Source organism: Achroia grisella, unplaced genomic scaffold, assembly GCF_030625045.1.
Source record: "Achroia grisella isolate CSIRO2021 unplaced genomic scaffold, CSIRO_AGI_Agris_v1 utg4116, whole genome shotgun sequence".
In the NCBI taxonomy this organism is placed as follows: domain Eukaryota; kingdom Metazoa; phylum Arthropoda; class Insecta; order Lepidoptera; family Pyralidae; genus Achroia; species Achroia grisella.
In genome coordinates, this window is record NW_026712845.1 from 562,306 (window position 1) to 628,765 (window position 66,460).

The 66,460-nt window shown below is 29.9% G+C and overlaps 1 protein-coding gene across 1 annotated transcript; it reads right to left on the bottom strand.

The window, feature by feature from the left end:
* Nucleotides 1-11,905: 11,905 nt before the first annotated feature.
* LOC131844724 (uncharacterized) lies at nt 11,906-59,944 on the bottom strand. The gene is made up of 8 exons (XM_059193671.1): nt 59,840-59,944; nt 30,740-30,962; nt 22,438-22,649; nt 20,843-20,978; nt 17,602-17,735; nt 14,617-14,850; nt 13,039-13,210; nt 11,906-12,269 (listed from the first exon to the last, which is right to left on the bottom strand). The coding sequence occupies exons 2-8, from the start codon at nt 30,804-30,806 to the stop codon at nt 12,115-12,117; spliced, it is 1,110 nt and encodes a 369-aa protein (XP_059049654.1). The 5' UTR covers nt 30,807-30,962; nt 59,840-59,944; the 3' UTR covers nt 11,906-12,114.
* Nucleotides 59,945-66,460: the final 6,516 nt, after the last annotated feature.

The following is a 66,460-nucleotide window of genomic DNA, read 5'->3' on the forward strand; positions in this document are numbered from 1 at the left end:
TTCCTTTATAAGGAGTTTTAGTTCGCGCATGTAATAATAATATCTCAGGAAAATTCGCACAGCACGATCTAGTACAAGAGCTAAGTAGAGCTTTTATTATGGGTACTAGACAATTACTACATATAAATTAGATTAGATATATTTGTTTGTAAATACAAACAACCAACAGCATTGTAGCGCATTCAAGGCAACCTAAATATATATACAACAGTAAATAAACAAGTAAGAATACGTAATATACATAGAAAATCCCCAGACGTAACAAACCACCGAGACCGATAAAAAGAAAAAATTTGAGTTTTGTAATTTGAAATGTTGTCCTGAAGTTTCATGCTCTGACTCAATTAATATCGATGATAAATATCGAACGAGGATGGAAAAAACCATTTTGTACATCCGCATTCAAAATAATTCACTTTGTTGGGTTGTTGTTTCGCCTCTCATATAATTGTGTTACAGCTGAACATGATTTCCGCAGCTTTTATATTCTGTTATTTGCTTTCTGCCATCATTCGACATGACGACTTATATTTCGCATTTATTTTATGTAATACAGTGATATTAAATGGCGGATTTAATTATGGGTTGACAGTAAAAAGAATAAGTATGTTCAGTGAAAAAAAATTATTCTTAATTTAAGTAAAATAGATTTATTTATTTGTATATTTTAACATTGAACGCAAAAGAGCGATGTGAAAAGTTCGTCATCATGTGTATCTGTAAGTCTACATGCCTATCTATGGTACTCGTATCTTTTTATTGTTTGACGTAATCGTTATGATTTTTAGCTATAATTTATTAGAGTTTATTATTTATTCGAAGGTTACTATATTGTATTATTTTATATTTATCTTAGTTATATCATTATTGCATAGAAGTAATAGGAAACAATGTATTCCGAAAATGTCTATACTTGAAACGAAATGATTTTTTACCTATACGAAACGAAATTGTCTATGAATATTGTTTATCTGTTATGTTTGTTAAAATTAAATCTGTTATATTTTTTAATCGTTTGAGGGCAGATTGTACCTACCCTTTGTTTCGAAAGGAGACTCCAGCCGTAAATATTATGCTGATTTTGCATAAAATAGGTTTGTTTAAAACCCCATGTATTCAAATTAAGTTTAATTAAAACAAGAAACTAAAGAATATAATCTTTTTATTTTATTTGTATATAAATATTTTGTCAACAAAATATTAAACAAACAACGCGAACATAAACATTAATCTTATTAAATTTCGCAAGTGTCCATCAGTCTGTTAATGATTAACGATGCTGTGACATTCTCCTTTCTGCTGGTGTCGAGAAAATTGATTTTCCATTGACAACGCACGAAAACTGTGTCTACTCATATATGATAGGTGCTCTGGAAGTGAAGAAACAAAAATACGATGCAAACCTCAAAAGCATTTAATATTCTCAGTATTTTTATAAAAAAGTTCTATGTTAGAATAGCTTGTTACGCGCGGCTCTGCATGCATAATGTAAGTTAAAAATTTTCAAAATATCTTCACAGCGGATGCATACATTATAAAATTTGAAAAATTTACGTACTAGATTTTGTTTGTATGCTTATAGCCAATATAAACTACACAATGTTTCTAATTTTGAATCTATTAAAATTATCGAACCATTTAAAAAAAAATCTGCGTAATTCTACAGAAATCATGAAATATGTATCAGATACGGAAATATGTCGTGTAATTGTTTTACAAATACATTTTGTCATTTTGTACAAAATTTTTGCCACCTAAGTTAAGTATTGTCACTTTTTAAATATATTGCTATGGACTAAATAAAAACACTGTTGTAATACCAAATTCAGGAATATAGTATTGTTATTTATAAAATATTCCTTTATACAATCGAGTTTAATACCGTCCTTAGATTTCTATTCCGTCGGCATTTATTTTTTAAATTGAATTTATATACTTTTATTAAATATAGCATTAAAATAGACTCAAATAATAAAACAAAAACATTATCCTACCGAATTCTGAAATGTATAAAATTTCCTTTTTATATTTCTGCGTACAATTCGGTAGCAAAGTTGCGTTTTATAACGTCATTGGGTTCCTATCTTGTCGACATTAGATCGTGAGTCGTTAGAACTCTATTATTACATTCTCGAATACACCGAGTCGAGTTTGTCTGGCTCCTTTTATGTCCCACTGAAAAAGGGGTTAATTTCGTTGTTAAGTTCTCTAATTTGATGTGTAATGGCATCTTAGTAACTTGTTAACCCAATCCCAAGATTGTTGTCGGAATATCGTGTAAGTCTACTTCTATATATAAATTTATCTTTTGAAATGCTGTAGCATTATAAAATATGTATATTTCACTAATAACCTACTATTGCTTTCCTCCTGGAAACCGTCGTAATAAATTCCTGGTGAATTTTCCACGAAATTCTAACTGACCGGACCTCATGCTTATCTTATCATCCACTGGTGCCTTGCAAAGGTTTACCGTTAGCACAGGCGGGAACACTATTCCTTTATCAAAAAATATTATTAAGTTTCATGGTCTCTGCTTCCACTGATGGATGATATGAATGAATAGATATATGGATATATATGAAAAATATATATGATGATGGAGATATATGAACTCAAAATATATCTTGAGTCATTATATATGTAATAGTTACATGTTAGTTTCACATATCTATGAGAAATTGTACGGATTCATTCATTAACGAGCTCTAAGTTTAATATATATATTTAAGTATTACAGAGCCAACAGAATATCAGCGTTGCAAGTTTGTCTGTAGTTTTATGCGGAATTAGTTCCCTATTCACCGTTGCGGTACATAAAGCTACCTCTATTCTTCTGTTTGTATATTTTTTTGTATCTTAATTATGTTATGTGTCTATAATTGGTGCGTACAGAATTTATCAGTTATCTATATATTCAATGTACAAATAATTTAAGTATATAATTAAATTTTATTAACTATTGTACTATTATATATAGGCTTCTTCTTCCATTCACTTCATTGTCCATTCAAGTAGTCCCCTGGTATCATCCATAGAAATATATATTCACCTATCACTTTCATTAAAAAACAAAAAATATAAAATATTTACAGAAATTGTTGATTATAAAATGTTATTATACTCGCATGTTTGATATATTTTTTCTATATCTCTTATAATTATCAACTTACTAACGACACTAACTTGTCTTTTTCTCTTCTTCTAAATAAAAAACAATAAATTTAACAGTAAAATTAAGTTAAATTAAATGTGAATTTATTAAACAAACTTTGACCTCAAATTTTCAATGTTTCACAATTTACCTATATACTTTATTCATTCATTGCATTTTCTAAGTTTCATCAGTAATATTTATTAATACCCAAAAGACGGCATTTTTATATATTCTAAACTTTGCAGACAACAGTTCAATCAACCGCTACTGTTAATTATAACTTTGCTGTTAATCAAACTTGATAACTAAGTTAAGGTTTTGAAATGATCTCTGTTACTATTAGATGTTACCAGCGCGCTCGTCTGAGTTTTTTGAGAAAAAAGAATCTACACTTAATACGTCTTCACGATACAATCTATACTCCTCTCAAATTTCATTAGGACCCGTTCAGCTATTTAGGCATGTTAAAACAATCAGGCAAATATATACACTTTGGTATATAGAGTAGGTAATACTAGAAATTTTATATCTATAAAATTTCAGCAGCGTTAAATATAAAAAAAATATAAGAATAACACATAGGCATGTGTTATTCTGATGCATAAGCTATATAAAGCTGTAAAGTTTCATCAAAAATTCAGTATCATTCCGTTCAGTAGGTTTTGTGCGATAGAGTAACAATTATCCATATTTGCAAACTGTCGCGTTTATAATATTATTGAGATTAAGATTAGTACATACCTATAGATTATCTATGGTTATGATATTAGAAAATAGTTGATTATACAAACAGATAACTACTCTCTAACTCTAACTCATTAATTCATTAGCTAAGCTTCAAATATATGTCAGATAGCTGCTGAAAAAAGTTGAAATTAATAAATAATCTATTATAGTTTTAAGTTTCGTAACATCTTTTATTCTTGTATTAAAAAACCTAACTTACATGCACATGCATTACTCAGTTATATCAGAAAGCTCGTTCGACAGTCGTGTTAAAATTTGTTACTTCACATTTCTGTGCACCATTTAGGTTCACTAAAAGCAACTTTAAAGTTTGCTCCAACCCGCCTATCAGAACTGATATGCACGCCACTTTTACCGCACACGCGATTCTGTTTTTGCTGTTTTAGACCACTTCCTGCTTTATCTATACAGTATTTTAGTCGTTAGGTGTCGATTAGATACAGCCTCTGTTTAAATGAGCGCTTACCAAGGTGCTTGCGCTTCATTAACTGTTCAAGTCAGGAAGCATTGATTTAAATTCATGTTCCTTAGGAAATGTTCCGTTTAATTTCCCCTCTAATAGTTTTAGCTGAAAAAGTTTCAATTTGTTACTAAATGTTACTTTTTGGCCTAATTAAACTTGATATTTTGAATGTCAGTTCCTTTTATATCATCGTAAAAGAAAGCGACATATGGTTACGTCATAAAAAGAACCCACAGATATCGGATATCAAGAAATGATTTCCCGAAATTTCGACATTAATGAGAGACAATTTCATTTTCATCACAATTTCTATTGGATTAATGCGGTGTATTTTAGACATAATTAAATAAACGTATTGAGAATAAACTTATAAATATGTCATAAGACAAGGCTTTAAACAATTTGAATTCTGGCCTTAGGTCAAGGCCAGAATTCACAAAGAGCAACAAGTACATAATGATTGGATTATCATCCAATCCAAAAAAACTGTTTATAACATAACTGTAATATTACTATTCTCATTCTCTTATAATTACGTGTAAGTAGGTACTTATACAATTCCATAATTTATGTCACATTCTTTTATCTTATTTATTGCCTTGTTACTTGTCTATACAACGAATAATTATATTAAATAATTTTAAATGTTTAAGGACTATTTAAGGCATATTATTAAGGTATATTAGTTAACCAAGAGATTACCCGGCTATTAACAGAGTATTGGACTGAATAAATACAATTACCTGGTGCCTTTTAAGTCAGTCAACATCTGGACTTTTCGCTCATAAGATCAGAGTCGATGTACCATAAATTCTATTACGCAACATGTGCTCGCCTAAGTTTGGCAACATCGTTTGAGAATGTCTTATCAAACAGTGAAATGTGATTAAAACTGAGTTGCTCACTGGATATGATATGGAAGACGGAGTTTACATTCACCGTATTCTATTATTATCAAATAATTAATACTTACTATTTAAATGTATCTATTTTTCAGTAAACGTTTCGCCATGAAAATCTATATAAAGCAAGGACAAATTGGAAGGTCAGTGAAGGCCGATGAAGAGACGAAATAGAAGTGGAAGTTTCTGTTTCTCCACCGGTTAGCGAGTACTTGAACTCTCGAAATGATTAGAGAAACTTGTTTGTTTGAGTTTAAATACCTGCAACTTTCTACGTTTTTAATATGACTAGCTAGTCATATAAAAAATGTGAAGAAAATCCCATCAAGAATGAGAAATGAATGTTGCAATTAATGTAATTTATTTTGTACTTAGTGTATAGCACTTAGCATTGGTGTAAAGTGTATTAAACAATAAAAAGTGCAACGCTTGTAAAGGCGGTATTTCTTACACGGTCGGCTAACTAGAGTTTTCAACGTAAAGTTACATTAAGCTGCTCCTTAGTAAAATTTATTGGAACATAAACAAAATTAAGAATAAATAAGCCTTATACATTTTTGAGATAGGTACTACAAAATGTCTAGATATTATTCTATCCATAAAAATAAGCCAAGTTATAAGCGTGCACCTTTCTGTTTCGAGAATAGATGTAGGCAGCTGTTATCCTATTACAAGAATTTACAAAAATATTATGTTCGTAATTTGAATAAGTAATTTCAAATGATATAAATAGGGTATAACATCTTTCTGAGCTAGTAGAACTAGCTTGAATATAGTAAAAAATATTAGTAATGACAATATTTGATGTACCTATATCAACAGAAACAAACTTCTTAGCATTGCATAGATTCATCGTGCGGGAGCCGGGGCCATCATGTTGCAGAGGGGAAACCTCCGAGCAGTTCTCGAGACTTGTGGTCCGAATGTAAGTTTAAGGGGCACCTTGCCGACGTACGTCACACTTATGTTAATTGTCGCATGTCTAATAAATCTACTTAAAACAACATTTATTTGAAAGAGCAACACTCAAGTTTTATGCTCATTCTTCTTGTGATTGTGAAAAATGTGACCATTCAAAAGTGCTTATATTAAGTTTATTTGAATAAAGATTATTTCTATTTATGTTCACAGCTCGTCTTTCTTTCCATGCCCAGCCAGATCTTGTAGGAGCCTGCTAGTGCAGCTTTAGATACACTTCTAGTATAGAACTTAATGCAGTTATAGCCAGGCAAAGACGCTCTATATCTCTCGCTCTCACTTCGACCGCATGTAACCACATAGCCATTTTTAGTAAATTCGTTTATGACTTTGTAATATTTATTTGTTTATACTGCCTTTAGATATATTTGTTTCCTGTGGTAGGTTTTCTGTTATAGAAACAAGTTAAAAATAAATAAAATGAAAAAAGAGGATACGCCATGTTAATATTATATATTATTATTACTTTATAAAAAAAAACATCAAAGTCGTCTCGAAATTGGTGAAAGCATCCAAATGTATAGAAAATCATACTTGAAATGCGGGTTCTCGTCCCCTTCTTTTGATGTCGGTTCAAAACAAAACTAAAGAAAAGAGTAAAAACAATGTTTGCAATACGAGTAGAGGGGAATTGGATATTTTTCCCTTTCTCCAATAATAAAATTTATGGATATACGAATGAGGCGAAATATTATTATTGGTGGGCGCACATCGAATTATGAGCAATAACAAGTCAGTGAGAAACGCTTGAATTATTCAACGGTTTTGTCGATCGATACTGTCGATCTATGATCCTCTTGTATTTTACGAATTCTAAGGGAAATAAATACTTTTTTATTAATAGTGTTAGAATAAGATTTCATATAATTGTATATGCAGTGTAAGAATTCATAATGTGTATTGTTACATTATGAATTCTTACATTGCACAATGTAATGAAAACTGTGAAATTAGTAGTAGTGTAAGATTTATATAATTGTATATGCATATTGATAAATCTAATCTTCCAAATAAAGATGGGTGACACTGCATGTTGTCAACTCACCCGGCCGGCCAGCGGTGGTTCTGGGCCAGACGGATAAGGTCTGCCTCGGTGTCACTGTTAGGCAAATTGTAACATCTCGGCTGGAGTTGTACAAAAATGGAAATTAAATAAATATAATAATATTAAAGTAAATTAAAAAAGGCACGGACGAATATGTCTGTGGAAAAATGTATTTAAATATAAAAAAAAAAAAAATACTTTTTTATTTAATAATTCATACTTAACGGTTGCCTTTTACAATAAAGGAGACAGTCAACATATTTTCATTATTGTTCGAAAAAAAGTAAAATCAAAACTTTTATCGCATTTATAATAAGAATTACGAGTATTGCATATTTTTCTTTATGTCGTATTAGTAAATAAATATTTTTTAATACTGTATAAGGATCATATTTCTTTAGATATGTATCTATTTTGTTTAAAGTTAATAAGGTACAAAGTATTCTATGTGCTTACCTCTGTCACAACTGTTTTAGCTATTTAGTAGCTTGTTTTGGAAGGTGTTTTGGTTTGAGGTGTGAAATAGACCTGTAAAATTTCAGGCGTATAAAGGCATGATATTTGTCCGGAGGGCAATGTGTTGCTGGCAGCTTGCCCATCATTTTTTTTTAATATTTATATTATTTTGATATTCTTTTATTTTGTAATTTGTGACTTGTATGCACTTATGAGACGAATATATGTGTATATATTTTCGTTCATTGTTCTTGAAAAATAGTAAATTATTAATCTAGGGTCAATCACAGAATGTGAAGGTAATATAGTATCGGGGTAGCTTGGATGTCATACAACAAAATGCCAGGATTATGTTTATATAGTTAATAGTGCAAACTAACTTGGTTGCTATTCTACTTACATATAATTCGATCTAACATCTTAATTAAATTTAGAACGGGAAGATAGTGCTTGTTCCTATATATGGTCAACTGAAATTTGACCTAGATACACAACACGTACTCACTTGTTTAGAAACTCAACAGCTTTAGTTATCGAACAACAGAGATAGAACTACGAGTTTGGATAGTTAGTTCGAAAGTTTGATAAACCGAAGAATTTATTATATTGTTTATTATGCATAATAGCTTAAAATAATTCACATCCAGCACGGCCATCTAGTTATAAAGTAAGCATAGCTTGTGTTGTGGATACTAGATAACTGATGGAAATACTTATGTATCAATTGATATAAATATATACATACATAACATTAATAGAAAACACACAGACCGTACTCAACAATGATAATGAATAAAATGTTTGCATCGTGGGAGGAATTGAACCCGCGACATTTGGAAGTAAAGCTATATGCTAAACTGCTGGACTAGAAAAGAGTATGTAATATGTTTTACTATGGTAGAGGGATAGAATAAATAACAAACAATCTGAGTCAAGCCTTTTTATTCATCATTCACATAGTGTGACCATGTCCATTATAATTAAGTTTAAAATGGCCAGAAGATTATATTTTTTACCTGAAACTGTAATATTTCGACCATCCAATAACTACGGGAAGATGCAATAGTTTACAGTAGTCACTGGAACTTTGGAATATTTTATATGGTATTTAGTAAAACTTAGATTGATTTCATCGACTTCAAGTACAAGGTTTCGAGATATCATCGTTCCTATGTTTCAGAATATTAATACATATGAATTTTATATTCAAAATCAATTGGTACGGCATATTTAAAAAAATATTTTCATAACGTAATTATTATGTCTTCCACATATAGTATAATTAAATTTGTAGCACTAGTCATTATAAAAAATATATAAATACCTAAGTTTTGAAAATAGACGGTGACCACTTGATACGGTACGATGAATTTATGAATATTATTATTGGTGAAAAATAGAAGAAATGAAGAGGACTGGAAGACCAAAGCTCAGTTACATCAAGTAAATTAAGAATAAAATTGGAGCAGTGTCGTATCAACAGTAAAAGAGAATGGAAGATCGTGAGAAGTGGATAAACCAAGAAGAGAGTGGATCTTCAATTATGAATGTAATAATTGACAAATAGATTTAAATAGAAATATAGGTATTTAAAATACTTTATTAGTAATAAAGTGATTTTGTCAAGCACTGCAATGTGCTACGCGCCATTGGAGTTGGATTAAAATAGCTCATATAATAGTTTTTAAGAACCTATTAAATAATATTACTCATTCCGAAGTTTTACTCATACTTTGTAGGTAGCTTACCGAATGTAATGCACACATCTTTGATGTACCACAATTCTTGATAAATGACAAAGTTCCAGCGCTTCTGATAGTAATAATGATTCCAATAGTATATAATAAATACAGATTACACCAACATTTATTATTGTAACAGTTAATATATAAATAGCAATTTATTATTTTCATGGAATTACAACGTCATCATTGAAATTTTTATTTAGAAATCATAAAGATTGTTGGTATTATGTATAACCACAGATTAAACCTACGCTATATTTTTATCTATAATAATAATATATAATTTCGTCTATACAGTAGCACATAAATTAATCTATTTTAAAATATATTTCGCTTCAATATACACATTTTAACTTATCACATCCTTTAGCCTAACAAATAAACTTTCTACAGTAGTCAGTGTATAGAGCTGCGGGAAGACTTTCAACACCAAGTAGCAGGATTGATTGACAATTCTTAATTTTAAAGGAGAACAAGTCACTTTAGAAATCCACTTAACTGAATATACGAGTAGATTATCTGCAGAAACAATAGTTACATTATCTGCTGGTTTAATCTACTCAAATTTAGTAAATTTATTTGCTGATTAATGTTTAAATTTCAATAAAGATCTCACTCACAGTATTCTAAATGTCGAATTAATCAATTTTAATTTAATACAGCTTGCGTTGCTTTATTGATTAAATAACATCTCTAAACTTTATTCATTTGATTTGTGTTTGCAAGCTTGCTTAGCTTAATTATTATTGATTTATTAACATCTTTTACCATTCTTGTTAGGGATAAGTATTTGCTAGCTTTTTAGATTTATTATTCCTTTATTTTTTAGAATTAATTGTGTATTGCGTGATTTTGATTCATTATCTTGAACAATAAAATATTATTGCTGTAAATAATAATATATTGTAAGTAATGCAACATAGACATTATTGTTCTCCTTCATTCAATCCTCCTCTCAGCAATTACGATTAAATATAATACCTCTGCTTTCACATCGTAACACTAATCATATCGAAAATATTCTGCTGAAATACACAGACAATAATTAATTCTCAAAATATGTTCTCACTTTGAAATCGCCTACCAACATGAAATATTCAGATTCATTACATTTAAATAGTTTATTGAGAAAACAAATCTACGACAATTGTCCGCGAATCTACTAGTATTAATCAATTTCCGATCCTAATATATTAAATAGTTTTACATAAAAATCTGCATATATATACTTCAGAACATTTCTTTAACAACGACTATTAATAAAATTTCCAATTTAATAACTAATGGCACATCAATTTCGGAATATTTCATGATGATTTTAAATGATTAAATATTATGTAACACAACATTCAAAGCATTAGCAACAAAACCTAATACATATATTACAATTATTGTTCACCCCACAACACTATTCGATTTAAAATCTATTGGGAACTGTATCGATTAATGTTGACAAGGACTGCATTAAACAAAATGGGTATTACAATACAATACCCCCTACGTCATTTGTAACTATAAGTATTGTAGTAAATAAATTTCATTAGAATATAGTTCTTTCATTTCTCATACAGTACGCTCGCATAATTAAATAATAGAATAGACAAATCAACATCTGTTCATAATATAGAGGGAATCTTTAAGAACTCGTTAAATATAATACCGAATATCAGAAATATATGTCAGCAGTAAATACCTTAAGCCGCCATTAAACTGAATAGACCATAACTTGGAGTGGAAAATCTGCTCGTGTGCATTTTGAGCTCATATTTTTTTCTCATTATGAGCCAGTGTCGAGAACGTATTCGAACATCCAATCACACTCCTGTATAACACTAGACAGCTTTAAGCTCATATTATTAATAGATTAAAGGTTAAACATAAATATCGTTATAGATTCTACTAAGGTTTATTCTAAGTAGATATATGTTAGTGAAAAATATAGAAATATACGCGCTATATCAAAATAAACACGTAGAAGATTAAGTTGTACATATATAGATAAGAAGAGATTTTGTTTGCTAAACCCTGTCGAAAAAATATATGGTTTAGATATCGCCAGCCATATTTATTGTTTGTGGAAGTATCAGATGTATTGTACTAAAATAGCATTAGAATTTACTATTTAGAATATAATAAATAAATTAATAATTGATATATGTGTAATAATTGACATATAGAAGCTCAAGAGGAAACCAGCCATGTATACTAAAGCAGTTATTAAACATTCATTAAAATTATACAGTTACAATGTAAATTCTATATTCTTTACGTTAAAATATGAACACAGTAAAATTTTACTAATATTTACCTAATTGGTAAAGGATTTAAATAGTAATAAAGCAGGAGCTCGTATTAAGACAATAATTTTCTAACAATTAAACTGAAATTTAAATAAATCCGATACCTATTGAGAAATATAAGGCATACATTTTCTAGCAAACAAAATTTTAAACGGGACAACCTTTTACCTTGAAAGTGAGACGAAAAGCCTAAATATTTTGTTAAAATGTGTAATTATATTGTAGGTAGTACGAAGTACATGGTTTCTAAACTTGTACAATTTACTATTTTCTCAAAGCGCTATAATACCGTTCGGTGTCTGAAGGCAAAGATTGCAGTTTTCAATCTATCCGATTTAATTGAAGCGAGATCCCTCGAAACAGAAACCCGCAGCTCAGAATCCAAAGTGGGTGGTAATTTTGCAGACAGGTAGAAGTTCCGTTTGCATGGCTTGTTTCAGAATGCGGCTTCTTCATACTGAGCTCGTTCACGGCCACTACGACAAGTATAGAATAGAATAATATTTTATTTGACTCTCTAGAATATAAAATACATATACAACATTAATTAAAAAATAAACAATATTATTTTACATATATTAATATATGGAATAAATATCAATAAAAATAGGTTATAATAGGAGTCAATGTAGAACACAATTCGGCATAAATGGAAGTATGGTTTTCAGCGATTTTTATAGTAAAGTTAAGAGGCTACAAGGCCTTATTTCATTATTATTACTAGTGGGTATCCTATGGTTCACAATTCATTTAAATTTTAAGTTTGAATCTTATTAAGGTATATATATAGCCAAGAATAAAATGTATGAGTGCGTGGTGGGCATCAATAGCATGGTAGTGTGTAAAATATATTTATCTTTAGTCTTTTTTAATATTTTATTATAAAAAAATACTAGCATTCTGCCATAATATTTCATGTAAACTTTAGCTTTCATGCTTTTATTCTTGTACAAAGTCTTTACATTGCTTTAATACGTTATATAATATATATTTGACTATTAAAATAACATTGTTTTTTTTTATTTTTCACTTATTTACCTATTTAAATGTATAATTAATATTTTACATATAAATAAAAATATTTTTTATTATATTGACATTAACACGATTAACGAGAGCTATTTATTACCTCACATAAATACAAGGATCCTTCTAAAGTTGTCATTCTTGTTTTGTATCACGTAAATCTAGCTTGCCGGTGATTTTACTTTGTTACGTTATGTCATAATTTAGAAACAATCTCACCTGTGACTGTCTGTTTCTTGATATCTGCGAATCTCTCGCCAGGACCCACCTCGTCGGGTATGGTGGCCGTACACGTTAACTGAAGTTTCCCATGCGCCGGAGCACGTAGTTCAGCTATCGACACCCAAAGGGATATAGGAGCCATCGATGAAGCACGTGGCCTCTCCTGCATCTAAATAAAGAAGTTTTTGATTGTATATATTACTAATATATTATAAAAGCGGAAGTTTGTGAGTGTAGATTCACGGAAAATCTACTAAATGGATTACAATGAAACTTTCTAATAATATAGCTTATACATTAGAATAACACATAGGCTTTAAGGCGAGTGAAACCGCGGTACAGGTAGTATTTATTATACGGGATATGGACCATGATAGAATTGTTTAAGAGCTCGACCGAGAAACGTGACATATGACGATAATATATGGTAAGAATAAATGAAGTAAGAATTTGATTATAACCGCAACTTCGTCTGCATCACGCTTACTTGCCATTAAACAACTAATTTACATAATATCTTTTAAAATTATGGCCATCAAAATCCGCCAGTTTCATCAAAATCGGTTTAGTAGTTCTTACGTGAAAGAGTAACAAACATCCATCCATCCATCAATATTCACAAAGTTTCGCGTTTATAACATTAGTAAAGATAAATTATAATCTTGCTGTATCATAGAATGGTGGTCAGTTATAGATTATTGCAATATTTTTTGTACAAGTTAGTCAATTATTTTCCTTTATCCCAAGATTCCTTGGAACAGATTGCTTTTAGCAAGAAGGCCGAGTACTGTTTCTTTGTTTGTTTTATTATAATTTATTAAACATTACAGCCTTAGCTTTTTGTTCAAGAAATATAGCCAGTAATTCTTTATTAGGGATAATAACACGAAATATCTAATATCTCGTTAAATGTAGCCACTAACAAGCAACAAAGGTGTTGTTTTATTATCAGATTTTTATATAAATGAATAGATGTAGATTATATATAACTTAACTTATTATTAGCCATTTTTTGGAGTAAATTATGGATAACCATCAGCGAAAATCTGTAATTATAATGTAATAGCGATCTATTCCGGATATATTTACGAGCAAGCAAAAAATAATTCTTTTTATTTTTATGTGCACAGGATGTAACCGATTATCATTATTTCTGGATCTGCCCTCATATTGCAGAGAGATTCTTTATTAAATCCACTTAAAAAAAACAATCCTTATATTTATTATTTTGGATTAGCTGTATTTTGCGGTTTGTTCATATAAATCTGGAATATTATTTATCTATGTGTGTGTACCATGTTTTATTCGAGTATCTCAAATAACATATGCATTCACTTCTCACAAACTTTCGCTGTTATAATAATTACTAAATATTTATCTAAAATAGCAGATAAAGCTATTTTAGATAAATGCTAACTCCTCGTGATGTAATCTATTTTCACGCCAAATTTCTTTAAGTCGTGAGTCAAGGATACAAACAGACACAATTTCGCATTCATAATACCTATATATATGAATAGTAGAATTCTAGAGTTTAGATTAAAAAAATAAAGTAGTATGGTAATTACTGGATACCTTAGACATCTCCTCACTTTGAGCTTCTTTGAAAGTGCACTTATTGTGTTTGCTAGTATTCGTGGTAGGTGGCGTAGTGGTCTCGCTCACCAGTGCCCAGTATTTGGCGGTGTAGTTGAACTCCGGAGCTATGTAGCGGTGTTGGTGCTTGCGATGCCGGTATCCGCCACCTCCTTTGGTCCGAGTCGAGCTTGACACTCGATATGAAAAATATCTTACCGATTCTTCATTTACCTGGGAACAAAAATTTCATGGTATGCCATCGCACGACTAGGTGAGCCGTATGCTTGTTTGTCATTCCAGTTAAATAAAAAGTTCGGCCCATCTGGTGGTATATGGTTACCGTAGGCTATGGACGCCTGAGACAACAGGGGTGTCACCCTTATTTTTACTCTATATTATTATATTGTAGACACATATCAGACACCACAAAATACCATATCGCTTCATTGATGGATAGCCCTTCTGCAATATATAAATATACCTAAATTGAACTTTGTTTTCCGTATTTAGCCTTGCACTTGGACTCATGTACACATAGAGCTGAGACTTTTAAAATACCCAACCAAGCGCAGAAGATATCTTGATATCTTAAGTAAGTTTCTTGGTTACAGGCTTCTCGGAGCGACGATAAAAGTTGTATTCAATATTAAAATAAAGATGATTGAAGGAGGCCTACTCCAAAAAATTGGTTGAATAACGCTTAAGAAGAAGAAAAGGAATGTCACTGTTACGGACTCTTCGATTACATTAGCGGCTATTTTTCAAGCCTCGAAGCAGCCATAACAGAGGCCGTCTGTAGCACCATGTATAGGCATAGGTGTTCGTTTAAGTGGCCTTTAAGTTGCCTTATTGTGCCAATCATTACCTTAAGATTTTACTATCATCTCGTTGTTGAATTCATCCTATAGTCTATTCTAGACAAAAAAATTCCTAACTTAGCAATTTCACAGCCATGTTAAGAATTACTTGGACCGTTGCCGTATAAAGCAAATAACTTAAGAGGCCGGGAAGTTTTAGGAAAATACACATTACTTACTGCTTCACATAGAAAAGTGTATAAGAAAGTTGTAACTACCTAGGCAGTTACATGGACTATATATACAACTACAAGCAATAGATAGAGAAAATATTTATTAATATTAACTCCTTAACAAAAATTTTATGTAAAAAGTGTCTCAAAACCTGGCTACAGAAGCTAAGTTATGACGAAACAGAAAACTTTATTCTGTAATTACAAATTATACTTTAAACACTATAAAATGGTTTGATTACGTGGTTATCAGCATATAATAAGTTATTTATTTATTTATTATTTATCTGGCTTTATGTCTTATTATTATTTCCTCCTTTTTTTTTTATCGAATATGTAATATTATGTTAAGTAGTATGTATGATTTTGTGCTGTGTAAAAGTAAATGTTAATAAATGAAATAATATGCACCCTGGGAAGGTATGTGACATCTGAGATACAGTATAATTTTATACTAGTTCAGATGGCACAATTACACTTGTATGTTAAAATTATTGACTCTTATGTACAACTTAATTATGTAACACAACCTTTAACTGCAATAAATATTATTATTATTATTATATATTATTATAGATACTAAAATATAAATTATATTCATTTCACAATGCCGTAGTGATTTATACCTAAGTCCAAAAATAAAGTAGCGAATTTTATTTCTCACACCCACACACAGAAGATAATAAAAAAAGATGTTTTCACCAATCTTAAAGTATTCATGTCAGTATTCTTGTTCTTATCACGAAACGCCAACAAAAGAACTCTTTATAAAGATATTCTTTCATATTTCAAGAAGCCAATAAACATTTTATCGCTATCAGTCGACGTGAGATACGAGTAATAAGTTCTGAAAGTACATATTTTATAGGAGACAGATAATGCTCCACCCCGAGATAGATACCTAACTGTTGACATTATTTCGTAATGAGTTACACCAGTGGCTCCCAACCTTTTTTTAACCAGGAACCCTCTGATTTCTTTAATATTTTAAATTATTTATAAATAAATTTGAAACAAATCTATATGTATGTATGTATGTATGCCTCGTGTTATATTGTGACACATATCACTTCCCTTTCGGCTATAATACGTTCAATAGTACTTAACTTTGAGTTAAGGATATATATGTAAAGACACTTGAAAATTACGCGCCTGTTATTATACAAAGGATCAAAGGAGTATAATTAAGATTTTAATATTATTCAGCTCACATTTCGTCATAAGTGTTTGAATCCAACATGCCTGAATGTTGAATTTCAAAAATGTCTTTTTGTTATAATATATATATATATATATATATATATACTTGCATTATTAACATTTATTGTGCTGGATTTTTCATTACTGTGTTGCAAACTATTTTTAGCCTTTTTTATTGTTTGATTCTTTATAATATTATATTGTTTTTATACAAGTCAATTTAATACAAAAAATATTCTTACATTCGTCTTGATATCGTATCATATGATATATCTTAAGATCTTTACATTCAATGATATCGTACTATATATAGGAGCCAATAGTTCCATATATGTATTCCAAAATCAAAGAGACAAATCTGCTACTATCTCTTTCAGAAAAAGTTTATTGGATTTAAATCTTAAAAAACTAACAATGATGGTTCGTCAAAGAGCTGTTTCATTTAATACATGATAATGGAATGGCCCTCCTGCGCTAAGCGTATACGCTGGTAGGCCACCAAGGCAGAATGACATGATAAAGTCAAGTTAGTTAATCCATTATGACGAATTCACCAGGAATTAACCACGATAGTTTCCATGGTAAACCACGTTGAAAAAAATGGGCCCTTAGTCCCCATTACAAACAAACCCCACTTTCAAAACAGGGGGTTTTGTTTTCCTGGTTACATAACCACGAAAACAAAATCCGATCTGCGTATCTGAAGTAAAACAAAACTTATTTAAAATATGTAATTTTTATGACAATAGTACCTTCTCATTATCGATGTACCAGGTGAGACGAGGTGCTGGAGCCGCTGGTGCGCTGGTGCAGTTGGCACGCAGCAAACCCCCCACCACCACGTTTGGCTTGCCAAAAGTTATGATCGGCGGATGCTTCTGTGAGTCTAGTGGTAAGTAAATTGTAAATAGAATATGACCTTTATTACAAGTCATATATCAAATATGAATTGTATAATTATTTAAACATTAATGTACATAATTTCGGGGGGGCATGCAGAACAAAATAACATACATAAATAACATAAAAAAATATAATACTTTTCTTCTCATTGATAACCAGCGCAATAATTACCGATTACGTCTTATTTTTAAAAATATTTTCTTTTTATTTATAACAAAAGTGTTAGTGGCGATTAAGTCTATTTTTTTTAATAAATGCCAGTTTAAAACACTTTATATTCTCTTATCAATCATTATCATATATTTAGTTGTTTAGCTCTGAAAATATAGCAAATAAAACAGATATTCAGATACATTATCGCATTTATAATATTTTTATACACTGAACAAAGAACCAAATTGTATGTATTTTCTTAAGGTATAAAATTCAAAGTAATCATGAACCGAGCATGCGCAAGATGCTTGATTGCTGCGGTTAATCTTTACCTATTCAGTGACATCAAGAAAAGGAGCGAGATTTTTCCTTTTAGTGTAAGCTGACGCTGGCTGTGGCCACACGTTTTGTTTACATTTGGGAATGTAGTTTACTATTATTTAAAAACATATTTTTCCATAATGAGATTATTTTTAATAAAAATATAAATAACTTCTGTTCTATTGAAAATTGTAAATTATTTTGTGAAAGATTTAAAAATGAAAATAAGTGATCTTACTCTTACTCATTATAAGCTATATTTTAAAAGGGCAACACATGAGTGGTATCGCAGATATCACAGGTCTTGATGTTCGTAGTGCCCTTTATACAGTCGACAGTTATTACTTAAAACCATTAGTATGTTTGCAATTCTATTAAATAAACTAGCTGTGCACTCGGCTTCGCCTACGTGAAATTTATAGCGTATGTGTTATTCTGATATATAAGCTATATAACTATAAAGTTTCATCAAAATCCGTTGTATTTTACGTTAAAGAGTAATAAACATCCATCCATACTCTCAAACTTTCGCGTCTATAATATTAATAAGATAAACAGTAGATATTTGTTTAGGTTATGAGCGTAGTGCCTGAAATGAGAATTGGCATTGCTAGCATAACGCCTAATACGTCTAAGAAGCATATTGCCTTTAATAAAATTTAAAAAACTTGCTCATAATGCCGATACATTATTATATTGGTTCAGAACTCTAAGCACCAAACTTCACTTTTTCTCTATACAATCTAGGTAGCAGTAAATTTAATACTTAATAAAGGTATAGAGTATAATAGTGTACAATGGGGTTGAAGGAGGTAGAAAGGGTAGAAAGTCGTATTTTCAACGACACCTATCATAATCTATGAAATTTCCTTTTATAAGGCGGATAAATTCTATAACCTAAATCCGTTACGCTTGTCCTAATTTTTCCCCCTATTCGTATATTAAAGTCAGTGATACAACATCTTGATAATCTCTGTTGGTATTCAATATAATGGCATAGATTTATTACATCTACTCTACCCAACCATTTCGGCCGCACGTCCGGCATACGGAACACTATAATTGGCTGATGTTTCATTCCTAACAGCAAATAATCGATAAATCAGTTAGTGATAGTATCTGTCCGTTAAGAGCTTGAATATGGTGTATCACTTTTGTGTGCTGAAGTAGGGTTTCTGTTAACCTTCACAAAATCTAAACATATTCTTGGGATATATGTAAGAAAAACTTTATCAAAGTAAACAGAACCCAAAATAATTATTATAAGAATCCTTATCTGTTTCTGCGTGCGTAAATGATTCAGCTGAGATTTTCACTAATGTGTTGTAGTAGGTCACTTAAAATTTAATACTTGTTTTTATTTTAATGGATGATATGGTAGGAATGGCATGTTATACTCGAGTACGTTAAGGACGCTAGAAGTACTAGCGGAGGATTACAAAATGAGCATGATATTAAGTCAACCCATCGTGGTGAATTCACCAGAAAATTATTAGCACTGCTTCTAAGAGGACTCGCGTGGAAGTGGGTATGAGATGACAATCCTCTTTGCTCCCTATACTATAATCAGTTTCAATATAAAAAAATATGCACTTTAAAATATTGATACTCCGAATATCATGGGTATGAAGTCACTGGCACGGCTAGATAGGTACATAAGGACTTTTTAGAATTTTTAGAATATTGGAGGAACTGTGAAAAATAAACAAAAAATTAAATATATTAAATTTAATTTTCTAATTACGTCACCTTAAAATACTTTCGAATAAAATCGAAACAGCTGTCGCAAATTATGAAAACATAGTAAGTTCATTAAATTCTTGTGTATAAAAATATTGGCTTGTTTAGTAACAAATACTCTCGCTTCACACGTTCACTACAGTAAATAAAAAAGAAGTAACATTATTTCTGCTTGAGTTTAAAACAAAACAAAAAACATAATCTAGAGAGTCCGTAGAGTAAATGTGTAACAAAAAAATATGACAATGAATTCCAGTCCATTTATTGCGACCTGCATTAAATTTCGCTTTTTTAATATCAAAAGGCCAATCTCTGGCACCTAATATTATTTCAATTTACTCATAGAAACAAAGTCGGTACAATTGTATTTCCTTTATTTGTTATGACGGTCGTCTATGGAAGCCATTTTCTTGCGTGAAATGAGTTATTCATTCTAATGGAAACATTTTGTATTCGGCGTGTGTGCGCTATAATAATCATATTTCACTCATACAGTGTTACCAGTTATATTATTTTCTAACGGATACCCATTCAGATCATATCAATTTGTAACAGTGATAGGTAAAAAATACTTTCTAACCAATCTTGAATTAGATTTAACCATATTCCATATAAAAGCTTTCCTTTGTTTCTTTAATCTATGTTTGTAATATAAAAGTCAAATATTAGACTTCCTTAAAAATTTATATTATTTTTAATAAACTGTATTATTTCGAAATATTAGAGTTATTTAATCTATGTTTTCCTTTTAATAACAATAAGCAAAGTATCAAATTACCATATGCTTGAAACTATATTATTTATTGTAATAGTGTAGCTGGTAGCAGTGAGTATTGTCCCGAAATTTTATGTGTAATATGTGAGGACACTACTTACAAACGACAGTCAGCTGGTGAGGGGGAGAGGCGGCTGTGAAGATGGGTGTCTCCAAGGACACCTCGCACCAGTACAGCCCAGAAGCAGAAGGGTCCAAGTTATCTATAGTTATCGAGTTCTCGGTTACCAAAGACATCTGTAACAATGAATGAATATATAAATAAAACTATTATGGTAACAGAGTTTTTAGTCTTCTAATAATATGGCTGCGTGGGTACCTCTGTCTATCTATTTTTGACAGCTTGTATTTTAAGCTATGTTTTAGTTAATAGGAGATAAGGCAATGAAATTACAGATTAAAAGGCATAACATTTTAGTCCTCTGGAATGCTAAGGTATGAATATAACAGGCATTACGTATGATATCGTAGTGCTGTTCCTGTAACGATTACCGCTTAATCTCAGGTGCGCCAGCAGCTTTTGTACCATATCAATTACATAAAAAACGTATAAACATAAACAGCATAAATAATATTAACAACTATTAAGTATGTTCTGTTGTTTGAAGCGTGTGTAGATATTTATTTCTTAACATGAAAGATATTTTTTTTAAATATGCTTCCCATATATGCTAAAATAAGGTCGACATTTTGTATAGAACTAGACCGAGACATCTACTACGAATCGTATATAATGTAAGAGTTAAATAAACAATATCTACATTTTATACCTTTACCATCTTTTTAAAACCTACAAACAATGTAACAGTTTGGACTTTATTAACTTTTTTATTTAAATATGCGAGTAGTCTCGCATTTTTAAATATTAAGTAGCAAACTCCGCAATCTCTCGTCGAGTTGGCGGTTTTCTGCATTAGTATCATTTTTCTTATGAGTCTACATATTTTTAAATTTTCCACGGTTTCATCATGTTTACAATTCCAGTTTTTTCTGTTTATATTATGATATCCCTGCTATTTCTGCATTATTTTTGTTGAGTTTTAGTACAATCAGCTGTATCTTCTTATTTAATATTTTAATAGTAATTTATGTTGATTTTTATTAACGACATCAGTGACAATAGGATATTTCTTTTATGTTTTATAACCGGTCACCGATATCTAATGTTATTCGACGATTTGCATCAGCTTGAACAGGCACTGGCGTACTGTCATAGCATAGCATTTTTATGTTTACTGTAGTAAAAAAATAAAATATGACGTAAATGCTGCTTATGGCTCTCCACATTTAAATTAGCACCCAAAAACTATTGAGTAGAATTTTCACACGTAAACATTGCTATATCAGCTCTGAAAACATATTGATTATGCGGCCTAAGTATGAAGTTGTGTTAAAAAAATAAAATAAAATCAGGAAAAACCTGACGAAAGATATTATCTTCCGTCAGGTTATTACTGGTATTGGGTTATTGAATGAAATGGCAAAAAAATAAACATATGTATGTAGACGGGATACTGCATTGCTGGTATATAAGAGATTACGATATTTCGTCACTGTTATAAATGTCTAGTCATGACTGAACTAATTATGAATGTTAAATTAACTTTAGCACATTATTATGCGTGTACAATAATAATAACCGGAAAAAAAATAAAAAATATATGGAAGGGGATCAAAAACCATATTCAGTACTTACATTAAGTTTTCCCCCAGTGAATGTATAATTGGTGAATGGTGGCACCCTCTCACGCACATACTGTAGCAGTTTGGCCCCAGATCGCAGGAACTCGACCTTGTACAGCAGCTGCGGTGGAACTTGGTGTAGACATCGTAGGGTCGCCGAGCCCCCACGTGCTACCCAACTAGGCGCCGTCAGTCGTACATCCACGTCGGTGGCCTGGCCGTTTCCTATAAATATAAACAAATATATATAATTAAAATAGGTATACAAAAAATAACTAGACATAAAAATTTGGCAATTTTCTTCGTCATTATAAAATGATTTCGTATCACTGAATAGATAACGAAGGGGTTTGTTTACAACACATAAACACATCTCCATAAATTATTCAATAAAGGAGGTATTTTTTGAGTACCCTTTGTTTTTTTGTTCCCATCACATTTAGAAACCTAATGATACTTCATCTATTTGGGAGCTATTTCAAAATCAAGAAACCGGATATTTCTATGCTGTTACAATGATAGTGGTCAGGATATGATTGCTAGCTTTAGTCTTTTTAAAATAGATTATATTAGAACATAATGTAAAATTTTTAAGATACAAAACAGTTCATGCCTTTATGATACGATCTATCTTCAGGTAAATTTCATTAAGAATTTTAATACCCGTGCAGCTGTATAATCGCCAAAAGATAATAAATACTTTGGTATTAATAATATTACTATGGATTAAAAGGTTCTTCATTCTTACAGCATTATTACCGACTTATACATATATGTTTTTTTAATCATACAGTATAATATCAACATTCAACATCGTCTCGCAATTGAAAAAGCAATAGGCAAATTGCAAAATTCCAGTAACGGTAACATTTTATCTTGCGCGTATGTCATTCTAGAGTTAATGGGGTCACATTCCAATTTAAGTTTCATGGTGGACATTATTTAGTACGTGACTCAAATTGCACCCACAAATATTTGAGTAAATTATTACATTTTCGAAATAAACAGATTACACACAATTTCAGGCATCTCCCGTAGATATGCAGATGTTTGCGTAATTAAATTCTTATTATTCCATACCAATAGATATGTGTTCTAATAGCTGTACCTGTAATGTGGATTATGAATAAATTTGATACTAATATTGTGTTTGTATGTGAGATAATTCTAATGTAATATAAATATAACAATACATAATAATAAAATTGTTTAACTTAATTCTTTCGTGAAGTACTTCAGTGAAAATTATATTTTGGAAGAATATAAATTACGATGATATTGTCATATATTGAATAAACCTTTTTTACGTTACTTAATTGTGGGTATTTAAGCCATGTGATAATGATAAGATATAAGACATATATATAACATAACACGATAGGTATAAGAATGTCGCGAAATGTCAATAATGTCACTATTACAACGCACTAAAGTGTTTACATACCATTGATCGTGACCGTCTACCTACAAAGAAAGTTCACGAAATACGTAGTTATATTCAGACCACTGGCTCTCCCCTACTTGTACTCAAACAATAGACAGACCCGCTATAATTTTCGAATGAATTTTGCTTTTATGAGCACTTACATTTTCTATTCTAGACTGGAATTTGTAATGATCTGAATATCATATTAAACAAACTTGAATGTATAGATAGTGAACAAGTACCTTTTTATCATCAAGTATAATTTTATTATCATTATGTTGAAGATAAAAAGAGTAAAATTATCAAAACGAAATAATGATGTGATAATAATATTGTTTAATTTTAATTATAAAATGTGACTTGACGTAAAAACGACAGGAGATAATATGATGATATTTCCGAAGAATATTTTGTTAAATCTTTTAAGAAAAAGGTAATACAATTTTTTTTTTAAGTGGCTTGAAGACGTGTTGTTAAAATATTAAAAAAAATAAGAATAGAGTAATGGTTGGACTCCACCCATTCAATTAAAAAACCGTTAATACTAGATATTGGTTTTAAAAGGAGAGGCGCTAAATTTTGGATATAATATTAATTCCATTAAATCGTTCTATAGAGCGTTTCTAATATCTTTCTACTGAAGCAGTAGTATACCTACTAATAATGACATATTTTTACAACGTACACAATAAAAGTTAGTATTTGACTACGAAACCCTAAAAAAGTAAAAAGTGTAGTGTTTACTATGGGAGAGGTTGGGACCTTGTTTACCCATTTATTACAAGTCTACCGCGGTTTCCTTGCTCCATGTAGATTTAGGTACGAATTCAATTCTCCCTCAAAATGCAGTGTGTATATATAACGAAACCCTCTCTAACGTACGACTGAAACGTGTCTGAAGTTGTTTGCCAACTTTAATTTGAGTAAAGCAGAGACAGTTCAGCTGATATATGTAGCCTAAGAGGATTTTATTATCAGCAGATTTACTTTTTTTTTCTATTTACTATACGTTAAAGATATTTTTTATAAACTTTTTCAGTATATATAAGTACAGTTACAATTAATTCTCATCATCAGCTCAATATTAGTACGCTATTGGCATTTCCCATGCATTTGGCATGTCACTTTCTCTTCATGCTTAATTTTCTCTCTAGTACTCTGTACCTAGTATGAAAGTAAAGTTTCTATGAAGTGATATGACCAAACATATGTTATCTTATGTTTTGTCTGGCATTACCAATAAATTATAGTATTATTAGTAAATACGATTAACATAGTATTTATCGATATAGTATATATAAATACAATGATTTAATATTATAGTTATCTATAATAATATGCAAATATAATTCTGAACATGAATTCATTGTAATGATGGCGAACAATAGGAAAATATTTAAATCAAATATCACCAAGAGCTACGTCAAACGTGCTGAATTGTGCTGTTCTGAAGGGGACGAAATTTATTGCTTTTCAAAAATGGCAATTTATTCCACGCTATCTTGAATTTCAATTTATACTACTTTTATTATCAGCTTGAAATTTCATTTAATTTACATTTCTATGGATATTAGAATAATGTTTGGGCTAATCAACTTTTTTGTTTTACAAATCAATTTATGTAAAAATAGTGTGATATTACATTTTTCTTAATTTCACTATTAATATTGTTATTATTATAATTATTAATTTTAATAGGATAACTCGCTTTTGAAATTGCTATTTTCCTTGTAAACTAGATATTAGTACTAATTAAATCCAAATATGTTTATTTATTTATTATTATTTATAGTATCTATAGGTGATGGAAATATAACCAAGTAGTATAAAATTATAACTTGGGTTTAAATGGTGTTGTTTTTTGTTGTTGTTAAAATGTGACAGTTGGGAGATATTTTATTTTCCTAATAAGGTACTACAGAATCTCAGGCATTAATTATCTTTATATGTGTTTATATTTTATTTCTTTAATCTCAATTATTGTTGTAACATTTTAACATATTTTATATGTAAATTTGGGATTTCGTTATAAAATTGGAATGGTTATCAATCTGGTGGTCCATCTAGTAGTACGTTGTAACCGTTACTTGTATCATGAACAGCACTACAGGCATTTAACATATTTATATGTATTTTTTAAATCTCGATGTTGGCCTACAAAAATTGTTTTTTTACTCACTATTATACATTCGGAATAGCGAACAATCTGACAGCCCACCTAATGGCACGTTGTAACCGTTACCTACCACCAGTTACCTAGCACCAGGGACATCACGTGTGGTATGTCATTATCCTACAATTTTACAACCTTATGTGTGTTTCAATTGAAAGGTGAGGTCCTTCAATCGAAACACGTCTTACTATTCAAGGTATGAAGCTGAAATAGTTAAGACTGAGGTACCACCCACAAACGACTTTATACAATACAAAGTCTGCGTAAATAATATATATTTGTGGTGAAAATTTAATAATAGTACTGTTCTTCATATTTACGACAAAATTAAGTACACTAGCCCCTTTGAAATATGTTAATAAAATAACCAACGGACTAAAGCGCCCCACTCTGGCTATTTAAATTCTACCCTCCACGTAAATATAGCAATAACCTAAGAAACGGTTGACACTCTCACAATATACGACCTCTTATACCCTTTGAAGATTATGGGGCTCTTTTCCCCGGTTTCCCATAAGTTACTGAGAATATAAATCCACGCTAAGTCACTATTTCTGGAACGCTTTTGCTTTCAATATTTAAAGAGAAAGCAGGAACAATTTGGTTTTAAATTCTAGCGTTAATGAAATGTTAATCGTAATAAAAAAATAATCTTGTGTACTACGATTTTATAGGTTTACAAATAATTAACAAAATTTTATATATGCGTAACTTTTGGGATTGAGATGTCGATATTCAGTCTAATTATAACCCTAGTTATATTAAGATTAAGAATATGGTTGTCCTAAGACGTTTAACGTGTGTGAAAATCAAAGAACCAAAAAACTTAAATAGCCTTTAATATTAAAAATTCTTTTTAAAATAATTAATATAACACGGCCTAATAAAATTATCCTAAAAACGAAAAATATAAAAGGTGCAGGTGGTCGCTCCATCGCTTGAATCAATTTAGGTGCTTAATTATCACACGAAAACGCAAAAAAATCCTACTAAAGCAAACAAAATTGGTTTAAAGAAAATTTCTTGATCGACTGTTACATTATACAATATAATGTGTAATACAATATACTGTATCTCGTTTATCATTTTGTGTTATTCAAGTCATCAAATATTATTACAATAAAACAAAAAACATTATTATTTAATAAAAATAAAAATAATAATTTGTTAATTTACAATGACATATGTGGTACCTATCATAACACTAAAACCATAACCTGTGCTGTTTGTAAACAGATCGAACCACTATTCTGTTAATGAATAAAACAAATTATTCATAATTATATTTATTTAACAACAATATATAATAAAAATAAATTATAAAAATAACTAGCTATGTTATTATGCCAAATTATAAAAAATATAATAAAATTTACCACAAAATAAAAATAAAATGTTAGGGATGGCCAATCCTTATCACTTAGGGACATGAAAAATAGATAGTAGCCGATTCAGACCTAATGAATATGTATTTAAAATTTCATAAAAATCGGTGAAGTTTCGGAGAAGTAAGTATTATAGTAACTAACATTGTGACACGAGAATTTTATATGTAAGATAATAGTATTCAAATTTCTAATGTATAGCAACGTTACGTTCGGATATACGCATCTTTCCAAATGCAGTGAGATTTGTGTCTATAAATAACAATTCTATAGAGCGTGTGCCATTTGACCCGAATATTTTGTTCAATCTGTATAAAAGCAAATCCGTGTCGCCAATTCATTGTAACCTTACAATAATTTAACGCCACGCTTCAGGTCTAATTGTGTCTGCAGCTGGGTGTACGCGTATGTTCTGGGTTACATTGACCCGATTAATATTTGAGTGGCCCATTTGTAAAATATATGTGTTAATATTTTTATTACATCGCTCAACAGTTTAAGTAATTGGATCGCCTGTTATGAGACCATAGGACCGTAATGAGAACTAAACCCAAATTGCATCTGTATATCTAAATATTTGTAACTGCGGAAAAATTAAGTGCACGTTTTAATAGAAACATTATTTTGTTATAAGTGATCCAAGTCTCATTATACATGAGATTCAAATTTCGAATACGATTTGGTTGAATTTAAAAATGGTATTTTATACTTTTGTTTGCAGTATATGTAAATAAATAAATACTATTTAATTTTTATCAATCGACCTTGATGGTCTAATAATGAAAGAATAAGTAATTTACAATTTCCTACAATTAATAACAGTTATCAATTTTCAAATAAGTATTTATTCAAGACCAATAAAACGATTATAGTTTTTCTTTTTTAAATGGTGCATTTTAACGTAAAATTACAACATTAATGTACTATATTACATAGATTTTCAATTGTAATCTAATATTGTACCAAATGAAACGTAACGATCTATATCTGTATGTCACAAGCATAAGATTGGACCAATGCGATATTGCGCCCGGTCCAATGGTTACGGCCGCAGACATATAGATACACAACGCAATCGAGATTCAGATGAAAAAATAACATTGCGTCTTTGTTTCCTTTTTTAAGATAAAAGTTAGCGTATGTCCATCTCCTTTATGCAATCTAAGATAGATCGTATCAAATGCAATTAGGATCTGTTCAACCATTAGTAGTGGACAGATAATAGTACTATTATGTTCAATCTATTTGATATTTTTTTTTGATATGTACATTCATTTCAAGTAAAAATTCTAAATTATAGGCAGAATTGAAGTAAATATATTCTCTTAAGCTGACTCCAAAACTTAAATATATAGGTACTATATCAATGATGATTTCCTGTAAGATGTCTGAATCAAAATGTAGCCACACCTCAAGTATATCCTCATAAACCCATTCAAAATTTAACATAAATTGTTGCGACATCTATTTCTAAATACATCTGTAGTGACGGTGCATCTGATACTTTTCCATAAATTAGCTATGTTTTTTTAAAGATATAAGTAAGCTGTGTAAAACAAAATGTAACCAGAATTCAAGTAGGTATGTGTATGTATGTATATTATATTTTTTTAAGCTTTAGGTCATGTAAATACTAGTATAAAGGTATGTGTTCACTTCAGCTTACTCAAAATTTTAGTACCTATTTTTTCTTAAGTTATTTCAAAATTGGAACACAGTTGCGACATCTATTTCGAACTACGTCTATGGTGACGGTGCATCTGACACGTTACTATAAATTGCCGACATTTTGTCCGCGTAGACCCTATTTTAGTACTATACGATATGTCGTACCAGAAGGTCAGAGGTTCGCGTTTATTACACTGGAACGCTTTATTTTTTCTACAGTGTAAAGGCTAAATCTATAGATAGGCGTGTTTTGATGTTAATTTTAGAAGTTATATATACCTACATTTTCTGATAGAGGGAATCAACTTGTCGAGGGAGATTATTTATATAATATAATAATAATGGCGCTGTGTAAATTGTCCTGTGATTATTATTATTATTATAATATTCAATAACATATATTTTCATTTAAAATAAATGCATACAATCCTGAAATGAATAATTAATTATTTTTATATTGTAGGCTATGTCTAAGCTAACTGGAAGGAAGTGGTTTCGTCAATAATTTCACTACTGACAGAACGTGCTTTTTAAATCGACTGTATTGTTTTCTTGCGTTAACCAAGAACTTTTTCTAGACGACCGATTTTGATGATTATTTTTATTATTTGAAAGCTGGGTGCTTATCATGTCATCCCATATATTATTATCCAGATCTGATCACCATTTTTTAGAGTTATCCCTCATAAAGCGATAGTAGCTGGTACTTAGAGGCTCTTTGAACACCTATATAATAAAATTATCATATTTATGACTTCACAATGAAACAATGAGAATTCGCTCAGAGTTTCATTGTTTACATAAACCACTAGTTACATCGCTAGATTTCCCGTATTATTGCATGTTTATTCGCTAATTTGAAATTCCGTGAATCTGCTGAACATTGTTATCTCTGGGGAGAATTTTAAACTATTTTGCATTAATCTGTTAAGTATTTCTGGTATATTTTTTATTAAAAATACTCGTATAATAGAAAATATAATATTATACGAGTTAATTTTAATGAAAAATAAATTAAAGAACATTTATCGACAAAATATAAATACCTAGTTACCGTATGTAGATTTACATGAATTGGAACTAAACAATTTTTTTATGACTATGTGCAATTACTTTATTTTTAGAAAATATTTTAACACTACATTGGGTAGAAATATATTCATTTTAGGATTCGTTTTTAAAAGGGCTTACTCTTAAAACGTAGTGTTTATTTGCTCAGTGCACATGTGTAACTGGCTGGAAATAATTTATCAGATGAAGCTTCAATTGGAGCCCTCACTGTTTTCACTCTACGCAGCTTTTAGCCCATATAACGAAAACCTATCGTATAGCAAGTCAGTCTTTCGGATTACTGACGGCTTATACTAGATTTTTTAGCTATTGGTGAATTTTATTTTAACATTTTTTTCGTAAAGGCTCTGATTAGATGTTTATTGTTCAATTAAATTAAACATATTATATGTCCTACTACAGAACATAGCTTTCTATGTAAATTGTGTATGTGTTAAGAAAAATAGAGAGTATCTATGTAAAGACAGTATATCAGTAGTCTAGTAGTCCATAACGTAAGCTCGGCTTAATTTGGACAAAATGACACTGTGTGAATTGTCCAAGAATATTATTATTATTATTAATCTACGTTAAGAAATATAATATCACTCACCTTGTTTTATAGCAGTGAAAAGGAATAGAATCCAATAACGCCATGACAATATCCGGTACTTCGGCATCGCCCACAGACGCGTTTTATTGCACCATTACTTCTTTACACTCACTTTCGCTTAGTTATTAGCACTTGTTATCACAATATATTATATTTAGACATTTTATTTATATTCAATTTAATATTCACGATCTATTTTATTATCACATCGCCACAGAACAATCTGGAATAAATACTTATTACTATAGACACAAGTTCCGAATATATAAATAGTGTAACAACAAAAAAAAATGCAACTCATAAACGTAGTAAGCTGTTGGTATTATTGATAATAAATAGCACAGAACATATTTTTTTCGGAGTTCTGTGGTAGCGGTTATCTTTAGATATGAACAGTACTATAGTCGACAATATTATATTTTATTATAAAGCAATTTTACCCTCATCTTTAAAATGAATAAAAATGATTATTAAGCAAAAAACAAAACTAGGAATTCAAAGGCTGACAAGACAAGATCTGACACACTATAACAAAACCTTTAATAGAATTCTGCTTGTAAATATGTTGGGCTGAAAACTTGGCTACACAGATTAACACAATAACTAGGTTGTTGTTAGTAAGTTAGTGATTGCGAGAACCAGTTTTAAAATTAGAATTTGAAATTCGGACATTTGACGCGTAATTTTATAGATTCGATTGAACAGTGATTTTTTCTTTAATTTAAATGTATTCATTCGTTAGGCTCAGAAAGATAAAGGCTTTAAATACATACAGTAAAGCCATAAAATACACACGCTTAAACAAATAGTCATTTAGAAGGACCCAATCTTTGTACATCGTAATAGATTATCATCTACATTATTATACTAGGACAAACTGTACAAAAAGTAGCAAGCAAAGTGCTCTAGGTTCCACCTAATGTGAGCGGTCCGTCCTCGTATCGGGCGACATCAGTCCCAACATGATAATAAAGGGTTTGCTGGAACCCTTTCCAACGATCGTACATTTCATTCAATGTACCTCCGATATATCTTCGAGTGTAACTTTTCGGACGTTATGTTGTACCCTTGCTCATTCTTGCTGTTCAGATATTTATTGTTCTTATGCCTTTTGAAATCGTTTTAAAAGTTTAGTATCAGCGGAATAGTATCTTGTAAACTCAGTTTTAGCTAAATATAACATAGACATTTCTGTATTTCCTGATTCCTTCATACACGATACATTAATTTACATTTGTGAGTGTGATTACTATTGGTCTGGTATTTTATGTATACTTATAAAAATGTATTTATGTATTTTTATCTCCTGTTTGGAATACATAGTTTAACTAATACTTCTTCTGACTCCACTTCTGCTTATTTCTAGATGGCGCTATGCATTATATACTTTCTACTGTCTTATGTTATTGTATATTGGTACAAATATCTATTTGCCGCGATATTGCGGTATCGCGGTAACTTAGTTAATCCCTCAAGAATAATTCCATTACAAATGTATTACATGTACCTATTAATTAACTGTTTCAATAATATTTAGTATTTGAAAGACGAACACATGTATACTAATATTATAATAGCGAAAGTATACCTGTATGTCTGTCTATCTACTATATGGGAACTATATAGGGACAGCATGTAGTTTTTTTTTGTTCAGAGATAATCGCGGGTAACATTTAGTTTTCTATTTCTTTTATCGACTAGCAATAACCGCACCTCGGATTAACCTCATTGGTTACGATTGCCTACGCAAAGTTAATTCTCTATTCCTAAATTGTAACCATACCAGCCATAAAATCTTCGTAAAATATCCTCCTCGTGGTAATGTGATCTCTTAACAGATGCTAATTTTGTATTTATTGAAAATATCCTGTGTATTTATATTTATGTTATTTTATTGGTTTTTCTATTCAATTGATTCTCTTCCGGATAGATTGTTTAAGATTATTCCTTTACGTCCAAAGGTTACCTTTAAGAGATCGCTTTTAACGATAAGATCGACCGTTGTTTTCTCAGTGAAATAATTTACTGGTATTGTTTTTGTGTATATTTAGTCTAAAGGAAACTATAAAGAGTATCATCTCATCTCGACTAAGATAAGTACTAAGATAGTACATATAAATTAATATATCTTCATGACTGTAATTCAAAATAAGGTAATAACTTTGTTTGAATGTATAGTGGTAAGAACGTTTTATATTAATTATTAATATAATAATTTGCAAGTACAATATCTTCCTGATGCTGTAAAACAATAATAACATCTAAATATTTATATTGCAAACATTTTATGAACCGAGTTGCTCATAATGCATCATTAGTAAAATAAAATATAATAGTTCTTTTTTATTTATGCACAAAATATAGATGCTACAACATTTTTAGAAATTGGAATTCCTAATTTAAACTTTTGGCGCGCAATTATATGTAAAGAAAACTAGAGAGATTCGACTGAATAATCTGCTTTACCTTTGCTTCTTGCGTGGGGATAATAAAAAATTAAAAAATATATATCTTGTTACAGTTTTGTTGTTTCCATTTGACATAAAACAAGCAAAGCAGAACTCTGTCTGATCTGTGCAAAGCTGCTGAAGTATCTTTTATACCATCATGTTATTACTCATATGAATGCATACTCAACGAAATATGAAAGGAAATATCTACGGAAATGTTTATTTTTCTTTTTACTCCATTTACGTCGTATAAAACATGTTGGATAATAAGTTATTTGTTATTAAAGCCTATACAGGTAAGGAGTGGTCAAATATTCTGGAATGAAAATATGGTTGAATTTAAAGCTCTCCATATCGTCTGCGTGTATATAGCGTGTGGATAGTGGACGCGTTCGCCTGCGGAGTGAGAGAAGTGATAACTAGCAGGTAGGTTTCCCTATCAACTCACAAGCGGTGTGATCAATTTTATATAAATAAGTAGGTACATAAGCAAGTACATAAATCTTTTAAATACACCCTACAAACAGACAGGTAAGACAATATAGGTAGTATTACATTTCAATAAAAAAATATTAAGATTAATAATTGACTATATAGTGTAACATACACAAAAAATTATGCATATTTTACTTTTACTTTTGTATCAATGAATTAAACATCCGCATTTTAATTAGTCGAAAAATCCTTGCATTTTTGGCTTCTTAAGCACATGTACGAGATTATGAAGATTTGAACTTCATACATAGATACAGTGTCATTACGAGATTATAAATAGGTACTTAGATATATCCCGGGTGTTATAGGTATTACCCGAGGGTCGAAGATATAGTTTCAGGGCTTATGTAGGCACATGTACTAGTTGGCTCACGGTGTACCATGGTATGGAAGGCAAATGGGTAAACCACGTCACTAAATTCCTTCATATAGAGGTAGAATGTAGAACCTCTAATAATATTAATATATTAACACCGTTCAAAGGACAAATATAATATTATTAAACAAAATACTTAATAAGTTTTGTAAGCACTCCATACATATAAAAGTAAGACTATTATTATAAGGGATTAAGTTTAGTATACGGAATAGAATTCTGTTAGTAAGGCGCTCAGCACACGTCGTGATTGCTATCGTTCTTCTTCGCATAAGGCTCAACGGCGGGCAGTGGAAATTTATTAAACTGCCAGCCTGGATGTCTTGAATTTTTATTTATATAATTGGAATCTTAAACAAGGCGCCGGCTCTCCTGATGGTGGGCAGTAAACGTCGCGATATACATAAACAGCACTACGAACAGTATTTCATCATGTGCATGAGTGTTATACATTGCCATTCCATAGGCATAAGATGTCGTGCCTCTAATTTCATTAGTATATAAAACTATTCTAATTTCTGTAGAAATTGCCTTTATTAATTTCAAACGTTATCAGCGGTGCGGTGACGAACCGCATCGTGTACATCGCGCTTAACCTATTTGGTGGCAATATCAGTAAAGTTTCCAAACAACATCGGATGGCGGCAAATCGAAATCGTAACCTACTACTTTATGTTCTAGATGGACTCGTAATACAAGATTTTACGATAGAACTAAGAGGAAAAACATCTAGACTATGTGTTTGTGTGCCACGTAAATACATATTTGTCTTGTTGGTAACGATAATGTCTAAATTTATCAGCATCCTCAAGGGGTAGACAGAGTGATTATAAAAGACTGAATAATTAATATTACGTCATATTGAAGTAACGAAAATTTCTACCATGAGTAGTAGATAGTTGGTATACATACTTTTTTTTCTTTTGTAATATTTATCCTACGATGTAATACAAGAATTGTAAAAATATGTAGGTATGTAATATATGTTTTCCATAATTTAATTTATTATTTATAGGTACTAAGTAATATTATTTAACTTCAATACAAAGAATAGCTTACCTCTCTATCCTATGGTTAAGACACAAAAATTACCCAATAACTAACAACAATTTATATATAGTAGTTCGTAAATTTTCAATGACATCTTATTCACACTTGTAAATCTAAACACGTATACAAATAAAACAAGAGATGAATATGAACACATCAACAATTAAGGACCACAGGACTCTATTGAAAAGTTTGTATAAACAACAAGTATTTGAGCTCGAATTTTAATTGTGAGTTTGTGTCCCTCCACGATTTACGTATGTTTCGGTTTTGTGCCCGAATGAAGTGTCGTATTTATTTGTGTCAGAATTAAATTCCGTTGAATAAACGTTAAATAATTAAATGTCCGATTGAATATTTTATGCTCTGAAAATGTGTGTACTGCCAGGTGGTAGCTTTTTTAATACAATTGAAAATGACGGTTTGAAAGTGTTATTTTTAATGTTTATACTGATTGTTCATCAAAATGGTGAAGGTTAAATCAGATTAATAAATAAGAAGATTTTTACTTATATCTTGCTGTAGATATGTATGAATCTGTATGTCAAAGAAATCTATTGTGCTACTACGACACTTTATACTAAATATGATTAATATTGCCGAATGTTTTCTTGAATACAATTTTTAAATTCTCCATACGGTACAACCTAGCTAGTGGCACTCCGTGACACTACCAGTTAAGTTTATAAAGATTTAAATAATAAATTTGACACTGTGTATCAAATCATATTTCTAACTGCATCTACTGTAAAACTCAAATTAAAACTTATAATTAAACGGCAGTACACACGCACTCTGCCATATATAATTCGAATATAACTAGCGAAAACAAAGGTTAAATGTTGCATTCGCCACAACATCAAGAATTGACAATGCCTCTGATCACCCCATTTGGTGTAACAGTCAGAACGGTATGTTTGTTAGTAAATTTGAAAATTCTTTACAAATAATGTCTAATATATGTTTAGCTAAAAATTGCGATCGCTCGCGATGGACTGCACTTCACTTGCTCACCGCAGGTGGCCTTTACAGCTTCACTGTTTAGTAGAGTGACAATAGATTTCCTTTCGCAAGTGAATACAGGAGCGTTATCTATCCTTCTCGGAAACATATCCTGTCAAACATACTACGACCTTTATACAAGTCCTTTATATAACGGACTTCTTCTGAAGTATAATAAAATATAAATAATGATACTAAAAATAATAACCTTGGATAATTCATATAACGCCATCAAGTCCCAACCAAGGCAAGTATTGTGTGAAGGGTACTAAACTATTATATTAATAAAATACTTATATACATTTTTGGAATAGAAAATATTAAGAAATACAAATGGTTTAAGTATGCACTTGTATTTCTAAAGATATCAAAAGGAAATGATTCGCTAGATACTGACAAATTAAGTCAAAAGTTTTAATTACATAATACGAAAATAGACGTTGACCAAGGACTGCGTTGGTTTATCAAGGAACTTTCTTGTTTGATGTTCCTTTGTTATTGTTGTTTACATTAATACCTTTTTGTTTAATAAATATTTATATATCTTCCGTCTGGTTTGATAAAGTTAATTCGCCTATTCCGCATTAATAATTGTATATTGTTGATTGGTATTTAAAATTTTATTGATTGGTATCAATGGATATTATACATAAAAACGCCTTAAAGTAAGCACAATTGATGAAGTTTTCCTTTAGTACAATATTTTTATTTAATTAAAATTGCAAATATATTCAGCCCCATTTGATGTATCATCATGATTACCGTCGCCTATATAAATGAACATTGCATCAAGTGATTAAGTGATGCCCGTGTTAGTACTTATGCGTTAGCATTCTGGAGGTCTAAGATGTCAGGCCTCGTATTGTATCAATTCCTTATCTCGACCCCTCAACCGCACATCTTACAAAGCAAGCTGCTAGAAGACTATAATGATGGGATTTTAGAAAGTACATATAATAATAGATACCTTAGAAAGAATTACATGTTTTGTTCCACTATAACTATTTCTATTATTAATTGCTATTATTAGCTTTGTTAAATTATATACAAAATGTACCTGTATATGTGAATTTACTAAACATGCTAAATAAATTCTACATAGTAAGATCAAGAGCTATTAATGAGAACAAGGGTTTAGAATTTTCACTCTCTGTTTAGACACTTTTTTCTTTCTGTAATTAACTCTACCAAGTACTTAGTACCTTGAAACTTTAATTTGTTGAAATCTTTCTGCCCTTTTGTTCTTTTTTGTAGCAAAATTACTCCCTAAGTTACTAAAATTAAAGCGAGACTGATTTTATTATTTATACCTATTGCATATATTTGAAGTTTTAATGTATTCATGGTTACAGATCAAAGAACAGTTAATATGTTTTACTTATTTTCTAATTCGGATTTATATAATCGATAAATATTTACTGAATCATTTTAAATATACTCACAGGCAGAATGCGGAAATCTAAGACTAATGTCTAGGTTTATTTTCATAGTTATTGGTCTCCAAAGTAACTAGTTCATTTTCATTTCCGTAGTAGTTCCGCAAAATTCATGTAGACAAATACGAAAATACTACCAATAAAAAATTATTAATATATGCAAAGTTCGCATAGCACCAACAAAATAATCGAATTGAGAAGCTCATCTTATTGCCAATCGTTTGAGCTATCATTAAATAGATTTGCAACTACTAACGGGATATTTCTTTTATTGAAAGTGTAATTTAAAAGAAGCAATTATTCAGAAATTGGAGTGACACGTCCATTTAATATGTATAGAAAGATTTAATTAAAAAGTTTAAGAGCAAAATGTTATTCGTAACCGGTTTGAAATCCTTTGTCACTGTCAATACACCTCTAGAGCTATGTAAGTATCAATATAAATACCTTAAGCTCTCCGTCGCAGCTGCTACTCGAACTAATTAACTTCTGCTAAGCAAAATACTTGAGACTACCGCGTAATTATTTTCTAGCTAGAAGAGAGCAGCTCTTCAGACGTAACACAATAACGTAATGTTAATTCAGTCTGCTACTATGTACAATCGTTAATTAAAATAAAAACAGAGTTTCAGAAAAAGTTTATATTATACTGGCTAATAAAATGCGCTATATTTTTCCGTCCAGAAGAAAATATGGCACATAAAATTGAAGCGTTTGTCGTGTCTGATATTTTTTACATTAATTAGATCTTGTAAAAAAACACGATATTCTCATATTTTATTTAATAATCTTACCTTAGAAAATTATTAAATAAAAACGTCAATGGTCTACTTTGTTCACTTCTATGACGTACCTATACAAAATATGTATATCGTGTGAAATTTCATATGTTAATATATCTAATTCAATTTGGTTACGTTTTTCATAATAGGCATAGGTACAATGTTGCATTCCTAATATTATATATGGATTATAATCTATAATATTCTAGGTTATCAGCAAGATATTGCTTTAACGATATGAATATCTTTTCTTTTGCACGTTTAGTTTTCTCGCAAAGTTTTCTTTTTGTACTTATTTCTTTTATTATTATTATATATTACATAAATAAACAAATTGAATTATTATCTGTCTTTGTTTATATATGTATTAAACTGTACACTAATGGTAGCCTTTAAAAGATCTTTTAGCAATATCGTTCGTACTGGAAGGCTGTGGTTTCCAATAAATGTCGCAGACCGCGCCGAGCGTGAAGCCATACGCCGCGTCCGAATGCTTGGTATTAAATTGTTTTCCTGTATATAGGATATTTCAAATGTACATTTTGTAATAAAAGCTAATAAAAGTGAAATATAAATCAATGTTTTAAAAGTAGATTCAAAAGACGGTCTAGATCTTCTGAAATTCTTCACACTGTTGAAATGAAAACCTAAATAACTAGCAATATATTTTTGATATATAAAATTAGTATTTATTTTATATAAAATATAAAGTTTGTATTAATATACATATTATATACGTAAAAGTATGGAAGTTTACGTAATTATTAATATCTTAAATCAATTACTGACTTAGAATAACACATAACTTTTTTTCCTGGTTAATTAACACAAATGAATAATAACGTAAAATGGATAATAACGTAACTTAGAAGTTTATTTAGTACCTGCATTATGTAAATACAAATTGGAAATGTTATTTTATTCAATATACGTAAGAAAGTTCGCGTTCGGTTTCATAACAATTTTCCTCAAGGAGTCCATTCTCATTTAATGCTCTGATTACACGGTACAATGCAAAACACAAACGGAATCTCGAGATTATTTCCTCTCATTGCGTCCTCGTTCTTTCTGTTTATAACCATGGAATTAAGATTCTTTTTCAAAGGAGCCGGAAAAGTTTCCGTTCAATTCAGATATCGTTAAGACAATAGATGTATTGTATTGGCATTAGTATTATTGTAACTGTATTTAATTAATTATATTCTGAATATTTACGTACTCTCTTGACTGTTATATGAATTATATAAAAAAAAAATATTATTAATGGTAGCCAATATATACGTCCGTTACAATGTGACCGAAAATAAAATTAATATTATAACAAAATTCATAAAGTAAGCCGGGATAAGACACTACTTGTTCATACCAATATAGTCTAACCCACTTTTTCAATCAGTAATTTCGACAAATAGTTTGAAAGTTAAGACGATGAGAACAAATAAAGTAGAGAGTAAATTATGTAAATTTTTGTAATTATAAAGCCGCCAACTATAAAGTTGTTATATTTAAGTGTTATAATTTATTGTACCCATAGAAATGCAAATTACAACTTTCCGAACATTTTACTCCAAACATTAAATTTGCACCTCTACTGATACTGAAGTATAATAAAACGAAATTAATCTGAACGATATTAATTATACCCTATTACAATGAATGCAGACAAATGGAGCAAATTACATTTATCACACTGACAATAGTCCACAAAATGTCTCTGTTATTACAGTTGAAAGTATAATTAATTATGTCGTGTTAAATTCTAGATCACATACGTTGTTTAGGTTTAAGCTCATAGAATAAAAGATATGAGAGCGTCCTGGCCTAGTGGTTGACTACTCCAACTTAAACTTATGTAACTAACCTTACTTCAAATTTAACTATGTAATACCAAAAATGTGTCAATTTATATTTTCCACTAACTCTATGGTGATAGTTTCAAAAGTATATATTTATAATAAAAGACATTTAAACCGTTTAAACTGATGTGGGACTGGCCATAATCTTCGCCATATCCAGCACCGTATAACAACCCTCATTATAATCTCCATGTCATAATGTCTTTATACTCCAAGTAATAAGGAAGCGACCTTAGCATTTTCTACCCTTGCTACTATTCAATACAACCTTAATACTTATCTTCCTTTCCATTATACGACCAAATCATCTTGTGAGATTTTTCTTATAGTTTTTCCTTAATAACTAACTGTAGTTGTATTCCGAATGTAGGCATGAATATCACACTTTGTCTATTAAGAGTATATTTTTTTAAAATCTAATAACAAACAAGTAGATACTCTACCTGATGGTATGTGGTAACCGTCTCTAATATACGACTATATGCAGTGTAACTTAAAATAATGTGGATATCTGTATGTCTATAAGTTCTGTAATGCACCTTAAGCAGCATAATATTATTATAGTAATTAGTGATTCACGGTGAACGTTTACTTAAAGAAATCTTACAAAATGCTTTAAGAGAATATGTTATTGCAGATTGACCTTGACAAATTAAAAAAGAAACAGTACCATAGACATAACGTGATTACGTGACGCTAGCTACTTGGCGACTGAAGTAGATGAGTCTAAGATTCCCACGCAAACAACTGTTTACTAAATCTACTTAGCTATCATTATCATTAACGGAATAGTTATCAAAGGTCACATTTTCAGTGTAAGATCTCTAACCTTTCTGATTTCGCATACATTTACATTCACATCTGTACGTAAAAGGCTGTCAAACCTCTTGCAAGCTTGCCTTCATTCTAAATCGGTATTCTCGCATCGCAAAATATTCAATCGTTTTCTTTTGTCAGCCTGCTTGCATTCTGTATTCTTTCGTTTATATTGTTCGCTACTGTACCGAATAGAGCTCCGAAGCACTTTGGCATGCTGAGTTCACTTAGTGATACCACGTATTACTATCTTGGTCTAGAACTCAAAGTAGTTTCCTACAACAAACTGGCCTGAATGCGTTTGTATTTAAATTTGCCAGGGCAGGATTTGGTACTATATGAATAAATTATTATATTAGTTATAAATTATTTGATTAATAAATAAAATATTTCTTAAAAGAGTGATTTTAAAAGAGCCTTAACTTAAAACCAGTTTATGAACAATTTGAGTATGTCAATCCGATTTGTTATTTTTATTACTATATTTGATATTACATTTTTTACTATATAATATAAAATAATAACAAATTTAAGTTTATATAATGCAGATTACAAAATAAGAAGAGGTTATTATAAATACATAATATTCTTTAAAATATATATTATTTTGATAACTAGCTATATTAAATTGATATACGTCGAGTAGCCGCTTTTTTTTATTAAGCATCATGTAAAAATGTCGAAGAAAGCTAATAAAACAAACGTCGAACTCGTAAACCTAATTGAAATTCAACTTTTGACAGCTACCTGACGTGCCTGTGGCACTTATAATAATATTTGTAACCTAAGAGTAGGTACGTAGATCGGTTATTATTATTGCCAATGATAAATAATATATTCATTTAAAAACATTACTTTTTATTACCCTTTACATTATCTGTTATATTTCAAACTAGCGGTTTACGCGACTTCGTCCGCGTGGAATTTAACTTTATTTTCTAAAACAAACGTTTTTTTTTAATAAAAGTAGTCTAAGTTACTCCTTATTACATCAGCTACCTGCTAAAAAAAGTTCCGTCAAAATCGGTCCAGCCATTTCAGAGATTAGTCGGAAACTTGGAACAAACAGATAGATAGACAAAAATTGTAAAAAATGTTATTTTGGTGTATGTACCGTATTTATATTCATATGCATGTTTACTACATGCATATGAATATAAATACGGTTATTTCAAAATTACAGACACACACAATTTTATTTATATGTATAGATTAGCAATAATACTGATATACTGTGGGAGCTTGTATACATTATTTAACTAAACCCATAAGTAACTCTTTCATGTGCCCATTGAACTATAAAGCCAGTAAACTGGCACCCATATGAACAAATTTGACCACTTACATCTCTTGGAAAATAAATTCTTCTTTTTCCTGTGTAAATAGTGTATGATTTTTTAAACACTAAGGGTGCGATAACATTCTCTGTATTGCAAAAAGGGTAAACTGTATTTACCGTATGTAAAGTTTTGACTTTTGGGTTTACATGTAATTTCACTATTCCACGTATTTCACACTACTATTCAATTTTAATAAAGATTTATCAAAATTGAAATTAACAATGTTTTTTTTCATTGCACTGAACATATTTAGTTAGTTATGTATATATATATAATGTTTGTATTGCCTACTGCGAGACTAATTGAGAGTAGATTAATATTGTTTGTTTTTAATATATTCAATAATCCACAGACTTATAATTAATTATGGCCAAATATCGACCACTGACACAATATAGATCAATTAAATAACAACAAAGATATAATGATGAGATGCCAATGGATTATATGTGTAGGTATGATTAATATCAATGTAGTGGATGTTGCAGATAATGCGTTCTCAGAGGGCCAGATGTAGGACGAGAGACGGAAGTACCTATTATGGTATACTATAGATCTACACATTGTTGATGAATATATCTCGAGAACGCATGCTGCATTTAGAGCAGGAATCAAGGTATAAAAATAATTTTCTTGCTTGATTGAAAGATTTCTTGAAATTGAATGAAATAATTATATTTTCCTCTCATAGAAAGTAAATAACAATTACATAAATTAAAATTATAGATACCAAATATAAAAACAACATAAATACAATACAATAGTAACTATGGGCGGCCTTATCGCAATTTTTTATATCCTATATTTTTTTATTTATACTATAGTAAGATTAGTTTATAATTATGAAATAAACATTTTAAGTAACCCCAGAATAAAAGAAGCAAAAGAAGCTCTAATAAATTGTAACTAAGATCAATCTCAATCATATTTGTACTTTATTCCATTCACTGTCTATGTCCATTCGTTAGGCAAAAATTTATACATTAACTTAAATATATTTTTGCGTCACCAATTAAAACTGTATAATTTAGAATGGCGTATTATAAAATAAATCGAAAGAAAAAATGGTAAAAGAAAAAGTAGCTCCATATGAACGCATAAGTCTTAAAAGTCAAGTACTGAAAGATCAAGTAAAGAGCGGGACCGTAGAAAAAGATTAGCGGCGGTTTCTTAGGTTGAAAGAAATAGGAGCTCGTTACGTTTTCAACTAACATATCTATAGCCTAAACTCCTGTGAGCCTATCTCATTTTTTTCTCTAACTAGGCGATAAGTACCTACATGTCCATATTTTCAACTGGGTCTTTGTAGATAAAATTAACATTCGTAAATGGACTTTAAACAAGAAATTATATTATATATACTAATTATTTTATATATACTAATTTTATATAATTTATAAAATATATTTTATAAAATTTTATATATAATAATTGTATTTTATGTATAATAAATCTTTATTGTATTTAATACTGTAAACAATTCATAAATTAACTCTCATTTATGAGTAGTTTACAGTATAAAGTACTTTTATGTAAATATGTATTCTTATCAAACAAAATATTACAATTAAATTCATTATAAGACGGATTTAAAAATATACCAGCTGATTATTTATTTGAACTGAAATTATAACCCTAGTAATTAGTAATTATAAATAATAATGACAAATAAAGTCGTATATGAATAAATAATTTTAACTTTGACTTAGCTATTAACACTTTGCAAACTTACTAATCTTGCGAAAATTGCGAAGAATGTTTATCTCAGTATTCAGATCTTCTCAATACATAATATTAAAGAATGTTATAAAAGGAATTTTAATCCTTTCTGTAGTTATATAACTATTAAAACTTAACTTGAATTTGCTTCACCCTAAATTAATTCACATTATCTACCTATTAACGGCATGTAATATGCAAATTAGCCTGCAGTGTAGCAGCTCAGAACATGGTAGTAATGGTGCATAATAATTGCAGAGCGGCTTCTGAAGGCGTCCATATATTACAGTATTAGATATGACTACTAAGATAACAACCATTTGGCACAACAATTTAGAATTTAAATCTGCATTACGTATATTTCTAAAAAAATAGAGTATTGTTAAACAAGTTGAAAGTTAATTGATAAACTAAATAAATGCTACTGGAATTCTACAATTTATATAGTACCTCTATAACTGCTACAGAAACCGGTTATTTAATTATTCATAAAACACACAATGTAATATAAAAATCGAAAAAGTTTAAAAGATGATTGTAATGTACTTAAACTCATAATCGATTATGAGTGTGGCTATCAATAAAATTAAAAGTTTTGTATAAAAATATTTGCTGAATAAAGTCATTTATCATTATACGATTTAGTAAAAGACAAACAAGCCTAGCTTTACTTGAGTGATCGTCGTGTCCTTATTTTTAATATTGAATGCGTAACACAATATAAATTAATCACACCGAATAATCGATCATTGTACAACAGATTGGTCTGAAAAAAAGTTTCGAACTTTCTTTTTCACAACAAAGAACAAGATAAAGAATATATCAATTTTTCCACCGTCTACCGTAGATATAGTTATATGCCCACAGACTACTTAGAGAACTATGCTATAAAAAATGTAGCTGTAATAAAATGTCTAAATATCTAATAAGGCTATATAAAAATATATAATTTTTACGTAGTATAAAGTTGTAGATCTTTTAAATTACGTACTAGATTGTAATGCAGTTTTCAGCTAAATATATAAGAACGATAACAATTCAAGGGGAAGGTATGTAATACATGCACACATAGTACAGAAAAGGCGAGAAAATCTAAGAATTCTACTACATCCCTACAATTGGTAAGCCAATCGTTTATTATATAAAAAAATCGTACACACTTAATTTAATTAGTTGATCACATAATTACATCATCATTACCGTATTAGTCTACCACTTGTGTAAATAAATTATACTATATACTAACAGTTTTTAATGGTTAAAATGTACGAGCAAATGAAACTAACATTGAGAACTTAAGTCTCGTAAACATTACTATATAAACAGCTACTTGTTGCATTGAAACAGGCATCCTATTGTCTGTCTATAGAGTGGAAATGACAATTTATACAAGTATTATTCAACGACACACGGTTAGCGTACAGTGTATTGTGACTTAATGTATGAGCACCACACAAGCCATTGTTCCAATATGCGGGGTATCTCATAAATGAACATCCAACCTCATTGCAGATGGCAATCTCTCCATGAACTAACATAGTGACAGTACGCTCGTTGTCATTTACAAATTCAAATATCGATTTCGTTGTGTACACAACAATTCAGGAGGGTTTCGTAGTGCGTGGGTGATGGGTGCGCCGCCAAATGTGTAGGCATAAATATATTCCTTCCCACTCAAAACACACATTTATCAGTAGCGAATACCGCCTACGCAGAATCTTAAGTATCATTATATAGAGCGATGACAGGAAATTATGGACACTGTTGTTGAATAAAAGTCTATAGATAGAATTACAAAAAAATGGAAAATGCAAATAATATACATGTTAATTTATTTCGGAGAACATTATAAATGAATATTAGAAATAGGACGTGGAACGAAAACAGCCACTCTGTTTCTATTTAAATATTAATCATCAAACTTATTAGATTGAAATATTTAACAATTATTATGATTTATAATGCATGAATATATTAGACTTGTATATTATTATTATTTGATTATTGCCTAATAAAAGTACACTTTAGAAGGTATAGTTAATATTTAGTTGGTTGTCAATTTGAATAATTGATTGACATACAGCCAAAACTTTTAGGTTATATGTATTTAACATACAATTTTGCAAATAGGTACCTTGTATCTACAACCTAAATAAACAGTAAGAAAAACAATGGTAACGGGAACAAAATTGTAGTTACGTAACATAAATGCTATTATTCTTCCTTAATTATTATCTTATTAAATGATAAATTTGTAAACAATATTCTATAATTATTTACAATTGAAACACTTTACTCTTTTTTATTAATAGGTCTAGGTCCTCTATAGAATAACTTATATGTTTGCGAACGACATACAAGTGAAAAACCTGTGAGTAGGTACTCACATTAACTATTATAAAATATTTTTTTATACTGGACTATTTATTAATATTTGGCATTATTTCAACTTATATATTCATTTCATTTATGGAGTCTATAATATTTAGAGACATTACAGAGATTTCTCGAATTTAAATCAAAAAATTCTCAATTGATCTGAGGAACAGTTGTACGTTTGTCGAATCCAAATAGTACCTTATTCTAATTGGCAGTTTATTATTAATTTATGTAAAAATGTTTAGAGTTATCAATAATGTCACTACGACAAAGTATAATTGCTCGTGGCTGTCTACTTAAAACTCATTAAAATTCCGTAAGGCAACGTTCATTATATTTTGCCAAATATTATGTGCTACAAAAGAGTTAGAAATATATAGTAAAAGATTTTTAATCGAAAGTGTCATTATGTCACTAGATCTAGATCTAGACTAAAAACTAAACATTGAAATCCACTCAGAATTTTTATATACGACTAAAAATATCGCCTTTTTTTTACTAAAGTTTAATACAGGTAACTAATATTTTGAGTAATTATCCCTAATAAAAAACGACTAGGTGATAACAATAGATTATTATAATTTCTGTAACCGCTAATAGAAGCCCGAAGGATATTAGTAAACTTTTAGGCATAATTAGACTAAGAATAATGGAGCAATTTTTCTTCAACCTTTCACGTCCATTTAGCAATGTTGCGCTTTTAAAATATCGCTGCTTAAAATAACTTTATAAATAGATTGTAATTTATTTGAGCGTCAAGAAAATATATTGCATTTCATTTTGACATTTTTCAACACAGTTTTTTCGATCGACTATAATATGAAGAGGTACTCAACTTGACTGAAAATAAAAAGTAAAAATTTAATGATTGTGTATTTAATAATTTTATGATTATGTATTGTAATTGATGAAGTTTATATGTACCAATACAATCTACTACAATTGACTATGTCTGCTTAATATTACATAAAAGACAGCCTACGTAATTTATTTTCAAATATTTTATTAAGTTCAGCTGTTGTGTCGTGAAAACATAACAAATAAATAGACAGACATAAAATATTACCTTTAGTATTAATGATAGCGAAGATTACCTATTACCGGAATACACCCCACGTGTCTTTATCTGATTACGCGCTAAACAAATTCCATTAAACGATATTACACGGTTGCTTACAAAATTTATAATTGTTCTCTAACAAATTCTTTACCAACATCACTCTCCAGTTGATTGAATAAGTTACCAATTTCTATTTTACAACCATTGTACTCGTACGTACGCGCTGAGAAAATTTCAATTTCGTGAATTAACCACTGTCAGCTGTGCGTCGCTGAATTACACAAGACAATGTATTTTATGTTAGATTTCAGCAACATATTCAGTTTTCAACGTACTAAACTTCCCTAGAATTAAGATCGTATAAATTATTTAAGATTTCACGAAATCTCAATTCCTCTGTATAATATGTTGCATGCTAGAGCTGGTTATTTTACTAAAATATGTATAAGTATACGAAACTAAAGAGAACAATGTCTCTCGAACTAAAACAGTTTAACAATTCTCGCTTAGATTCTTTCACATTTAATTTTCATAATAATTTCAGCATAACTTTATATATACAAAAAAACAGAATATTTTTAAGTACTTAATTATTGAAGAAACATAATCACAGCACAATTTAATTTTATAATTTTCCGTATTGCTTGTAAATGTAATATTATGTTATCTGTGGTCTTAGTAAACTTTGTGTATAATATTATTTATAAATATCAAAACAGATGAATATTCTTAGCCCGTCGTAATGTTTATTAATATCACCTAAAGTTTATTATTATTGCAAATCCTCGACATTTCTTATTCCAAATGTAACTATTTATTTGGCGTTAATTTAACCCAACAAATTACAGCAATAAGCGCCAGACAATCACACCAGTTGTGTGGTCCAGACAACAAACATAATGGGAGCACAAATTGCTTGTCTCAAAACCTAAATTTCACTACAACGAAAATGAAAGCTTGAGGCGAAAATTTTACAACAGTCTAGTTTTATTCTGTTTAAATATAAATTAAATAATTACACATATTACTTGTATACATACTATATCCCGCAGCACTGTCCACATGATACGTGATACATGATACAGACCATCTTTCTCGCTGGTAAATTGGCTTTCAATAAGTAAAATTGATAAAAATGAAATAAAAGTAATGTATTTTTTTCTACTTTATACAAATTACTAACAAAGAATTAAATATTTATACAATATTAAATGTATTATAAGATAATAGTTGTATCTGTTATATTATAAAACTGAATTCTTATGTTGCGAGTTTGTTCATCTAATATATTATAAATCGTAATAATTCCAAATTATTATGCTATTTATATTTACTAATGCCATTCATTTAAGATTTGTAAATTTATTATAGATACTGTTTTCATAATCACATTTTGGACAAATATTGGTATGAATTACTAGTCTACGAGTCTGGATATACCAGAGTTTATTTACATAGCATGTCATTTATAAAAGTGTATGTATTCATTGTAAAAATCTTACTCATATGTTCCCGTGACATACAGTGAAATAGTAACTGTATTTGGAATAAGCTCGTTCAACTGAATTAAATTTAATTATAGCATTAACTTTAGTAATGTAGCCCAATCTAATGTAATTATATCCAAAGTAAATATAACATTTAATGTAATAAATGGAGTTGTTGAATCACGTGGGGTTAGTTGCACGAGTTACTCGTTGATAATGAAGTTTTCTATAGGTAAAATATTATTGAAATCTGTAATGTATTTACACGCAAACAATTAAATCTTGTTTAGTTATAATATTGATATTGTAAATAAATTTAATTTACTCTTAAATTAAAATTTATACTTATTTTTTAATACATCTAATATGATTAATAATACAAGTAGATAAGTAGAAAACAAGATATCCTGTCCTGACGACTATATTTATTAGAGGATATATCCTTTGACTGACTAAAATAATCTATTCCAGCAAGAAAAGGGCCACTATTTGGGTCTGATGTTTGAGTTACCCTTACGTGAGCATCCTTTTTCAATATAATATATATGTATGCATAAAATTCTTTGAGAGCAGAGCTTTAAATAGATACCTATATTTCTCAATATATGAATTCTATAAGCATTATATTCATTTCTGCAATATTAGTTCCCGTTCATATTATTACTTTATATGATTTCAGTCCAGATTATAAATAGGAACTTATTACATTATAGAATAAATATATGTGAAGCATATTAAATTTTTTTTTAATCACATAATTATCCAGAATATATTAACCAATAATGTTTAAAACTGGTCAGTTTTTCGCCACTTAATTAAGCAACCTATACAACGTTACTTTAATTATCATAAATACACTATGACTAATGTTATATAGAAAATTTATTTGGTGTCTAGTTATATGTGACATTTTGATGACTAAACGCTTGAACGATTTTAGTGAAATTTGGCATGAAGACAGATTGTGTCACGAGAACAGACATAGGCTATTTTTTATCTAAAAAAGTAAAGGAGTCGCGGCTATTACCTACATATTATATCTATATCAGTGTCGGTGCAGTTAACGCTCGTTTGCACTCCACTCGTTTGGTGAAAGCGGTGCGGGTGTAGAAGCCAGGGATGCCAATCATATTATTTTAATTAATTAAAATTTTATTTGCTCTTTTTTTTTCGTTTGTTGTTTATATTGAACTTTTTACATTGCACTGAATAAAATATTTTTCTTTCTTTCTTTCTTTCTTTCTTTCTTTCTTTCTTTCTTTCTTTCTTTCTTTCTTTCTTTCTTTCTTTCTTTCTTTCTTTCTTTCTTTCTTTCTTTCTTTCTTTCTTTCTTTCTTTCTTTCTTTCTTTCTTTCTTTCTTTCTTTCTTTCTTTCTTTCTTTCTTTCTTTCTTTCTTTCTTTCTTTCTTTCATATTGAAGAATGTCATGCTGTATAAATTAGAGATTGTTGTTATTCTCATTCATCATTTCAGTTGTATGTATACACTGTTAGATAGGCCTTTCCTAATGCCTATATTAATAAACTAGCTTTTGCCCGCAGCTTCGCTCGCGTTAATTTCAAATCAAAATCCTTTCTTAGGGGATGCCTACGTCATAGTAGCTTTATGCATGCATAGTCTCAGCCCGATCGGTTTAAAATTGACAAAGTTTCATACAAACTATCATCCCCTATTTTATCCCCTTGGGGGTAGAATTAATCAAAATCCTTTCTTAGTGGACGCCTACGTCATAATATCTACCTGCATGCCAAATTTCTGCCCGATCGGTCCAGTGGTTTGGGCTATGCGTTGATAGATCACTATGTCAGTCACCTTTGAGTTATATATATTTAGATTAATAATGGGTATATTAATCCTATTACAATTTTGTATGAGTTATTAACCTACCGAAATTTTATGACATTATTTTTGTTTATAGATAAAATTTGGGGCCTAAAACTTTGTAGTTTATGTAAAATTAATGATTTTGTGTAAAAGTAATGGTTTGTATGTATAGGTACATTTTTTATATAGAACAGAGGACAAACGACATAGCGGACTTGTGCCTTACCTGATGGTTTTTTGTTTACTACTGAATGATTTACATTTTTTTATATACATACATTAGTTTCTATATGTTTTCTTTCGACACAGTAAAAAACGTTTTGATGTTGGCAACCCTGGTAGTAGCTCACACAAAGATCTAGTGCCGACACACGGCTGTCTGAGATAGCGTGGCGTACGGTTCTCATCTAGGCCATCTGTGTCTATCTATGTTATATAATAAAAACTGTATTACAGCATATCTGTAATCCTATCCATACCAATAATATAATTGCAAAAGTATGACTGTCTTTTTGTTACATTTTTATTGCTAATCTTAATGAAAAATGTAATGATAGACTGTATTCAATTGTTAATTTAATATTCATTGTGTGTTCACGGTTACAGAAAAAACATAGAATATCTTTTAGCTTAGCTTTAGCTCATAAAAAGTAGACTAAGTCTAGTTAATGTTATAAGTAAATGTGAATATAAGTTGTGAATTGAAAGATCAGATGTTTGTCACATTTTGCGTAAAATTTACTGTACTTTAAATTAGGATGAAGGATTACATTAAAATTAAGTATATGACATACATTTTGTATTATAAATGACAATATACAAATAATATATACACAAATTCATGCGAACAGCGCAGTAAATTTATTATCATTATTTTTAATTAATGATAATGGAATGGAGTACCCGTCTGAGGTAACGGTTTTCGCTGGCGGGGTATCAGTGGAGGATGAGAAGATGAGCATGAGGTCAGGTCAGTTAGCCCACCGTGACAAATTCATCAGGAATTTATCACGATGGTTTCAAAGGGAAATCACGTGGATCTGACATTGCACATTGCTAGTAATCATTAGTCCTCATTACTAACAACCCCATTCACTCCAATTATCGTTATTTATTTTAAGAAGATTAACGGTGTAATTTACATTATTCTATTACCTATAGTTATCGGTTTATTAATCTCTAATTATATTGGCAATAGACCTTTTTTTTTGCCTCGTTTTGTGTCGTTTTATAATTTATACATATTGATTATTACAAGTAGAAAAGGATTCAAAGTACAAGTTTATTTATTTAGCTTTATTCCGCTGCTTTCATATAATATTAATAATAAGAGTAAATTTATTATAGATTTATATTCAGAACACCAATTCTAAAGGCATTATTTATTACTGAATAGTGTTATGAATTTACAGAGTGAAGAAACGTATATTTCAAAATATTTATCAACACAATAAATATGTCTACTCAAAACAAAATTATGAAAGGGATATGGAAAAATGTATTAGAAAAATAAGTATGATAATTCAATGTATACTTCGCAAAAATGGTTTCGTACGTGACTATATTAGCACGGGACTAATAAGAAAATGAAACGAAGACCTTATCGAGAAAATGAAATTATTAAAATTCCTTCAAAGTTGGAATGTTGTTAAAAATAAAGACATAATAGAATTAGAAACTTATAACTTTATAAAATAAGTTTCTAATATAAATATACATTTACTAAAAAAAAACTATATTTAGAATATAATTTACTGCATGTATTAAAACATAGCAATGTCGATGAACACAACAACATAAAAATAGAATATAAAACAGAAAACAAATATAATAGCAAAATATTTATATAAGTGTTACGGACACAAACCCTCTAGATCCATACAACTACCTAATTGTAGTTACACAATAGGCATAGAAACAGCGATTGTTCTTAGTAAGTATGTCCTAATACTTCCCAATAATTGATGACTCAAAAGAATTCAAAAAGTTCAAGATCACAGTGTAGCAAGTGAACGGACAGTCTAGATTTAGTCGCGAAAGGAAATAGGTTAATTTAGTTATAAGTGGAATCAATCGCGATTCCTAATTGTAATTTAGAATTAAATAAATAAGTCAACTGAACTTTCTTTATCTTTTAAAAAACCCATCACCGACCGTTAGATTTATCGTAATTTATCTGAAAAAAAAAACCTTATCCACTCCCAAATATAATCATGAATTAAACAATAAATTTCACATAAATGAAGTCAGTTAAACATACCGCAGAAAATACTTGAGTTCAAATATAACGGGTATGCGGTTAAAATAAAATTCGCCCTTTCTGCTGTCGGCTGCGGTGAGTGTAAAGGAATGTACGGTTATATTACATAACCCCAGATACAGATTTAATTAGATGTCGCAATAGTACTTGGCGTGTCAATTGTTGCCTTTAAATTAGTCTCTATAGAGCAATGGCTCTATAGGTAGCTACAAATTAAGAATTGGAGAGAGTCCTGGCTTCGTGGTACTATTACACTTACACCTAAAAGGTCGCTGGCCGACATCAAAAACTTTGATGGTCAATAATTCTAATCGATTTTTCGGTAAAGAAAATACCGGTAAACACATAAATTAATCTGAGCGACGGTGGTATGTTTACCTCGTGTTATGTTGAACTCAAATCTACCCGGCGAAATGTGGTCAACAAGTGTTGCGTCCACCGCGACATTTATATTATTTTATTTATTTATTTCAGGCAAACTATTTTATTATACAACAATACTGGCCTATATTACCTCAAGAACATATATAGACTTTGTGATCATCACAATCACTATTGCAATCTGTCACAGTAGCGGCGCGGCGACAGTACACAACTCCCTTCAGTTTTATTTCATTGAATTTCTGAATTCGATTTTATTATAATTTATGAATTAAGTTAACACCTTACTATTCTATAGCTATGTAATACACATTTCTATATTTATCTACGTTACGACATACATGTTGTTTTAGTTATTAAACATATATATTTATACATCTTGCATGTATAAATATATATGTTGTTTGTTGTGTTTATACAAGATGTATAAATTTATACTATACTCGCGCCTTTATGTTGTTTGGTCCGCGTGATTAGGACATATTGATTGATCGGGATAAAATACCATATGTCCTTCCTCATACTTCCCAATACTACATGTGTAGCCAATTATTTGATGATGGATGGAGAAGTTGCGGCACGGGATGCCAAGTGAATGAACAAACTCATTTCTGCGTTGATATTTAGAGAGAATAAATAAAGAATGTCGGCAACACTTAATTAGTAGTTTGTATATTATAGTATATATAATATACACAAACACTACACGAAATTGCAAACAATATAAAAATGTAGTATTTTTATTTTAGTTTCATATTAAAGTACTTGCTATGCTTGCAGCTAGAGAGACGTCGTAACAAAAGTCAAATGTCACTTAATTAGTTCTGTATATAAAAATACAAGAAAAAGCTGCAAACAATTTAATAAAGTTGTAAATTTATCTTTTGTTTTGTTTTAAAAAATAATCTAAGTTTATTGTACCCGATGGTAAAAGTAAAATTACTAAACATAAATGTATGCATTTGACTTATTTAAATGCTTGCAGAGAGAAAACGTCATATCAAAAGTCAAAAGTCACCGACCCTTATTTCTTTATTAAATGTTTTTATCAACAAATATTATATATATTTTTTTATTTATATAAATGATTGGGTGTAACGTTTAGGGAGTTGAATGTTTATTTCTCAATCATGCTTAACAGTACATATTCTAGATATTAAATATACACCTATAACACACATGTGTGTATATAAAATAATACGTTATTTCTAACCACTGTGTATAGGAAATATATTTTTAATAGTGCACATAACTTTCAACTGATGTTTTTGTTGGTGCCATGTTAACTTATTAATATATGGAGAATTTAATATAATGTATTTAATATATGTATTTTATTTTATCCAAACGTGAACCTAATTAAATATAACGCGAATTTTCTTTTAATCCCACACGTGGGTTAAACAAAATATACAAAGTGTATATTTTCACTTACCCACGTGTAAAGGTAGGTAGAGAAAAGGTAGCGTGGTCACGTAACTCTATGCCACGTTTATAGGTATATACCTATCTACCTACGTACGATATACGTATTGTGGTTCCACTTTTATGATGTATCTTTTTATGTATAAAATATATCAGATGAAACCAAATCAGTATTCATACTCATGCTGTTCAAAATTTGAACTTCAAAAATAAGATGTCTACTATGTAGAATATGAGTAGAAAAGAGGAATTTTATATGAAAAATACTATATTAAATGCTATAGCCAATTATACTATTTATATAATGTATTATTTTTCTTATATAGCTAGCTTGAAAGTCTTTAAATCAGGTGCTTAAATAAATAAAAGTTTCCAAATTCAAATTAAAATAAAATTATCAATCTTATATCTATGCCACACTGTTGGGTTGACTGGTAGAGATCTCTCTTAGAGATAAGTCCACCTTTGCTCACTCTGTATATGTTTAAGTTTAGAACTGTATTTAAAAGTGCAATAAAGAATATATATCTTAATTAAAAAAACTAAATATTTCCCATTAGTTCGATTTAGTATTCTTAAATATATTTATGTATCTATCCATACTAATATAATATATAAAACTGTAAACTTTGTTCGTTTGCTTGAACGCGTCAATCTGAGGAACTACTGGATCAAATTGACAATTTATGTTAGCATTGCATGGCTCATTTACTGAGGAACGCTATAAGGTCTAAAGTCACGCTATGATCAACAGTAGCGAGACATCAATATAAAATGTTGCAAAAAAGTGGAAAATTTAACGCAGATGAAAGGGGTCAGGTAGTAAATGATATACTTTATTCAGTCATAATAAGAACTAGGCATAGTATAAAATCGTAGCATGTCATGAGAGTCGTAGCATATTAAAAGCGCTGTAGCCTTAGGAGTACATCTAAGCACCACAAACCGTCAATGCATAATGATATATATAACTTAGGTATACATGTTCGAGTCGCGATTCACTTCTTACTTTATTTATATTTTTGTTATATTTAAAAGTAAATCGCGGTATTCAAGAATGCATTTGACATATTTTCGAATTGATCGCGTTCAAAACTGAGATATTACATTATCATCTCTTGAGTATATACCGTGTTATTATATACTACATCTCGTGTGCGAACGAGCTTGTTAATCAAGATTTCACTATTTATTTTACGGCTATAATACCCTACAGACAATAAAGCATAGGCTGTTACTACACTTCAAAGATAAATGTAGTAGGGGTACCTACTCAAGCGAGATATACAAAGCGATATACGAGTGTAAGAACATAAGTAATATAAACAAAAACAGATAGAAAAATTAAAATAAATATAGTTAGTTCTCGCAGTTCAATATTTTAGTACAAAATAAATGTTATTTTTCCAATATAACAAAAATATCTTTTAATTAATCTGTAATTTATTATATATCTTACGGATCAAAAACAAAAATATAAAAATAGTTTTAATATCGATAATTGAATTTCCTAGTCAATACTAAATATATTTCTTAGAAAATTCTTGGAATCTCTCTAAGAAATCTCTACTAATACTTCCTTAAAATACTGTGGTATTTTAGGGAAGAATAGAATAATGATCTATGAATATTCAATGAACTTATTATATGAATAAATATCTGTCGATTCCAGTTGATTATAAATTATAATATCGAATAATTTAAACACAACCCAACGGCGCTATCCAAACAAGAGCCCATTCAAAGTTATAAGTAAAAAGGTTTCTGTTTCACATTCGCCTGAAACTACACAATTATTATAAAAATAACATTCATGATATGAAGTGGTTTTAACAGATAGCTTTAGAGCAACAACGATAATAGTTTCATAGCTCATAGATCACGGGATTGCCCATATAAATTCGACTAAAGGGAATATATGAGTCAATTTGTCAATAAGATCTAGTTCCTGCCACTCGTGACTTCATTTGCTTTTTTGGGATAAAAAGTAATACACTACTTTCTATGTGTTACTATGTCGTCGTGATAGGTCTACTATATAACTTCACTTCATTCTTATCTGTTATCAAGCGTTCTGTAAATAATACACAAATAATAATAAGAATATTCAAGACTGTTAAATTATTAGGTCGCCATCTATGACTACGAGGTAAATAATTATACATATAGGTAATAATAATAACCCTGCACAATAGTGCCATCTAGTCCCAAGTTAAGCGGAACTTGTGTTATGGGTGCTAGATAACTGATATAATTTCTTAGATATATTTTTTGTAAATACATACATAGAAAACACCCAGACCAATACAAACAATTATACTTATGAATACAAATGTTCGCACCGTGCGAGGAGTCGAACCCACGACCATCGAAAATAAAGCGGTGTGTTAAACTCGATGATGATAAAAATATCTAGATAGGCTATCGCTCTTTCAGCAATCTGTGAAATGAGTGTGCATGTTTTATAACTCTGGATAGAGAGAGATAATAAAAATCTGATACACATAATTTAAATTTATAATAACTTTAATGTAATGAATGATTGATGAATTCATGATGATTATTACAATATTGTATTAAAAGAAAAAATGAAGTAACTCTCATTAATTACTTTTTATTAATTAATAATTAACAATATAATAATTAATGAGCGTAATTTCAATTTTTCTGTTCATTTATTTCAAATACATCTTCACGCTAGTTAAATTCTATAACTACTTCATAGATCTTCAAAAATTAAAATCTTACTATTACTATCTAATATTATCTTATTTGTGCTATTATTATCTCTATACCGAATAACGGAAATAGTTTCAAATAAAATGACATAATGAATTCCATTGCTAAAATAGGATTATAAAATGTTTAGTAGCTTTTATAAATGAAGAATATAATTTATATTATTTTGCTGGCTTCCTATCCAACCATACTCGTGAATTTTCGCATTTATAATATTAATAAGAGTCACAAAAAATGTATTAAAACATTTTTAGCAGTTAATTAGACATTAATTTATCCATGATACAAACTTAGTTCGTTACTTTAGTTTATTTAGATTGCGACTAAATGTTAATGTGTGAATAAAAATACTACAAAGCAGTACTTATATCGAGTAAGTTATATACTCATACCAGCAAAGCACGCTCTAGAAGTTACACAGAAAACGTTATTTCATTAAAACACACAAGTTACGTACGTTGAAGTAATAGAAATTATTTCCATTGACGTCACAATACCCCCATCCCTGAACGCTGGTCCTAAGTTCTCTCATATACATACCGTCACCAGTGAGTACATGAATAACTTTGTTGAATAGTTGCTAACTTACTACATGTGTATACTAATGCCTTTAGGACGGCAACTTAAACAAATAAGTACAAAGCTAACTCAATCAACTTAATCGCCATTTGACACAGTGACATCATGAACATTAACGAAACCTTAAGACAACGGGTTTAAAAGATTACTGGCCAAGAATTAAGTAGCCTTGATCCACTATCTTCAAAATGGAAGACCTTCCAAGTCAGTGCTGGGTCATTTAAGGTCACTCTTTTAGCTAAAGTGCCGTATATCTAAAGATCTTACAACGATAGTAAGTTTTGGCTGTACAAATGTTAGCGTTTTAGCACACCACCTAACTTCCGATGATCGCAGGTTTGATTCCTCGCACGGTTCATACATTTGTATTCAAGAGTTAGATTTTTTATCTGTCTGGGTGTTTTTATGGATATTAAGTAAAAGTGTATTTACAAAAAAGGTATGTATATATTCATATAATTTGGTACCCAGTACACCAGCTCTGCTAGCTTGAGACTAGATGGCGCTGTGTAAGTATTTTCTGACATATAATAAAAATATATTGTTATTATAATAAGTGGTAACATTTGTTCTATGTTGCTATAATATTGTTTAGAAGAACAAGATAATCCTCAAAATAGCGGTTGGTTAACCCACTGTCACGATAGTTTCATATTTCTCCAGCAAAAAGTAGGCATATTAAGTGTTCCTCCAATATGACGTCGATAATGAACCATACCTCTATCTATCTTCTATATATTTAACTATCCCATCCAAGATAACAGTTGTAGACAGTATGTATAACTTCCAAAATACTGAAAAGTGTATAATAGAAATGCATACGTAATACATAAAATACGTAAATTCAAATTCGCGTAACCCCGATCCAAATAGGTTTAGGTTATTCAATAATACAAAAACATAAAGGGTATTCCTAAAAAGCCGTGTTTCGCTGACCTTTTCCTAAAATAAACCATAATTTAAGATTACATTCCTTTATATGTTTAGACGTAAACATTTGATTTCGACATCTTAAGAAACAATAACACGTTCCATAAAGAAAACCAATCCGCTATATTAGATTAAACGCTGTACTTTAAAAATATTGTAAAACAATGTAATTTCAAATTTCATATAAATAACGGCTAACAATAACAATATCTATATTTTCTAAAGCAACGAAGCGCGAGTTCCTAAGTTGCTCATATCTTTGACGGATGACTTCCTCACAAGGTGCTCGCCAAATAAATCTAGGTCACAGGAAATTTTGCTATAATCCTATAACCTACACAGGTATACCATAGATTCAACTATATATATAGATAGTTCAGAGTTCCTCTTGCGCAGGTCATGCGCAATATACTGCCAGACGAATTTCAACCTTGCAAACGCAATCCAAACTTTTCGTGTAACTTTCGCATTTAAATGGAAATTTCGGAATAAAATATGTCGCTCCCTGATTACGAAATAAATGTTTATTTCGAATAACGAGTTATTCATATAACTAAGTATTAATATTTTAACTTGTAATGCATAAAAGTTTTCAAGCAAAAACAAAAACAAAAGATATTTTTATAAGAAACAAAAACACATGCTTTATTCTCTAAACAAGCGGATATAAATCCAAAAATGTTTGTTTATTCGGAACTACGGCCTATTTCGTACCACTGAACGGGTTGGAGGCGACGATGCGGTTAGAAAAACACGGTGCCATTTATCATGTGGTAGGTATGCGATCACTGCCGGCACCTGTAGCGTCCGCTTTTTGCTACATACCGCGCGTTCGTAGCGGCTTCGAGCGTAAATCGCGTAGCGGGCGTCAGGGCTGCGTCTACGGGCGTACTGACGCCCCGCCCGCCCGCTCAGTGTTACCAACAAAGTTAGAATAAACCCTCTCTTTTTAAAATCACAAAAAATAACATATTATGTATAAAATAAATGTTAATTTGAAACTATTACAATTATCATAAAATAAAATTTAGTATGTAGAACGTACCATTTATTAAATAAAAACTATTACAAAATTTTGAGTATTGTATGTATGTATCGTAGCATCAAAAATAATCACTTAAGTTTAATGATGTGAAAACAAAAAGTTAATAATCATTATAAACCAATTTTTATCAGAAAAAATTTAATAATGACTTATAATTTCAAATAAGTAAGTTAATGAGTATATATTTATTTCTATATAATTATTATTTATTAAAATAACTATTTTACTGAAGTCAACTAAAAATCCACTAGTTACCAGAAACAAATTTTAACGAACACAGGGGTTTTAAACCACCAATTGTAATGGTGAACCAGTGAGACGGCAACACTTCGCCCGCTCACTGCCATCGACCGTCGCGGCGGCGTCGCTCGCTCCCCGTTCTACAAGTGCGACAAAACGCCTTGTTATTCGCGGGACAATTAATAGAACGGAGCCTTTTTCGTCGATTGCTACTCGTCCGTCAAATTCACTTTGCTCTCGAATGAAGCTGTGTTTGTTCTTAAACATCCAGTTATTTACTCGTTTTATGCAGTCAATGCTCTGGAAAATTAAGTAAACAAAATTCTAATAGATTCCAATGGCTGTTTTCGCTGCTTTCCAAGATTTGGATAAATGTTGCTTCAAGTTTTTCTTATTCATGGCTGAGAACGATTTAATGGACGTTTTATTTATATTCCAGATACTTTTAATCGACTTTAAAAAGTTGGACGTTTTCAATTCGATTATATTTTTGTGCGTATAACCTCCTTTTGTTAATTTGGTTAGAACTTTTATTAATACTCTAAATTGATATTATTAGATTTTTTGTATGTTTGAATTTTTTTTATTTACTTCACAGATATAATATGTACAGTGTACCTTCGCCTACAGACAAGAACTACACTATGGACCTAACGTCACTATGTGACTCGTGCTTTGTCATATCAGAAGACTAAAATGTCATGATCCTGTAATTTTTCTCTCTTGTTTGACGTTTTGACCAAAACTCTGATTAAAAAGCAAACTGCAGACGACTTTTTAACGTCTATCGGTAAAATTATATAATATATATTCCAAATTTGAATCTTTGTATTTGAAAATAAACTACTGAGTAACACATTAAATACTTCACTATCATCACGGATATGTCAGAAATATAGTAAATGAATAGATTATATCTTAGGTTATTTCGTAGATTATTATTTAACAGACTAACTCACGAAGCCAAACAATGCTAAATACTCGTAAAAATTGTAGCGTCCATAGCATATATAGTATAGTCTATGATTATAAGTATTATATGTATCAGTGCAGTGTTCAAATATATAAAATTCGAAAATCATTTATTCATGTAGGACATTTTAGCCACTTATGAACTTCAGATTTTTTATATTATAATTATTTTCCTACCGTCCAGTTCAGTATATAGATTAAGAAGAACTGGCAAGAAACTTAATATATTATTTAATATAAATAAATATATATTTCATATATAAGATAATATCATAACAAACAACTGCTCATAAATAATACAATGAACATGTCTATACCAATATCCTACCTGTGTTTATTTAATATGTACATAACACTTGACATTTTCTGAGTCTCCATAATGAAATTAATATTCAAAGATCACTCCTGGAAATGAATTTTCATTAAATTTAACATTGTTATCATGTATGTTGCAAAGCGATTGTGTTGGCAGGTTCCGTTTTTGGTTGAAAGCTGATATGACGATACGCGCATAATTTAAAGTCTCTATAGTATTAATCTATATATATATATAGTATAAATATGTAATATATATGTAAATTTAATCAAATGATATGAATATTTTAAGACACAGCTTATTCCTTCTTAAAAGACCGGTAACGGACTTGCAATTCACTATGCTGTCATGGGCGGATTTCCATCAGGTGACCCGAAAGCTCGTTTATCCCCAATGCTATAAAAAAAAACATAGAAAAATTATCTGTATTTTTTGTCAAACCTCAATATTGTATATAATCATCAACAAAAATAACTATCTCAGTCAACATTCATAGGTTTCGTCATTTATTACTATTCTGATCGAATGAAGAATTTCTGACGATTTTGATAAATATTATTCAAAATAGAACATAAATTGAAGAAACGAAACCCGTAAAATAAAACGGACCGTAATAAAATGCTGATGGCGCCCGAATGCAAGGACAAAACTTTTCATTGAACAGACAAATTATATCGGCAGACTAATTGCATGAAATAGTTTTGCAAAGCTCTCGTAGACGTTGCTGAAAATAGAGCGGAACTGCTGTACTCAATAATAAAGTTTACTACTTTCATTCTCCAAACAATATATACGTATTTATATCTATATTTCACAACACATTACAATTCAGACAATTGAAATAATTCATTATTATGATAAACAAGCTGATGGCCCTCCTGATGTTGAGAACGGTAACCTTCTCCTATATACAGAAACATCACGTCATCATGGGGCTCCCTGAATTATCATTACTCCTCATGATAATATTATTAGTATGTAAAGACAAAAAAATATATATAGATTCTACATACTATACTAATAAAGCCTCATAGTTACGATTGTCAGGTTGACCGGCTGCTAACCAAATGTAACAAAATTCACTTCCCGCTTAATGAATACGGAATGTACGTTGAAAATCGAGTGTTTACACAAGGCTACTGCTGTAACAGGTGCTTTCCCGTGCTGATTGATCGTTCGTCGGCTACGTTGAAACGTAATGAATTATTTCGTCGCGGATCAAACGAAAAGCATTACAGCTATTTCGAAGTCCCAAATACATACTATAACAAGAGAACGTGACTTAAAAAAGCAATTAACAAACTGATGAAGTGTATAAAGTGTAATTTTGATGTTATTAAATTTTAAACTTTTTTTTTTTGTTATTTACAATGGTACATAAACGGAATATTTTCTAGCATAGTATAATTTATTGGTCCTGATATTTTTCACACATCTTCTGGTCAGCGTCGTGATCTAACTACATAATAATATTATCACGACAAACCTCCTGTTTATATAAAATGTACAATTTTAATATTAATCTTATATAACTATTGCTATGATTTACAGTGTTCACTCAAAAACCCAGAAGAAGATAGAACATAGGTCATCACATTCAAGGAAGTTATGAGAAAGTATATGTGGGTGTGTAGTGTACGTCATATGTTCATTATATCATCCAGTGATTAATACAAATTTTTCAAGTATCGTAGTATGCATTAGCCAAAAGGTCATACAAAAAAGGAAGTAAAATTTAAAACTTCATCCATATTTGAAGAATGTTACATATCCCTCAATTTTCTAAGTTGCGTCACTACACGAACTTAAAGTGTCCAAATTTATTATCAGATCTGACCTACATTTCGACCAAATTTCATTAAAATCGGGGGATGACACTTTGAAAGCTTTTCCCGTCACCCATAAATACATAGACTTCAAGACACTGTTTGCGCCTTTTTATGAGTCCTGAATTTTAGTCCGATACATTTATTTATGAAACTTTAGTATTGAATAAGCTAAATTAAATTCAAAACACTTAACACTAGATTTATTATTCATTCTCGATGTTTTTAAATACATGACTATATTTTATATAAAGTTTATAAAGCAAATAAGATTACTCACTCGATGGATAAGTTATTTCTTTCTTCTTCTGTTGTCTATAAATATACATATGTTTACACATATCCACATACACATATGTATTCTATATGCACACATACATACACATATGCAGTACTTATTAAGGCATGTTTTACTATTTGTTTGAAAATTGTTTAAAAAAACTGCTCAAAATTACTAGTATTTTTTTCCTTGGTATGTTCATCCGCATTTTTAGACTTACATGTAATTAAAGTCAAAGCTCTTTGTTAGATATATTTTCGAAGGTGTAAAATATAACCTTCAAATAAACATAGAAACATATTTATGTGTATACAGATGTATTATGTTACCCCGGTACAGTGATAATAAAACGTGCGATCTTTCCTGTTACTTGAAAATTATTATACCAAAGGTTTATTTATCTGTGAAGCAATAAAAGTAAACATATATAATGTTACACAAAACGTATAGTGCATATTAGGTATTTTTAAATATAAGTTTAAAGAATTAATTTTACGGTTAATTAAATAGTATTTGTGCTTTTAATTAGTAGAGTATATTAAGCCTTTTAGATTTGAGATTTGTTTTCTTTTATTTTAATTAGTTTCATCTTCAACATAATGTATGAAACATTATGTGGAAGTCATCAGGTAAACTATATACAGATAGGGTGTATATGACTACCGTACTATGTAATCGCTAGAAATATATCTTATAATCTTATTGGCTGTTTTGGGAACTCAATATTGTACATAGAAAGGAATTACTCGCGGTTTTCGAATGATTCAAAGTTGCAAGTCATACCTGTATCATTCGGGTTTATAAGAGGTACGAAAGAAAAGCACACACGGACACATACACAGACTTACTTGGCTGGTACTAATATGCAAGAAACTAATTAAAACCAAAAGTATAACAGACTTACTTTTTAAATATAAAGACTATATACTTTTTAATGGTAAGAAATATGTTACAGGAATTAAACTAATTACAAAATAATATAAGACAATATTTTAGTTTTTAATCTTTTATTACTGTTCGATGTTTTTGTAGTGTCGCTTATAACTGAAAGATCATATCGCTGGCTTACAACCTATACAAGTTATTGTAGAAAACTATGATTTTCAAAAGAGAACAATTTTTAAGCAGCATTTAACTTATTATTCTCGTTTTAAAATAATATGGACTGTGAGATTAGTAACTCCGTATAGGTACATATATATTTATCCTCAGGTTATATATTATTAACTGACGTAATAGACGTTGTACTGTTAATGACTGTGCAAAGTCAAAATAGTCATTAAGTTTTCTTAAAAAAAATACAATTTTGCTTTAGCTTTTCCGTAAAAAACTTCTATAAAGTACTATAAAACAATAAAAAAATATTAATTAAAACTGTTAAGCCGAAACTTAATGGATTTATACGTGTTTAATTCCACTACCATTAGTTGCCAAATAGGCTTGCACACTATATTGGTATTTCGGGTGTACATAATATAACCTACATATATTTGTGTCTGCATTTTACCCTTTGTGCTGGATAGTTGATAAGTATAGGCATATCCATACCTTACAAACTATCGAACAAAAACAGGTCAAGTATCTCTTGCAGACTACAAGCCAAAAGTCACGTAGACGGACCCCAATTTTATTTATTTCGAAAGTTTTTACGAGTATAAACGAGTTTTGATAGTGTGTTTTCATAAAAGTTTTCTTATGTGAAAACGACACTATCAAAAGTCTACATTGATGACAAACTACGCTTTAATAAAAATACTTATGCGTAGGGAATGACATTTTCTTTCCAAAATAATTTATAAAATTACTCTAAACCTTATTCTTAGGACGTTCACTGATACTTGTTTTAATTACATGAGTGTATGTATGAGAATTTTATATAGATTTGTTTTATTTAGTTGACTAATTTCCAGTCATGCGTCACCTACTTTAATTTTTGTAAATACTACCTTTTAATGGTTATTTTGAAGAGATTGTATTAGCGATAAAACCGCTGTTCGTATTTAGTTTTATTTTTATTCTTTTAATTTACTTCAAGTCACACACAGAATAGTGTTATATGTATGGATGAAAAGGGCGAGCACAATAGATCTATGTAGGTCGCAGTGCTACAGGTGCTACACATCTGACAATAGCCCAAACAACCCAATAAAAAAAATATATGTATGGATACATATAATATACCGAAACAAATTCTACCATTAATAAGAAATATCTTCAATTATGAGCTCAAAATAGTCTAAACCAATTTAAAACTTTCTTAACTAACAGATACATTGTAAGTCGATAATATTGTAACAAGTAGGTTTTCTTTTAAAAAAATAGTGATTTCTATAATATCTTCACGCAAGCTTGGTATAATGGTATGTATGCCAGTATGGTCGCCAGTAAGAAATATTAAGAGACTTACAACATTAGATTAATATTGTTATTTTATTTCGTACTTATATTTTCTATTTATTTTAGTAGGTCCTGGGATTCTTCTTTTTAAATTAATATTTTACAGGTAACTTGAAGGTATAGGCGATGTTATTACTATAAAGTTTTAAAATTTTAATAGTCTCTAACTTAATTTAATTTTAATAAAGAATTTTGATCATTTTTATTGTGTTTCATTAGTATAAAACCTAAAATATTTTTATTATTAAGGGCTTCACGA

Bases quoted from the DNA above. Each gene is read 5' to 3' on its own strand.
- LOC131844724 (XM_059193671.1), bottom strand. From the start codon at position 30,806: ATGCCGAAGTACCGGATATTGTCATGGCGTTATTGGATTCTATTCCTT. The intron at 22,650-30,739 runs GTGAGTGATATT...TTATATTTATAG, and splicing joins TTTCACTGCTATAAAACAAG to GAAACGGCCAGGCCACCGAC. The intron at 20,979-22,437 runs GTAAGTACTGAA...TCATTGTTACAG, and splicing joins TCACTGGGGGAAAACTTAAT to ATGTCTTTGGTAACCGAGAA.